Source organism: Trachemys scripta, chromosome 1 (genome assembly GCF_013100865.1).
Source record: "Trachemys scripta elegans isolate TJP31775 chromosome 1, CAS_Tse_1.0, whole genome shotgun sequence".
Lineage (NCBI taxonomy): Eukaryota > Metazoa > Chordata > Testudines > Emydidae > Trachemys > Trachemys scripta.
This window is the reverse complement of record NC_048298.1, coordinates 74,065,222-74,137,310: the sequence shown is the minus strand read 5'-3', so window position 1 is coordinate 74,137,310 and position 72,089 is coordinate 74,065,222. Positions and strand designations below refer to the sequence as shown.

Here is a 72,089-nt window from a genome sequence, read left to right as displayed (position 1 = left end):
CCAAATACTGCCTAGTCTAATAAGGTTTAAGATTTAGACTGTGCGCTTACCTTTTACTTTCTTTGATAACTATCTCGGACCCTTTGTGCCTGTCACTTATAATCACTTAAAATCTATCTTTCTGTAATTAATAAATCTGTTTTATATTTCACCTAAAACAGTGTGTTTTGGATAAAGTGCTTGAGAAATCTCAGCTCAGTTTAAGAGGTGTGCCCTCTCCATATTGAGGGAGGGACAGACTGGGTAATAAACTTACAGTGGTCAGGCTTCGGACCAGGGCAAAACCGTTCAGTTCTGGGGTGCAAGGCTGGGGTCTTGGGAGATATGCTGGTGCATTTCTCTGTGTGATTCATGAATGCTCTCTGAGCCAATCTAGCTGAGTGTGGGGCTCCACATGAGTAGTATAAGGGCCCTACCGTCAATCAAACCTTAACCCCGCCCCTTGACCCCTTAACCCCCGCCCTTGACCCCTTGGTCCCCCCCATCTGTCACCAGAAGTCCCACCCCATGGGGGTATTACTTCCGGGTCAAGGTGCCATCTGACCGGAAGCAAGGTGTGTCATGTGACCCCTCTAAGAACTCCTCCCACCACCCTCTACCAATCAGGAGGGGTTTTGTCCCGATAGGACTGCCCCGAGAGGAGATTTTAACCAATCAGGGTGACTTCCGGGGCAGGGTGACCCGTCCAGAAGTGAGTCGTGTGACCCCACTAAGAACTCCTCCCAAGGTCCTCCGCCAATCAGAGTGCAGCACCATTACCCCATAAGTCCCAGCGCCAGACAGAGGAGGCGGCCATGTCTTACCAAGGACACGTGTTTTCAAAATCATGGAAAGGCTGCTGAGAGGAAACATGGACTCCTTCACCACCCCTGTGAGAACTTCGGACTTTGTTTTAGGCCCGACCACCTTTGGACTTGTTTGGAGAAAGTGCTACATCTGTTACAGTTCCGAGGAGGACCCTTTGACCCAGCCGTTGATGAATATGTCGGAACCCAACCCCGAAACCCTCATGAGGCAGCCCGATGAGCGTGACGGCCTCTCTTTGTCCACCCCCTCAAAGGTGGAAGGTGATCGCAGCTCAGGGGAGGCACCGGCGGACATAGCAAACAGAAAAGATGGCGCTCAGGTAAAATGAATGATTAAGAAGTGGCGGTCAAGGAGGGGTGGGTAATGGGGTAGGAACCGGGGGTTGCGTAAATTAAAAAACAAGCAGTGAGGGTGCTTACATGGTTTCTTTTCTGAAAATCTCTGAACAGGTCGACGATGCCTTTTTAGAGGCCTTTAAGAATTTACACATTGGAAGCCCTGTGGGAGTAAATATTTCGTGTGTCAGCTGTTTTTGCTCATGTCTGAGACACAGATCTCAAGCCAAAAAGGACAAAATGGAAGAATGAACCATCTGAGACTCCCTTATGGTAGGGGTCATGGCATCCATTTTTACAGGCGGCTGTAAAAGGTTGTGTTAAACCAGGCAATTAATAAAACTTATTTAAATGTGTCAATATGAATGTGTCCCCTTTCATATTCGTGGTAGTAAAAGACGGTACCAGTAACAGTCATGTCTACATAGACGGCTCTGTTAAAGAAAATATATTACACCCCCGGGGAAGTTGGGAGCTTCGGCAGGGTCAACCCTCTTTTTCAAGTGACCAGAAAGCATAGTAAAACTTTAAACAGAAGACAGGTAACAGCATGGCTTTCAGACCAGGATGCTTACACTTTACAGAAACTGGTTCATATACATTTTAAAAGAAACAAGACCATTGTTTTAGATGTGGATGCGCAGTGGCAGGCAGATTTGGTGGATATGCACCGGTTCTCCAAACACAACAACGGTTTTAAGTACATCTTAACAGTGATAGACATTCTATCCAAATATGCCTGGGCCTTAGGCCTAAAAGACAAGATGAGTGGTGAGGTATCCAAGGCCTTTAAAGCTATTTTCAGTGAAGGTCGCATGCCTCAAAAATTACAAACCGATCGGGGGAAAGAATTTTTAAACAAACCTCTAAGTGGATTGTTAAAGCGGCATGGAGTTCACCATTTTGTTACCAATAATGAAGTCAAAGAAGGGGTTGTGGAGCGATTTAACAGAACTTTAAAAACTAGAATGTGGAGATATTTTACAGCCCATAACACCTTTCGCTACATTGATGTCTTACCTGACTTTATAAAGAGTTACAACCAGAGCTTTCACAGAACTATACGTACCAGACCTGTTGATGTTAACCCTTCAAATTCTCTGAAGGTATGGAAAATGGTTTACGGAGATGGTTTTAAAATAAAACCGGTTGTTGCCTCTTTTAGAAAAGGTGACCACGTGAGACTATCTAAAACCAAAGGCGCTTTTGAAAAAGGTTATGAACAGACATTTACCGATGAGATATTCATAGGGGATGAAGCCTTAACCAGGGGCCAGAGACCTGTATACCAATTAAAAGATTACGAGGGTGAGGCAGTTACTGGATCTTTTTACCCTGAAGAATTACAAAAAGTAAACCCCAAACGAGACAGGATTTACAGGATTGAAAAAGTTCTAGCAGAGAAAGGAAAAGGGAGAAAAAAGCAGCTACTGGTGAAATGGTTGGGGTGGCCTGGTAAGTTTAACAGCTGGGTGGAAGCTTCTCAACTCTGTGACATCTAGACACGAACAAAAAAATATTCCTTCTGCAAAGACAGAGAGAAAAATGAGCGATGGCGGGTTTTACATTACTTTGCCCAGCAATGCCAGTTCTGCAGTTTTTCCCCAAAACACCATCTCGAACTTTACAATATGGCTAATTAAGCCCTTGGATCTCCCGGGTGCCTGGGAGGTGGGGTTAGCGGAAATACAATACCCGCACAGCTGGAATACTATCAATGAAGACACCCCTTTCAAAATCACCTTTGGAGCTACAACGTGGAATTTCATCCTACGACGAGGTTATTACTCGACCATACCCGAATTACTGGAGCATATGAACAGCAACGTGGCTCGTCATCCCAGACCGCCTGAGGTGGTCATGAACTACGACCCTGTGCGTGGAAAAGTGAGACTTAAATCTACCGATTTTATGTATGTGTTTTCTACTGACGGGGAGCTAGCTAACATTCTGGGTTTGGGCCACAAACGCAATGTCCAAAAATTCCCCTTCTCAGCGGACATCACAGGAGGTTTAATATCATACAGATATCATAGAACACCAGTTTGTGGGGGACTTTTCTGTTCCCCTGTTACGCTGCGTCCCTGTCTGAGGAAGGAACAACGAGTTTGTTACCATCACCTACGACAAACCTCATTACGTCCCTGTCAGTAAACACCACATCGACACCATCACCATTGAAATAAAGACAGATCAGAACAGACATGTCTCATTTCGCTTCGGCAAGGTGATCATCAAGCTGCATCTGCAGCCGCGGAGAAAGCGAGGTTTCTAAAAAAAGCAAAACCCTATTATGGTGCTTTCTGTTTAATGGGCAGTGCGGCTGAAGGCTTTAAACTGCACATTGTATCAGCGTCCCTTTTTGTGAAGAAAGTACGGGTGGCCCCAGGAGTCTGTCTGGGGCACGCAGAGGCCCTGCTTACCACTAATGCTAAATACCCCGTGGACCGTGTGGGAATTAAAGTGTTTAGCATCCCCATGGGCAGCAGGGTCAGTAACCAGGAGAACCTGTTCTTGGGACAGTTATCCAAAATACTTGTCCTAGGGTTTGTGGATAACGATGCCTTTAGCGGAAGTTACGCTAAAAATCCCTTTCATTTTAAACATTATTATATTAATTTTGTGGCCTTGTATGTGGATGGTGAACAGATACCAACCAAGCCTCTGCAACCGGACTTTGAGGCAGGACGCTGTGTGAGAGAATACATGAATTTGGTACAGACAGCTGGTAAACACATGAAAGATCGTTCTCTGTTAATCGAGCGTAAGGAGTTTGCACAGGGTTACACCTTGTTTGCCTTTGACCTGTCTCCCGACCAGGAATGCGCGGATCACTATTCCCTGATTAAAACTGGGAACCTGAGAGCAGAAATATGTTTTGGGAAGGCTTTACTGGTTACTGTCAATATGATTGTGTATGGGGGTTTTGACAATGTCATTGAAATAAATCAGAGGAGAAATGTTCTGTTTGACTACATGTGAACATGGACACCGTGCAGCTCTCAAGTGTCTTATCAACAGACCCTTACACAAAAAAGAATTTCTTAGATGTGTTCCCTTGCGATTGGCTCCCAGGAGGCAAGCTGTCTCAGAGACCCCTAGGCTTGGTGGTGAACACACATCCACACAACCAACTGGGTGAACACTGGCTTGCCTTGTATCTGGTGGAGCGTAACCGTGGAGAGTTTTTTGACTCATATGGGCACCCCCCGAACAGTGCGTTGTTTCCTAAAAGCATTATGAAATTTTTTAAACAAAAATGCCACAGACATGGTGTTTCACAATAGACAATTACAAGACCCTCACTCAGTCGCCTGCGGCTATCACTGCATGTTTTTCTTACACCCTCATAGCAAGGGTTTATCTTTTGATCGGATTTTAAAATTGTATTCTAACGACTTAGTGCAAAATGACTGGATGGTGATGAATTTTGTAAAAAGTAAATTTAAATTCTTGGGTATGCCCAACCTTGCTCAAACCATGTTTCAACAAGCCCAGACATGTGTATCTTGCAATGATTTTCATAGCCATGTTACCCAATAAAGCACCCCAGGTGAGGGGTTTAAAGACAATTGATGTTTGGTGGAGTTTTAAAAAAAAAACTCAATTGAGGAAAAAGTATACAGATTTTTTTTTAATTATAGAAATGTTTTATTTAAAGCAAAACATTACCAGTTTTTTTTTTAATTAGAATGTGAAAAATGTTTCACACTGAGCCATTCGGCTCTTTTAGCCAATTTTCGTTTTTTAGACGGCAAAAAAGGGGTCACGGTTTCTTGATCCACCCCGGTGTCAGCTGTCAAGGCCTTGAGGCATTCCAAAAGATCTCTGTTGGCCGCATTGCCCATGACAGAAGATGTTACGTTCAGTTCCGCCATGGCATTCATAAACACATCCCATCCTTTAGGTACATGTCTGCTAGGAACAGAGCAAGTCTGGGTGACAGCCCTGACTAAGTCGAGCATGTTAGAAAGATTAACTACAGAGCCTTTGTACACAAAAGACCCTTTATCGTTCCATGAAGAGAGATTTTTATCCTGGCCCAGCTTATTTAGCAATACTATTGCATTTTTCTTATAACGCTTATTTACGTTATCCAACACCTCCTGAGCAACAGAGTGAGTTCTTTGGTGTTTCTGGGGGTTTCGCAGTCACACTTTGTTCCCATTTGGGTAGAAACAGACTTATTTTCCCTTTATCCACATCGCTATGCTTACCGTACATTAAGTACCTTTGAAGCAAGGTGCTGCAAAGTTTAGCCTTTTCGTATTCGGCCAAGTCAGTTCTTTGAAGAACAGACTTCATTTCAGCATCCAGTAAGCGAGTTACTGTTCCGATATTTTCCTCTGCTGGAGGGGAGCCCTTAATTGCTCCAACTGGTGGCTGGGCACCAGGAACATTTTTTCTGCATACTCCATTATCGATTAGTTAAAAGCCCCGTTATCAGAAGGATAGCAAAACTTAACAGAGGTCCGATAAACCCCCCAGACTGCTTGACCAGATGATTTCTTCTTTTAAGTGAAACCCTTTTATTACACAAAGTTTTTATAAGCGTTCGTTTCTTTTTCAGCACCCACACTTGATTCTGTGTTAAAGGTATGTTTCCTTTTAAGGTATTGAGCGCTATTTCTGGGATGGCCGCTACTAGATCTTCAGAGGCCGAACACAGTATAGCCCTCCTTTGCTGTGGGGATGATTTGCTAAGTAATTTTAAAAGGCTCAGGTTTCTCTTTACGCAGCTAGACATGTTTTCGGTCAGCAGCCCCGGCTGTTAAAGGGGCCTGCTGATAAGACATCTCTTTTTATACCCAGCTGTTGTTCTTTTCAAAGTATAAACCACCGGCCAGTCTGGAAGGAAAAGACCAGTTCTTAGTCTATAAGCTTCTGGTGTGGAAGCATTTGAATCCACCACCAGGTAGCCATAAGGTCTTCTGGTAGCATCCTCAAAAGCTTCTAGAAAGAATTGAGCTTTGCCGGGGTACATTTGCCGAGTGAGCCTAGCAATTTATCCCTGGAGTTTTTGAACAGAACCATGTACTTTGTGTTTAGGTTAATCGTGCGACTCTTTTTTCCCTGACAAAATACGTTTTTAACTATATACATAATGCTCAGGTTTCTGTGATGCACGTACTTGGTAAAGGCTCTCGATTTCATCGCTTTCACAAGCCGAGTTCATCAGATCATCTATGATAATCATATTTACTTTATTAGTAGGAAACAAACTGTCATCGTCAAAAGCATCAGGCAGCCCCTCCGCAAAATTGATAAGGGATATTTACAAAGCAGTTCTTTATACAGAGGTTGCCAACAACTGTAACACCACACGATATTCTCAGGTATAACAGACAGTGTGTGTTTGGCATTATCCAACACGTTTTTTATAAAGTAACTTTTCCCGCAGTTGCTAGGCCCCGTGAGAATTGCAGGAAAGGGGTGTTTCCACCTCGTATCCTTTTTTTCCAAAAGCCGTAGGGCAGGGTTTTAAAACCTTCTCCTAGGACCCTCTTGTTGTAAACCACTTTGTGTCTTTAAGGGTTTTTGTCTCTATTTGCCACTGTTTTTTGTTTCTTACGATAGAGGGCTGCTGCACCTCAATCTTTTTTGAGGTGTTTTCTTGCAGACCCATGCAATAGTCCAGGACTAGATCTTTCAAACTGTCGAAGTTGATCTTTTCACAGTTTGCTATGTTTAGGGTAATACCTTTGACTTTCATACAGGCCTTTCCACCCAACAGCTTATACCCATAGGTTTTCGGGCCTGCCGACACAAACTCGGTGATGTGTTGATCTGGTGGGATTTCGCTCATGAAGTCCCCTAAATAATCCCCCAGAGGGGGATTCCAGTCACCCTCCCTTTTCACAAATATCACTGAGTCAGTGTCATGGTACAGGCACTGCTCTTTCCAACCGTCTAAGAGGCTGTATAATTCTAAGCGGGCATAAGCAGTGGTGAAACAGGCTATGAAAACATTGGTATTGCCAGAGACCGAGTACCGTTCTTTTGCGTGCTTCCACGACACGCACACTGTTTCATCATCGATAGACTTGCAGGATGAAACCTCATAATTGGGGGAGAACACATACTGCAAGAGTTCGTCAGGGTCTCTCATGATGCTGGTGTTGGGTAGGTTGGATCTTTGGCCGAATTTACCCCACAGAGAATTTAAAAACAGTTTAGCGATTTGGCATTTAGCAGGGTTTGATCTGATCTCATGTTGGTGTAAATGCATGCCTTCTTTCTGGTAGAAATCGCTAACGTACTTATTTTGTTTTTCCTCGTCTGTGCACTAACTGCGATACCCTGAAGCCTCTTGTTTCTGGTGGAGGTGTAATTTTATGTACTCTGAAAAGAGTTTCAGATTTTTCATTTAAATGCCAGATTTCATAGATCTTAGCCACCGTGTACCCCTTCGCTATGGCCACGTTCAATTCCACCGTGCACCAAGTCCCCAGGATGGCCCGCTCCTTGTCAGTATGGGTGCATGTCTCCCGCTGCTCGGTTTCTGCACAGGTTCGGCATAGTGAGAACATAAGCTTGCCACCCACTCTAACAGGTAACAATAGGAAAAAGAGGCCTCGTTGGGGGTACACTAACTTTTGCAATTCCAGAATAATTTGCAAGGGGTCCAAATTTTCATAGACTATATCAGGGTGTCCGATAGGGTATTCTTTGGTTTTGTTTACGAAAGGGTACAGGCTGGTAAAATCATAATAGTGGATTTCTTCCCCGGGGTTAGGCTTGTAATATAGGCGGATAGCGTTTGTCCTCCCCCCAAAAAGAGCATCCCTAAGGACGAGAGGCTGGGGTAACTGGGCTCGGTTTAAAAAGTCTGCAAGCTCCCTGTTTCTTTCATCACCTCCCACTCGTGCTCCCAAAGAGTCCTCACTACAAAACCAAGTCATTTCAGATAGTCGGTCTTGAGCTGCATCTTGTAATAAAGAAACCCAAAATATGTCCCCGTCATAGGATTTTGTGCTTTTTCACAAAAACAGGTGACAGCCGTGGAAAAAAACACCCATTAAACTCAAAGGCTGTGTGTACCCCATCAACAGCGGCATAACCGTCTAAAAAGTAGGGGCCTACTTGTAGTTCCCCACCCTGTAAAGCGTGCCGTATTTGTATATTTTCTTTGTGAGAGATATACAACAGCCACTGAATAGCTGGGGTCGAATATCTTTTTCTGCCTGTGATAGTTGTCTGGAAGGAGAAGAGCTACCGTGTTAGGCTCCAAAAACAAACCTATACATAGCTATGCAGACAGATGCCAGTGTTATGTACCGGAATGGATCTATACACAGTTTTATCTCTGTGAATTTACCAGGTTCTCTCTCTACTACATCTCCCTTCTCTGTAATTTTCATAATCTCTTTTCTGTATAGGATACAGGCCTGTCTCAAAATTTTTACATCCTGCTGACAGTAATACGCGAGCTCTTTCTGCAAGTCAAATGCCTCAGAGCTGTGGTCCCAATACCAGTCGAGAAACTCTGCTTTTTCTCTGGGCATCATGCTTTCTACACCATAGTGCTCCATACCGGGCATAGGCCCCACGTAATTTTGACTTTCTAACATGTTAAAAAAGTGTGGAAAATACCCTTTGCACCCTTCAAACCATCGCCTGCGGTAGCTTGCTAAGCTTCATGGGCAAGAAGTTTAAAGAGTCTATAAAACGAATGCGCAGGGCCTTAACTACCATGCACATTAGTTTACTACCTTGAGTGATCAGTTCTAGGCCCATCTTTTCCTTGAGTAACTGTCTAACAATGAAGTACGCATCATAACCTTTAGAATTGTGTGCTAGGAACATGTAGTCCTGAAACTCTTTGCCAATAAAGGTCTTCACAAACACAGAAAGACTCATCGCCCTTAAATTCCCAGGATTTTTCTGGCTTTAGGGACATAGCAAAAATGTAATTGGGAGTGTGCAACCCGGTCTCCTGCGTGCATTTGAAATCATAAAAAAAATATATACTTTTTGGAAGATTCGGGCTTTCTAAGGCTGTCCATAAAACAGAGGTGACTGTCTACATCACCAACGATCAAACCCTGACACTGCTTACACCGTCTCCCTTTACACCTATGCCGCTCATCCACATAAGACTGACACTTCTCACACAAAGTTTTAGACAGGCATTCAACTTGTTTTTTTGATGCACAGTCGATATGTCTGTCTAAACACTCTTTGGACCGACAATACAGTCTACAGCTAGGACACCGCTGCTGCACGCCCACACTGTCTGAGCATGTTACGCTCAAGCAGAGGCGGCAACGATACCTGCAAGAGTGGTCGTGGCTGTACACCGTGTGGCAAAACTCACAATAACTTTTCGCTCTGAACAACTTTTACACATCCAAAACCCCATAGTAAAGCTCATCGTGCAACAAGATAAAGTAAGTCTTGGTACACTGTGCCCCCCATTTTAAAAAAGCCCCAGCTGCCTTTTGTCGTATACAGCACCACTTGCACGTTAACTCCTAAATGCTGTTCAAACTTTGCTACGTCACTGAGTATAGCTTTTTTTATCTGACCACCTCAGTTTCTCATGTAACTTTCTCACCTCTAACAATTCCACGTCCGTAGGTTTATGATCGGACATGACGGCCAAAAGCCCACCCGCAAAACACAAATTGGTACCAGTGTAAGTCAGGTCTACTAAACACTCTTTTTATGAATAATTTGACTATTAAGGATAGAATTTAAAACTCTACGAGCCCCCCACCCGTTTTTTTACAACTGTCACAACGAGGCGCTATGTCCCATCGACATGCAACTCTTTATTGCTCTGTAGCAATTTTGAGGTCTGATTTAAGAAATCTTCAGCAGACAGCTCATCCCTAGTTCTTTTGACCGAAAACAAAGAGTTAGTTAAATTACGACTCTCTAAACGTAACTGAACATAATCATCAGGGCCTACCCTACCATTAATGTCATCGAGCACTAACTGTATTCCCCGATGTATGGCTTCAGCAACCTGCTGAGCTGGACAAAACGAAATTCCTCACAATACACCGACCCCCCAAATCTGGATAATTCATGTTGCCAACTTCTCACTCTCCATATACACCTCGGCATTTTCGGGGTTACTTGGGGATTCCTCTACGGGATCATTAGCGGTATCTTCTACATCAGATGCTATTTGAGAGTCAGACTGAGGCGCCTTCATGAGGGTCATTGGGAGTAGAACAGGACCCGTCTAGAGAGCCCTCTGGGGAATTTGCTAAACCAGAGTCTGATTCCGCCTCCCCATTTTCAGACAAGCCAGTTTGAGAGCCTCCAGTAGGGGGCATCTCTTGGTTTGTTTTTTTTCCTCATTACCTCTTTAGCCCTTTTTAAAATTTTCTCAACAACCTGGGCCTGGAACTTTTTGGCAGCCATCTGTTTATCCCCCAAGCGCTATCCCCCCTTTTGTTTACACAGAAGCTGATGTGTACCCTGGAGGGTGCCCCTTTTACCCAGGCCCCTTTTCATGACTAGTCATGCCTGCTCAGAGCCCCCCTTTCCAGCCCTTATGTTTTTCAGCATGGTTCTTAACAAAGCATCATATTTTTCCCATTTCTTTCTAGAATCCCGTTCTTTTAGACTACCCGAGGATACAGCCTCCATCACTTTTCTGAGAGAAGCCTCAAACCCTTCCCAAATACTAGAATATGGGGGAGCTGTGACAAGTTTATGGTTTTCGGAGAATGGTTTGTCAGTTCTTGATTTTTTTATTCACAACCCCTAGAGCGCATGCTCCGGGTTTGTGAATGTGGGCATTTTCACTCAGTTTCCTCAGTGCTTGGTGTGGTGGTGGCCGCTGAGGAACTGGAGTTGTGGTGGCATGGTTGTTTTTTACCAGAGTCTTTTGTTTTGTCCTTGGGCTTGACGTATATGAGGTTTGGCCCGCCCGGATACTTCAGCTGCATTCTTGTGCTGTTTTGCGTTGTTAAGGGTCTCAAAGCAGATTTGTGGTTCGTTGGCAGTTCTGGAGGAGATGTCCTTGTAGCTCTGACTACAGCATTGTCAGAAAAGTTGCCCAGGCCTATGAGAGGGAGGAAAAAAAAATATTTTACAAAAACTGAACTTTACCATCTCTCTCACCCACACCTATGTATTTACATAAAATACAAAACCTTATAGAGCAACCAAACCAATAAGCAAAATATATTTACAGGGCTTCATCCATCCATCCATCTGTCACTGATGCTGGTGAAGTTTCCTTTTCAGCTGTCTCTTTCCTTTTTTTTTTCCCAGCTTGTTTTCCCTCTGGTCTAAGGATGTCTCATGTTTCAACTGTACTGTGGAGCAAACAACATTATTATAAAACACATGAAACCATCTTGTACACACACACACACACACACACACACCAGCAGCTTTATAAAACACACCAAACCAAGTTTGCAGCCATACACTTTTCAAAAACCCCACATGCATTTAAAAGCCAGTTGCAAAATGAATGAATAAATAAAGTTACCTTTCACTATGGGATAAAGTGTTGCAGGCACATGCTTGTTTTGTTCCCCCTCATGTGTGCTTGGGCCTTCAGGTTCAAGAACAAGCAAAAATGTTAGTTTGTATTACCACCAAATCCCTATGCAGCCTGTGTAATACTTTTTTTTTTTTTTAATTCAACTGTATTAAGCACAACTATAGCTAAAATGGTTTTTACCTTGGCCTGGTGGTGAAATGCAGTTTAAAGTTACTGGTTCCATGCTAAACAGATCACACTGCAATAAACATAGGCACCATTATTTACTAAGACAGCATGGGCAAAGAGTGGCATTATATAATATATAGTTTCAGAGTTAAAGACAGCAAGTCTTACCTCTTTTTACAGTCCAGCAGCTATCCAAGAAAGTTTTCTGTTGAAAAGGACAAGTTCTAGCAAACCTGAGGTTTTTATACCATCTTAGCCCCATTGTTTCAAACAGACTTCAACATAGTTTCTAACAGGTTAATTTAATCACCCCACCCATAGCATTCCCTTTTGTGATCTGGGGTATTGAAACCATTTTGTCTGGGGGGGGAGGGGTGGTGCTTAAACCCATTCACTTCAACAGACTAAGGATAGCTCAGTAGTTTAAGCATTAGCCTGCTAAGCCCAGGGTTGTGAGTTCAAGATTTGAGAAGGCCACTTAGGGATCTGGGGCAAAATCAATATTTGGTCCTGCTAGTAAAAGCAGCTCTATGAGATAGGTATATCTCCATATTAATTCTATTGTCTGAACTAGCCTTGTTTGTTTTATTGTAAGCACATTTTTAAGATTTTTTCCCTCTCCCACAACATACATTTCAGCTTTTTGCTATACACACACAAAAACACAAGAGCTAATTCTCACAATTTATTTTTTTATTTTAAAAAACATACAGCTCCTTGAAAACAAACCAAACTGCTTCATTAAAACTTTTTAGCTCACTTAAGGGACAAAGGCCTTCTAACAAAACACAGATAATCACAAATCCCCCTTTTTAAAAAAAATTTACAGCTACCAAGTTTTATATCGCATGTTTGTCCCCTCACCATTCTCTAACTTAATCCTTTTAGATTTCTTACAAATAGTCTTTTTCTTAAGCAGGGTTCTGTAACTCTTTGTGCGGACTAGATGGTCAATATAAGATTGTATGCAGGCATCTTCCGGTTTGGTCATTTTCTTTAGAACACGGTCAGGGTCTGCACTGAATTGCACAGCATTTATCAAGGTCACCCCTTGCGCTAAATGTTCTTGGGTTAGGCACAGACATTGCATACCATAACCTATGGCAATAATAGTGTTTAATAAGCTTTCCAAACACAGCTCAGCACACAGGCCCTGGAGCTTGCAGTTTAAATCCACTGAAGTCCAAGTCACACAGTTATGGTGCCTTTGGCCTGGTGCATCTATGACACAGCCCTCACAATCTTCAAAAAGCTTTTCCCTAAGGCAGTGTTTAAGGATAGCATAAACAGCAACACATACAATAGTCCGCATGACTTTTTTATGCTCACGATGAGGCACTGGCTCAGTTAGTTCTATGCCAAGCCGCCTCCTAAACTCCTCATAGCCATCATCCTTAGAGTCCTCTTCAACAACTTGTACTGGCATTGAGCAAAAACATGGTGGACCCGGTTCATCTTCGCTGCTTGATGCAACGCTGTCCAGGGCCTCTGGGTTCTCTGGAAAGGCATTGTCGAGCTGTTGAGAAATTTTCAGAAAAGAAACTGGGTAAGCACCCCCACTGCTTGTTTTTTAATTTACACAGCCCCTGGTTCCTAACCCATTACCCACCCCTCCTCGACCGCCGCTTCTTAATCATTCATTTACCTGAATGCCGTCTTTTCCGTTCGCCTTGTTCACCGCTGACTCCCCCGAGCCGCGATCGCCTTCCACCTCTGAGGGGGTGGACAAAGAGAGACCGCCATGCTCATCGGAGTGTCTCATGAGGGTTTTGGGGTCGGGTTCCAGCGTATCCAGCAACGGTTGGACCAAAGGGCTCCCCTCGTTCGCTCCCTCCTCCTCGGAACTGTCACTGATGTAGCCCTTTCTCCGCGGATGGTCAAAGACCCTCGGGGCTAAAACAAAGTCCGAAGTTCTCACGGCGGTGGTGAAGGAGTCCATGTTTCCTCTCAGCAGCCTTTCCACGATTTTGAAAACACATGTCCTTGGTAAGACATGGCCGCCTCCTCTGTCTGGCGCTGGGACTTATGGGGTAATGATGCTGCACTCTGATTGGCAGAGGGCCTTGGATGGAGTTCTTAGTGGGGTCACACAACTCACTTACGGAGGGGTCACCTCAACCCAGAAGTCACCCTGATTAGTCCAAATCTCCTCTCGGGGCAGTCCTATCGGGACAAAACCCCTCCTGATTGGTAGAGGGTGGTGGGAGGAGTTCTTAGAGGGGTCACATGACACACCTTGCTTCCGGTCAGGTGGCACCTTGACCCCGGAAGTAATACCCCTATGGGGTGGGACTTCTGGTGACAGATGGGAGGGACCAAGAGGTCAAGGGCGGGGCTTAAAGGGTCAAGGGGCGGGGTTAGGGTTTGATTGACGGTAGGACCCTTATACTACTCACATGTTATTGTATTGAGTTATAACAGCACCCGGAGGGGTTTGCTGCTTGTCACCAGCAAAGCATTGTGAGGGATAGTCCTGGCTGGAGAGTTAAGGGAGCACAGTAGTAACCCAGTTCCAGGTTGTACCCCGGGGATCCCGTCACACTGTTCTGGAGTATGGATAATTAGTCTAGCTCTTGGTACCCTGACTTGGCCTCCCATGTTGCTGGTCTCTGCCACGCTGACATCCTTCAATGACCCAGTAACCACCATTTTGGTAGAAATGGGAAGCTTAATGGGGATGTCCCAGGCAGTGATGCTTCTCTCCCCTTTCCAATCTCCTCTCCACTGCAACTACAGCCAAAACCCAAAATAAAAACAAACCATTTGTCTCTGAGTTCTGGCTTATGACTGATTCTGGTAGTAGCTTCCAGCTTATTCTGTCACCTCCCTGTATGCTAGGCAATCTGGGAAAGCGAGTCCTGAACCTCTGTAGCCATTGCTGCTGTACTTCAGGGGCAAGTCTCCTAGAGGCTTAGAATAATATGTCAGGAACAACCAATTCCAGAGGGGGTTACAAAAACATGTACAGAATTTGTTTGAAAATTAAATTAGATGTGGATTGTGGAAATCTTTAGTGAGGAGGCCCATCAACAACAGCAAAAAATACAGAAAACCTTCATGACAACCTTTTGTAGGAAAATGAGGTAAGAAAATGGACTTAAGTTTCCATTCAAACATTCTGACCAACACAGCACTCCTAAAACAGCAACTTTATAAACCTTTGTAATGAAAAATATCTGACTTGTTCTTGCATTGTAAAAATACTACAAAATTTTTTTTGTGTTTTTGTTTTAATTTGTAAGTCACTTTGCAAAATAAAAGTTATAAAAGGAGAGTGAGAGAAAGAGAAAAAATGCCTCTGAGGATATTTAAAAAAAAAACAGAATAAAGAAGATTCCACTTAGAGAAAACATAGCACTGTATATGTTAGGTTTAAGTAGTTGCAATAATTATGCACACAGCTACACACACTATAGGCAGGGCTGGTAGCACTTTCTAAATGTCATTAAGGTTGTGCAGCATTTCCCACTATAAGATCCTGTTTTCTGTTGCTTATAACTTTGTCAAACACAAAACATTCAGGCTGAAGTTTTCCAAGCTAGGTACGTGCTTCAGGCTGAATATTTCTGGAGAATTTAAGACAAAGTGGTTCAGATTTTTCCCAGAACAATGGTGGAGAAAATTACATTATTTCCCCCTTGTTAAAAACTTCTGGTAACCTTTTTTTTAAATGCTCTAGAGCCCCTTGTTTTGAAGCATGTTTTTAAATTTGGTAGTGGGGTCTCCTTTCTGTCATGGATGTGCTTTTTGCTGTACCCATGAAAATTTGTCCAAATTTGGCCAAGTTATAAGCATTTGAAAAATTACAGTTTGCATATGCTCAATCTGATGCTTATCAGCTAAAATCTCAGAAGATTCCTCCCTCTCTGAACATGCTTGAACCTCTCACAACATAAAGTGGTGACCAGACTATGCATGTTCCAAGCCCTCCCAGCTCCTATGTTTGACCAGACTGCACATGTGCTGTCCTCACAGAGCAACTGATCATGCTCTCTCAAGCCCAGGGCTATGAGGGCTCAGAAGAGCTGTACCTGTGAAAGCTGCTCCCAGCTGCTCGGGGTCAGGGTTGGGCCAGACATTAGAACTGAGAACAGGAACCTGTTTCTCCTGTGCTCTCAATGACCCCCCTGCTGCCATACTGGATGGAGGAGGAAACTGACTCAAATGCACAGGGGACAAAAACCGGACCAGGGGAAAAGGAAAGGAGTAGAATGGAACGGTGAGTCTGGTGAGACTGGGACTGGAGTTGTGTGTATGGTGGAAACTGTGGGATTTGGAGAGGTGGAGACAAACAGCTGGGGGGAGGAGAGGGGGAGTTGGGCAAGGAGACAGGGACTGGGAAACAGTGAGTACAACAAGACTGAGGGGGACTGGAGACCAGTTGGCTGTTGTTGGTGGGGAACACTGAGATCGGATGAAAGCTGGAGGGAGCACGAGAGACTGGAACTAGAAATCAGTAGGAGAGGGAAAGGAAAAGGAGGAGGAGCAACATAGCAGACAAGGAGCTGAGGTGTGGGTTAATTGGGATTGATTGGGACAAGGAGACAGGAAGGGGTGGAGGAGGAAGTTGAGATCAGATGAGGAGCTCAAGGAGAAAGACTGGGACTGTGAGCCAGTGAGATGGAAGATGAGAGACAGATTGGATGAGGAGCCAGATGGAGGAACTGGTACTGTCTGGACAAGGAGACTAGGGACAAGGTGTTGGAGTGGGAGGGGAAACTGGGACTAAGTGGGGGGGGGGGCAGAGGCTTGGACTCTGACAGCAAGCTGAAAGGGGGAGATTAGGACTGACCAAACAAGGAGACTGGGTCTGGTTTGAGAAGCCTTAGGAGTGGAGACTAGGACTAGGTGGACAATGAGAATGGGCCTGGTATAAGGATCCTGGGGTAGGGAACAGTCAGGACTAGGAAAGGGACAAGTTAGAGGGGATGGGGTGGAAGGGGTCAAACTTTGGGGAAATGAACAAAAGAATCTGTGCACACTGGAGCACATTTCCCTCCAAAGCTTGGAATGGAACCCAAGATTCTTGAGTCTCATCATTGTGTCTCACTCCTCACTAGTGCTAGTCCATATAAAGGATGATAACATACTATTGCTATTAGTTGCTCAGTTAGCTCAAGTGGTAAAGGTATATGTGGTGAATATAAAGTTTCCAACCTTGCTGATGCGGGTGTCAATATGATGCCACACAATGGAATTTCTATTTTTTCAATATGATTTTCTAAAAACCTAGTAAATTACACAGAAAAACTATGTTAAAAACACGATTGAAGTTGCAAAGTCAAGCACTCAAAAGTTAGGAAATGCTAGATTTGAAGTTGTCTGTATTACCTTAATTCATCCCCTTTGTGTTTATGCCTTGTTATACAGTCTTTAATAATATGATCACATATGATTTTTTTCCACAGGACTCCTGTCTTATTCAGTGTATAGAATGGTCTTGCTGCAAGGATGAATCAGAGTTATGTAATAAAGGAGGTTGTCGCCTGTAGGGCCTCTCCTCATTTGTTGCAGAAATTGAAGGTTGTGTAGTGAATGAGGAAGGGACTAAGGGAAGAGAAAGGATGGTTTCATGGCTAAAGCAGTGGGCTGCTGCCCTGGAGAACTGGATTCTATCCTTGCCTCTGCCACAGAATTCCTGTGTGATGTTAAACAAGTCATTTAACCCAAACTTTTCAGAGGTGGTCACTAGCACTAACTATGTGCTCCTCATTTTCTGGATGCCTGACTTGAGTTCCTGAGGTCCGACTTGCTGCATTTGCAGAAGTGCTGAGTACTCACAAATGCCACTGCAGTCATTGAGAGCTGTGCTTCAAAGTGCTAAGTATTCTGAAAAAATCAAGTATTAGGTGTCTCAAATTGCGCACCCAAAATTAGTAGATAAATTTACCTTAATCTCTCTGTGCCTCAGCTCCCCATCTGTAAAATGGGGATACCACCCCATCACTTTACAGGGGTGTTGTGAAGATAAATTAACTGTGGAGCACTCAGATACTATACTAATAAACACCATTGAAAGCCCAAGAGGAAATTAATAATTTGAGCTTCATAACAGAGTTTGAATAGTGTGCAGTAGATAAGGTCCAGGACAACAGATTGAACAGTGATGAAAAAAACAAAATATTCCATAGCTGCTCGTTAAGTGAACACTGTCTGTCCTGTGTACTGAATGAAGCAAAGGGTCCTGTGGGAAAAACAGTATGTGATCACATAATTAAAAACTGTATTATAATGTGTATGCACAAGAGGACCGAATTAATGTCTCCCCTCCAACATTTTGCAGTCCTTTAGAAGTCATCCACAGCCTGGCTGCAGGACTCATACATTGTTACTCCTCATCTCAATTTTTCAAATGTATGATCAGATCCTCATTCCCATGCCTCCATCTCACTAATTTCCCGAATCACCTCCTCACCTCCACTCTTCCATCTTCCTACTCTCCCATCCCTCAGAGAGCTCTTCTTCCTCTCTCCTTCATTAATTGTCCTGTCCCCAACTCCCAGCACAACTCCTCACCACCACCATACATCCTATCCAAGTCTACAAAATACAGCTGGGCTCCTCACCTGCTCCTGGGCTCCCCCACCACCCAGCTCACCTCCTCCACATCCCCTTCCCTTTCCATGTACTTTTTAGCTACTCACTCCTGTGTTTCTCCACCCCTGCGCCCCCTCCCCTTCCTCTATCAGCATGTCAACCACAAAACACACAGAAATACACACACCCCTCCCACCCATTGCCTTATAGATCCCAACTCTCCATCCTGCCTGATTGCAATGGAAGCGCTGGGCCTGGGCCAAGGGCATGGAAAGAGCCATAACTGCTTCACTTTCCCATAACCCTTAGGCAGACAGGTACCTTGCATGTGTGCACTGGGATGCAGTGGTGGTAGCAGAGGGGAAGAGGGTGGAAAAAGGTGCTTCTTGCTTTTGTGAGGCAGGGCAAGGAGCATACTGCAGATGCCATGGGCCGTTCCAGCGCTGGAGACAGGGTGGGGCCAGCTGGGGGCTGCTGATAGTTCTTGAACACAAACAGCCCAGGCTTCAGATCAAGCAGAGCCTCAAACAAACCGGGTTAAGGACCACCAGGCAGCGGCACGCTTGTGGAATGGAGCACTGGGCCCCCGTCCCCACACCTTCCCACACCCATCACCCCCATCGCTGGCTGAGCAAGGATGCAACTGCGGGCGGGTGTTGCAGAGTTTCCTCTGCGTCAAGGGAGGTGCGGCTCCCCCTGCTCAGCCCTGCCCACCTTCTTCCACCGGCGCCGCCCCCCCCTCTTTTTGTGTGTGTGTGTGTGTGTGTCCGCCTTTAAGCCGCCGCTGCATAGAGGGCTGGGCACATGTGCGCCTGCATCTCGCTCTCCACCACGCACACAAACCTTATGACAAACACGCTCATTCATTCACTCCAAGCACACAAGGCGAAGCGAGCATCCGCTGCAGGGCCTCGCCCCGCCGGACGCCCCAAAGAAAGGTAGGTAAGGCGGCTGCACTGCCGGGCAAGGGGGCATGTCTGGGGCGAGTGTGTGTGTGTGGGGGGGAGAGGGGTGGAGAGGAATCAGCAGGAGTCCCCACAGGATGTTCTAGGCTTTAGTGCTCCCAAGCCATCTTGTGTGGGTCGTGATCTGGCAGGATGGAAAGAAACACATGGTCGGAGGCACGGTTTGCCTGGTAGGTTAGTACCAGTAGTGGGGTTTGTGGGCACCGGAGAGCTCACGCTGGGGGTGTAAAGAGAGTCCCCCCTCCCCCCGCTTATCTCTATGTGCTGGGAGGGGAAGGGAGGGGAGGGGAAGTGGTTTCTCTCCGCCCGGTGTTTCCCCTCTCGCAGAAGCCAGGGGCATTGTCACATCAGTCCCTGGGAGATTCTCTTTGCTAGACTGAATATCGCCTGTTCGGAGGGAAGCGGGTTTGTTCTTGGGGAAACAATAGTGTGGCCAGATGGAAAGAGGCGCCTTGTGCTCTGATTCGATGGGGTTGGGTTTTCTTTCTTTCTCTTTTGGCGGGGAGTTCCTTTCCTTGTGTGGATCAAAAGCATTTCTTTCAGGTCCCGCGGGTTATGTAAAACGCCTTGATTGCCTGGGTGTCTGCAGCGCAGGGAGCATTTAATCTGGAGAGCTGCCTTTCTGGATTTAGCTATTTCGGTGGCTCCGAGGCTTATTAAGAGGAATCTGCCTGATCTTAATCGTTTAAGCTATCTAGGGGATGAAAGAGGATGAATAGCGCCGGTTGCGCCTGTAGCGGTTCCCAAATCTGCATCTCTCTCTCTCTCTCTCTTTAATTGGGGGAAACGTTTAGGGAAATATCCTCAGAAGGCAGGATCTGCTCAGATGAGGCTACTGTCATATTATTTTGGAGGCGGGGGCGAGGGGCCGGGATCTAAGATCATTTTATCGGCAGTGAGGAGGAAGAGGTCCGGATGCTGTCTCATTCTGTGTATCCAATGGTCATGGCCAGTGCGTATTCCTCCTTCTCCCACGCCTTCCGAATCCCAGTCTGGCTGGGAGGGGGTGGGGGGATACACAAGGCTGGTCTACTGTGATGTCAGCCATGTTTGGGTGGGTATGTTAATGAGGATCTCTCCCCAATCTTGTTCGGTCTTGGGTTTTTTCCTCCTCCCGCATTTTAAGGCTAATCCCCTCTCTCCAGCACACGTACAACAATATATCTCAGAGAGAGGGGAGATTCACGCCTGTTATTTTCATGCTGTGATTGGACTCTGCGCTACTGGATTCCTTTGATAATCCTCCTCATTGCCTATATGCTCCTGCAATATTTTCCTTTGGTTGTTGCTAGTATGAGAATGAACTGCCAGCCATGCAGAGGTTCAGCATTTCTCTGCCATACAGTACTTTGTTTCGGTTGAGGAAGCACATAGGATTTTTAAAAGGTCTCATCGTCTCCCTGCCCTTAGGGATGCAAAGGAATGTAGATTTCCATTGCACATAATTTAATGTTATATGTTAAATTTTGCAGTCAAAGTTTTATATTACCATGTGGATCAGCCATTTTAGACCATCTGGTATTTAGTATTGCTACATATCAATCACAGTGAGTGTAGTAGCATTGGTTTATAAGAGACCTTAACTATTTTCAAAACACAGTCTTCCTCTTAAGAGGCAATTATTATTGTTAATAGAGGATAAAGATGCTGGTTTCTCCCAATTTCTTTTTCCCTCAAAAATGAATAAATTAGCACTAGTGATTTCATAAGTCATGTGTTACATCAGCCGTTATGCTTGTGCACTCAGATATGTTCTCCAGACAACTTTCTCCCTTTGATACAAATGACAAAATTTCCCTCAAATCCTTGTATGTTGCAAATTACTTCCCAGACACCATTTAGATTGATATTTTCTGCATTAAAATGAAAATTTAGTTAACTAAATGTTAGAAAACCCAAATCAGGATTTCTCCATTTTGGACTTCTTTGCCATTATTGAAGGATTGAATTTATACATAGGAGCTATTAAATAAACAGCTCCTTACACACACAGAATGCCTTGGGAGCTGAATATTACACTACAAGTGAGGGGAGCCTTCCTGTTGATTTTGGTCTTAGAATCCAGAATTGGGTCCCCTCATAGAAATTCAGATGTGCCACCAACAGTGGAATTAAGAAATTGCTGATGCAATGCCAAGTTACTTTTGCAGAATACAGCTGATTCATTGATTCACAGATTCCAAGACTAGAAGGGACAATCCAGTCTGACCTACTGTATAACATAGATCATAGAACTTCCTCCAAAATAATTCCTTTTAGAAAAATAACCAGTATTGATTTAAAAATTCTTGGTGATGGAGAATCCACCACAAGCCTTGGTAAGTTGTTCAAATGGTTAATTACTCTCATTGTAAAAAAACCTATGCCTTATTTCCTGTCTGAATTTGTGTTCTCTGTATTTTAAATTATTTTAAAAGTGTTGGCATCCTTTAATATTAAAGTAAAATATGTCCCTTCATGTTCCTTCCTATCAGATTTCTCTTTGTCATCCTCTTCTTTTGGTAATTATCTCATGACTTAAGTATCAGGAGCAATATTTCAGGCAAGTGATTTGGCAGCTACGTAGTTCCCTGAAGGTGCTGTTATGTTGTTAAATTATTTTTGGTTACTTACAGAGACTATTTTCTCCCCACTTACTACATTTTTCATTTTAATCCCCTCTAATACAAAAGAATATCTGAACTTTTCACCAATTAAATATTAAGTTTTATAAAATCTACTCTGAAATTACTTACAGTTGAGTGAATTAAGATGGGTGACAAAACTGCTTTACTTAATGCAAGCTTTTAGCACTTTTGGTCCTTATCGGCAGAGTTGGTAACAATCACTATATTTACATTGCCTAGTAGCTTCTATTATAAAAGATTCTTGTGATCTTTTTTTAGAAACGCTAACACATCCACTGTTTGCAGCAGGCCTTTGAAGTTTTGCATGGAGAAGCACTCAGGCTAGAGAAGTACATTTTTCTTTTGTCCTCTGAAATTTCATACAGATTTAACTCCTTTTCCCTTTTTCACTTGTATTCCTCAGGGAAAATTTAGCAACCTGCCATAATAATAACTGAACACCAACATTCCAAAGACCTGGGCCCACACCACCAAATAGCAGCAGAACATACTGTACTTGGTGTGCCACATCTGGGTGAGTACCCTAAACACTGGGCTAAAGGTTATGAGGGAAGTCGTCTTGTGTGGAACTGCACACCTACAGGATTGGGCCCCACAGGTGAGTAAGATGGAGGAGGCCTGTCTTCCTTCAGTTAGTGCATCACACTGGGGCTTAACCATCTGGATGTCTAGAATGAGGCAGCAGTGCACATGCTCAATGGCAGGGACATAGGCACAGAGCCCTAACATTCTCCACCCAATGAAAATCCACTCTGACTGGGTAACCAACAAGACAGTTCTCCAGAGGCCTAAAAGAGGAAATACCGATCAGGAACCAGCAGACCAGTTAAGAAGGCTAGCCTGCTTTTGCTCAGGGGCAGAGCTGGGTGACATTGGGACAGAGGAGGAGCTCATCAGGGCTAACCGGGCCAGGGGCTTGCCCTAAGCACTGCAACTAAGCATTTGCATTTTGAAGGAATTTCCCCCCTTCTTGTTTAAAGGCGCAGACAGCCAAATCATGAGTTGCTATTTTTGTTTAGAACTTGATGCCAAGCTTACAACCCCACGTAGGTGGCCAACTTTTCAGACTAAGGTATGGAGCAGCTCCAGTACCACATGCAGCCTTGCCTGCCACAACTTGGACCCAGAAATGGGATTGACTTTTTCTGTAAAGGGGAACCATGGAGAAGATCATACAACTCCTAGCTCAGCAGCAGCAGGTCCAGGCAGAGGCCCAGCAGCTTTTCCGTAAGGGCAGCGGGAGACTTGGCGAGCCACCCAATAGCAGCAAGCAAGCAATAATGGCAGCAGCAGTTTCAGGAGCCAATACTGGAATGGATCACCAGCTGCTCCCACTCTGAAGGGACTCAGCCAGCCCCAGTATTGTCCTTTCCAAATTGGGACCTGCTGCTAACCCTGAGACATATTTTGTTATGTTTGAGCTGATAGGCACTGCCACACAATGGGAGAAGGCCACATGGGCCACACGACTAGCCCCTTTTCTGACTAGGGAAGCCCAGGTGGCCTACTTGTCCTTAGATGATGAAGCTGCAAAGGATTCTGATACCCTGAAAGCTACTGTCTCAACCAACGAGGGGTATCGCCGAAGAAAATTCTAGACAGAACATTTCCCACCGGGGGCAAAACCCCAGGCTGTGGCTTAGCGGCTAAAGAACTAAGCTGCCCGCCAGCTCCAGCTGGCATCCCACTGTCCAGCCAAGATTCTGGAGGTGGTGGTGCTCGAACAGTACCTAGATATTCTGCTAACTGCCATCCAAACCTGGGTATGCTGATACAATCTCAGCATGGTGACAGTTCAACTCACAGAGGACTTTATGGCAGCAGGTTGGTCCAGCCAGAGTGAATGGCCCTTGTCTGGTGAAGCCTGGCCCCAACCTCCTGAGGAGTCAACTTGAGGTACTAGAAAAGGCCCAGGGGGCTCCCAGAGAAGTCCCAAAATGAGGGGTACCTCCCAATGAAACCCAGAAGGCACCCCCTCAAAAAGTGGCAGTCATTGAAAGACACTAACCCTCACATTACTTGGTGGTATCTGGAGTTAGAACCCTATGCCTTTTGTATACACCTGCCAGGTTCACAGCATCAGAATGCAGATTTCTTTTTCTGGGAGGGTGGCATTATTGCAGAGGAGGGAGATTGGGCCAATAGGCCTATTCTGTGGGACGGAGGTGTGTGATAGGGTCTATTAGGCTTCTCTGTCCTTTGCTGGAGGCATCAGTGCCCAAAACTCCTAGCCCAAGGAAAATCTTCTAAGAACAGGCGATCAACAAGCCAGTCCTCCAAGGTTCAGGAGAAAATATTGACTACTCAGGAACCAGCAAGCCAGTTAAGAACTTTGCAGACTAAGGTGGGGAGAGGCCCTGAAGGGGGCACTAGAGAGCATCTCTGCCTGTCACAGTGACAAGTGTTGAGAAGTCTTTAGAATCTGCTGAGAAGATTATAGGTACAAGAGATAAAATTAGGATCTGTTCAGGCCACAATTGAGATGATTATTAGAGACAACCTACAAATTCAGAACAAAAATGGTACTCAAGAATTCAAAAATAAAATTATCTTTGATATTCCCCAGATGTCCAATTGGAGATCCCCAAATATAAGTCCCTGCCATGCCACTGATTTGCAAGGAGAAAGTTGCCATTGAGTTAATGAACCAACTATTTGATTATTCTGTGAAGAATAGTTTCGACCCCTAGCTAAGCCATATTGTTTGCCTAATAATTCCAGAAAGTATCCTCCAATGGACCTGAGTGTCGGGATGAGAGAACAAGAAGGAGAAATGAAGGACTTATTTGGCCTGTATTTGAGATTGGGAAAGAAGTCCCTGTTCTAAGAGAGATGCCAGGAAGAACATTTATTAGGAATTGAGGGCTATATTCACTGTTAAAATAAGCAAGCATAGCTTCACTGAAGTCAATAGATATGTACCTACTTACATGAGTGGTAAATTTGTCCCTGAGTCTTTAAATTATTTTGCCTGGGTCAAAATATTTAATTGGGGTGGAGGCATTTAAGGGGGAGATACTCATTATTTCTCATGCCTCCAAACCAAAGGTTCATTTCTGAGCCAATAAGCAAGATTGTAATGTCACATTTTCTATGTTATATTCCTGCACATCTCATGTAGAATCACAAGGGAACACATAGAACTGGGTCCCTCTTTATACGGGTGAGTTCACATCTTTCAGAAGGGAAAGATCAAGTCAGATGCAGCTTGAGTCCTCATCTGTTTCTACCACACTGGTTGATATTTTTTGGAGTCTAGCCTTAGAGACAATATGGATGAAACTGAGAACGCCGTGTTTTCCTAACAGATTTAAATTTCTTAATGTACACTTGTATAACAGTTTTATGATGGGAAACTTGTATTAACTTTTTGGTATGCATAACTACATTAATTAACCAGGGCAAAATGCTATAACATGCAGCTCCTACTGAGGAGCTGCATAATGGCCACTCCTATACTTTTCCATCTTGTAGGGTGCAGAACAGTAACAATGGGCTTGACTTGGCAGGAAGAAGACAGTGCAGGCTCTGGATACCTACAAGGAATATGCTGCTGCATTGCAGCAGCAGCTCAATGTCAACTAAACAGAGTACTGTAATGTAGTGTAGCTCTTCTTTTGTGTAATTAGCTCCCTGCAAACAGGTCTTCACCAACTTTAGCCATTCTTCACAATCACAGTCTGCCTCCAAAACTTGATCAATCCTGCTACCTTTCCCCTCCCATTCCTATTTCCCAGTCAGAACTGATGTCTTTCAGATCTTCCCCCGGGTCCTATCAGCAGCACTGGTCCCCTTCTTCTCAGTTCAGCAAGGCCCTCTGCTCCTGCTCTTTTTCTTTTCCTCTCCCAGCATCAGCTTCCACTGTCCTGCTCTATATTTGAATTGACTCCTGCAAGTTTCCTTTGCTCAGAGCTTTTTGCACATAAATCTCAGGGATAGGTAAGTATCATCATCATTTTACAGATGGGAAAACTGAAGCATGGAGATGTGACTTGACCAAGGTCAGAAAGCCGTTCAGTGGCAGAGTGAGGATAGAATCTTGATGACTAGTCCAGTATCTTATCTGCTGAACTACACTATCCTTCATTGGAGTGGAGTCAATGGGACATTTTGTGAATGGGAGAAGAAGGCACTTAACACCTTGCAGACGGGACTTTAAACTGTTCTGGCACTTTCTTCACAAAGTTAGGAGAATATGGCATGAACTCTATATACCTTTTCGCACCATGCATTCCACCTTTCCCTAGCTCCGCAAAGTTATGAATAGAGCTACCCCTGAAAGGAACATTGAGCTCTAAGAGCATGAATGTCTTACTCCTCTTAAAGAGTAATCTTGAATTTAAAAGGAAATCAATTCCATTTTTCTTTTTTTCTATTTTGAATGTGTAGGAATAGTATATTATATTATGATTAAGTGAGACTTTTCAAACAAACAAGAGAAATTCTGCTCTATTTGGTGTTTGTTGCTAGTCTTTTATAAAGCTTTAAAAAGTGATGACTTCATTTTGTCTTTGTTTCCGTTACGTAAATGTCCAAATGGGCCGAAACCAAATAAATATAATGTATTAATTAGTGTATTTAGACTCTTTCACTTTCTTTTTGATGAATGCTTTTAATTTTGATTAAATACAAAATAAAATATATAAAAATAAAATAAAAAAGAAATAAAACACATTACAATACACCTTCCATTAAAGGCATGTTGGGAGCTATATGTTTTCAAATCATAGTATGTTCTCTTTTGAAAGCTATGAATCTAAAAACAATTATGTTTTACTTTGTGTAAACAAAATAGGTCTTTGCTATGGCTCTTTGCTGTTGAGTTACATCAATCAGTGTAATAATATTCTACTGTACTTTATAAACTAAAATTGCCTTACATATATATTTGCATATAGACTGATGCTGTGATTACAGCTATAGGATTTCTGGGTCATCTATGTTCATTTTACTTTCAAATTTGTATGCAAGTCTACAGATGTTTTGTGAATGTTTTTCCCTATTGATTGTGAAAGTCTCCAGCACCATCACTTTTTAATTATTTATTCATACTACATAATTGACAGCGCTTGGAAAACAGTCCATATCCAATAAGTTGCACTCATATATTAATATATACATCTTACCAGATAAGCCTGACAAGGATTGTTGAGTCAGATTCAAGTTTAAATGCTAAAAAAAGGATTTAAATATTGGTGATGGTCTCTGGTATGATGGAAGACAGTGCAAAGCTGCTACAACTCTTTATGAAAGAGCAGGAATGGGTGGCAGTGAAACCGCCCTAAGTGGGCAGGACCAGCAGGAAAAAGCTGTCTAGCCAGGCTGCTTAGAGAATGTATCTATTCAGATTCTCCCACTGGTGAAGTTCCTAGGCATCTGATTGGAAATTTGAACTCCTGTCTGCCTCCTGACAAACTCCATCTGTCTGTCATCATCATTAAATGTCTGTAGTCTACCAAGGACTGTTGTGCCAGCCAGAGTGACCACGGTTGGTGGAGTCACACCATATATCGTGTAGTGAAGTTCCCAGATCTGGCTCAGTCCTGTGAATCCATGCATCTCTGGGGTGGCCCTGTGGGTGGTGCCAGGTAAGGTTAGAGCATGCTTCCCTTCATGGTTCAATGGAAAATTTGAGAGCATGGGATGTTTTTGTCTCTCCTGCTGACATGGCCAAAAAGAATACACAACCACTTGTTAATGTAAAGAACTATTGAAGGAAGGCCAAATCTTGGCAAGATTATGACATTTAGCACAAAGTCAAACTGCTTTATGCTCAGGATTTGGCGCTGAGAGTGCATATGTAATGCCTCTAGCTGCTCCAAGTCTCCCTGTAAGAGGGTCCAGGTTTCTTACCCATATAGCAATACAGATCATAAGCTCCAACTTCCCCTCTACCCAGGGGGTGCTCAAACCCTGCTCCTCCCCAGGCCCCATCCCCATGCCCCCTCACCCCGCCTCTTTCCGCTTCTGCTCCGCCATGCCTCTTCCCTGCCTCTTTCCGCCCCCTCCCCCGAGCACGCCAGTCTCTTTCGGAGCTTCTTCCCATCTCTTTCGGAGCCTTAGTAAGGGGTGAATTTTCCATCAGAGGCAATATGCTTGACTGGTCCAGAGTTATACTTCCCATCTGCCTGTGCCAGCTTTTCTGAATGTGGCTGTGAACTTGAAAGAAAGGTTGTGACTTTGTATACAGTGAAGCTAAGACAATTAAGGAGTACATTCAAGCTTAAATTCCCCATTGAAGTTATTAATATTGATTTGGTCATTAACAAAATCACAGTAATGTGAGAGGTCCAGTGGTTATGTTACTAGCTTAGGAGTTAGGAGACCTAGGTTCAATTCCCTGCTCTTCCTCAGACTTCCCGTGTGACCTTGGGCAAGTCACTTGGGCCCAGACCCTCAAAGGTACTTAGGCATTCCTCCACTCAGCATTGCAATGACTAACCTCTAGGCAGCCTGCTGCCTAGGGGAATTTTCAGCCTGAAGCTAGGCACTCAACCTCCCCATACAATGCATGGGGAGAGTCAGGTGCCTAAAAAAGGGATCATCTGAGACTAGAAAGCTGAGCTGGGAGCTGCCTAAGATAGCCAGGAGTAAAATGCTTAGAAGAGGGGCTTAGGCACCTAAGTGTCTGATCTGGTTCATGCCTCCCTGTGCTAGGGATCCTCAGCCATGAACCCTCTTCTGGAGTTCGGCCACTTCAATAGCCAATGCTCTAGCAGCTGAAACCATCTCCCTGCCTCCAGTTCATGCTTGATACCTCTCAGTTGTCCTACATTTCCTTGAGTCTCTGGCTGTCTTTTGAGTGGGTGCTGTGCTGCCCCCTCCATCTATGAATGGCCTGCATCTGGCTCTCCTGCTGTGGGGTCTGACAGTATCAGGTCTTGGGCATATTCAGAGATCGGGCCCCGCTGCTGAGAAAGGCATTTCCCTGCATAGTTTGAGAATTCTGCTTCAGGGCTTTAGCATCTCTGTGCCTCAGTTCCCCATCTTAAAAAAGATAATAATAATAGTACACGCTACCTCACAAGGGTGTTGTGAGGATAAATACATTAAAGACTGTGAGGTGCTCAGATACTCTGGTGATGGGGGGAGGGGGTCATATAAGTAACTAATGTAGATAAAATCTAAGCAGGTTACTTTCTTTTCTGAATCTAGACTTATTGGGTATGTCTATACAGCCTGCAGCAACAAGGTCCCAGGCCAGGTCGATCGACTCAGTGTTGTGGGGCTCATGCTTGCACTCTAAAAATCGCTATTTAGCCAATGTTTTGAAGGTACAGCTTGGGCTGGTGCTCGGGCTCTGAGGCCCACACCCTCAAGGGCCCACCTCTTGGCTTCAGAGCCTAGGCTTCAGCTTAACCACAGCACCTACACAGCTATTTTTAGCAAAGTAGCGTGAGCCCTGTGAGCCTGAGTCTGTCAACCTGAGCTGGGAGTCTTGCTGCCATGGGATGTGTAGACATACCCATTATGCCTTGATTGTAGTAAATAATAAAGCTCCCACTGTCTTCTCCGGGAGAAAGATTGGGCCCATAGTTTGGACAATGCAAGTGTCAACATGATTCTCTTGGTTTTGATATTGAAAGAAAAGGCAACATTTTAATTTAACCAGTTTAAAACGTGTCTAAGAGATGATAATCATTAGTCAGTTGCTAGCTGGGTATTGTTTTAATTTAGAAGGCTTGCTTATAAATGATTGGTGAGGGGATTTCCAAAGAATTCTGATTGTGCTACATCAGATTATTAATTACTATTAACATGTTCCTATTTGTGTATTTTGTTCTAAAATATTTTTAACTGGGTCACACATCACCTATACCAGCAATTTCCATTCTGTTATGTTCTCTGAGACATCAAAGGGGCACTTGTCCAGTCGATTTAAGACCAAATTTAGATTTTTAAAAACAGGGATTTACACAGCAAAAGGGCGAAAAAAGGTTTCCGTGGTTTTCTGTTGCTGTTAAATTCCAAAGCAAAATTTCGTTCCCCATTTAAAAAAAAAATCCTCTATTATAGTGTTTCCAAGCTAAACGATGCAACAACAGCCTGTGTATGAGAATGGCCATGTAAAACTGACTAGAAACAAAAATTAAACTGACAAGTTTATTTTCATTGTCCAGATCAAGTGTAGCAATAAAAAAGTTAAACAAACAGCATTAATGATGTGAAAATTAGGTTTTAGATATCCTTTCAGTGGTAAGGTATTATTAATAGTAGACCCACTGCTTTTTAAAAATATACAAGATTTTTAATTGTCCCTTTAAACTTGCACTGAGTTGAAATATTTTTATAGCAAGTTTTATATTAGAACTAAAGTTTGCTTTTTATTTATTTATTTATTTTTTTGCTTTTAAACTGCACTGTGAAAACTGTTTTGTTGTCAGTTAGTATCTTGTAAGCCTTCAAGAAACTACAGAGGTTGCTACAAGACAAATCTGGGGTTATGAAGTGAATGTCCTATTAGGAAAACCTTAAAATGATGAACATATTTAAGGCTTGATTTTGTCCTAAATCTATAAATGTGTAACTCCAGGCTATGGACTAATTAATATAGTAGGAGGTAGGAGCTGGTGGAGTAGGCCCCATAGTCCAGCAACACCACAAAGCCTTTCACTAACAATGATTTCCCCCCCAAGACTTTATTCTTGTGGTTTGTGTCACATAGATTTTTGGAAGCAAATAATCAGTCAGTAAGAAGGGAGTAAAACAACAACCTCAACTTGTGGTTGAAACCCAACCATATAGCAACTGTGTGTGACACTGCAAGTTACTTTTATAGAGTGTCCTAGATGTTCTCTAACGGGGCCTCAAGTCCGAAGCCCTGCCACAGTACTTTACCCTTTGCACCTGTAGGTCTGAGCAAGGCATTAACACACTGCTTGCCAATGCTCAGTTAGCTCTTCTGCATTTGGCCAGATGGGGGTTCCCTCAGCTTTCATGCAATGATGTGGAGCTGATGCTATTTTGTTTACGCTCCAAAAAATTCTTATTCCCAAATCTGCATTTTTGGTAGTATGTACCCCAAAAGCAATGTGGTTTGGTGAAGGATTTAAAATGGTTACAGGGAAATGCTGAGTCTATTATAGTACCTTGTGTTGGAACGTCATTAGCTCCTAACTACATTTGTAATGGTATTATTAGTGGGGAACTGTTTTCCCCTCTTAATGTTAGATAACAGAAGTAGAGTGGACACATAAGTGACATGGTCTAAATCAGTCAGTACTATATGACTTCATCAGCCTGCTTAGAAGGTAGCCAGGAATGGGCCCAATATGGCAACACAGCAGATTATCTGGCAGTAATACCAAACTCAGGAGTTCACTACTTGGAAGATAAAACCAAAAATAACCCTGTGAGATTTATTTCCAATATATAATGCAAACACAGTCCATTTCTAGAGTAGGCACCCCTAGGGTGCCACCTGGAACTGGGATACCACTGAGCCCTCTGACCCACCAGCCTGGGCTCTCTCGCTCACACTGTGTTGCTGTGACAAGTTGCAAAGCCCTCCAAGCCTGCACTTTCACCAGCATTCACACAGATAGGGACACACCCAGCTGCACTCACACACAGGCTCTCTAACCACCAGCCTAGCCAGTAGCGGATTTATTATGGCGCCGGGCACCAGGCCCACACTCTAGGGGGGCTCCGGCCAGGCCCACTCTTCTCCGCCTTCCGCTCTCTCCTGCGGGGGGCAGAAGCTTAGTGCTGCTGGCACTGAGGCTCCTGCTGCAGTAGGGCAGCCAAGCTCCCCCTCCCCTGCCTCTTCTCACAGCCTGTTGCATTCCCACCCTCCCCCTCCGTGCCGCCAATCAGCTGTTTGCCGATCAGCTGTTTGCTGGCAGGAGGGAGGGGGAAAAGCGGTGCCGCAGCATGCTCACCGCTGGGGAGAGGAGGCAGAGAAGAGGTGGGGGCGGGGCCTTGGGGAAGGGGGTGGAATGAGCATACCTACTCTGTGACTGCAGAGCTGCGCAGCCCGGCTGAAAAAAGAAGGTGTTACTCAGCTCCCTGGACTTTGCAGCTGGACACCACCATCTGGGTCCTAGTGCTTGTTGAGCTCCCTTCTGTGTGCTGGGAGCCATCCTTCATTTTGTACAACAGTGAGTGCCCGCGGTGGGGCAAGCAGGGCAAGGGGACAGAGGCAGTGGGGAAGGAAGGGGGTGGGATGGGGAGGAGATGGAGTGCTGGGGAAGGGGCATGGGATGGGGAAGAGAAGGGAATAGGGTAAGGATCAGCAGCCTTTGGCATGCGGCCCACCAGGGTAAGCCCCCTGGCGGGCTGAGCCTGTTTGTTTACCTGCTGCGTCCGTAGGTTCGGCCGATCACGGCTCCCACTGGCTGCGGTTTGCCGCTCCAGGCCAATGGGGGCTGCAGGGATCGGCGCAGGCCGAGGGATAGGCTGGCCGCAGCTTCTCGCAACCCCCATTGGCCTGGAGTGGTGAACCGCGGCCAGTGGGAGCCACGATTGGCCAAACCTGTGGACGCGGCAAGAAAAACAAACTGGCCCAGCCCGCCAGGGGGTTTACCCTGGCGTGCCGCGTGCCGAAAAGGTTTCTGATCCCTGGGATAGGGAAATGGGGGCCCAGCATGAGGATCCCCTTGGCAGCAGCTGGGGCTCCCCTGTTAAACAGGCCCATCAAACCCTCACCCTGATACCCCACCTCCCCTGCATCTGTACCACCCCGATGAGCCCCCCCTAGATACCCTCCCTACTGATCCCTAACTACCTACACTTAGATCCGCACCCAAATGAACCCCACCTCCCCTGCACTCAGACTCCCCCTATCCCCCGCTGAGCTCCAACCACTTTCACTTGGTCCCCCCTACAGACCCTATTGCACCTGGTACCTCCCTGTGCATCCAGATACCCCACTGAGCTGCCTGCACCCAGACTGTCCCCCACAGAACCCTCTTACCCCCATCTGAATACCCCCACACTAAGTCCCTCTGCACTTGGATCCTGCTGCCGGGCTGAGCCTCCCTGCCCACATCTGGTGTGCCTGGCGCAAAAGGGGCAGGGCCCCAGTGTGTTTCTGTGGCAGGCATGGCCCTTGTGCTGTGTCAGGGTCAGGTTCAGCCTCACTGCCAAGTCCCTGTCCCAAGGGGCCGGGGGAGGCTGCGGGGTATTCTCCCACCTCCATGCAGCCAGTGGCCTGTGCTCCCCACTGCCATGGTGGAGCTTCCACATTTATTTATTGTAAAAAAAAATATTCAGAATTTAAAAATATTATGCACAGAATTTGATGCAGAATTCTCTCAGGAATATGGGGTGCTGTACAGCTGTGATGTTGGGACTATGAAGGGGGTGCTGGACAGTAGGGGATCTGTGGGTGGGGGAGCTGGGCAGGGGGTATGGTGTGCAGGGTGCTATGCAGTTGTGGTGGGAGGTCAGCGGGAGGGGTATCTAGGAAGGGGGTGCTGGGCATAGGGATCTGTGGGGGAAGTCTCTGGGTGAGGGGGTGCTGGGCAGGGCACTGGGCAGGGGGGCAGCGTGGAAGGGGCATGCTGGCAGCACAGGGCTGGGCGGTCAGTGTGCATCTAGTAGTTGTGGGTTTGTAAACAGTGCCCTTGTGCTGGGCTGAGTGGGGCCACTCCCGCTGCGCTGCACCTCATTGTCGCCTACCAGCCCCTCGCTCTGTGGACCGCCTCCCATCACATGCCCTATTTCTGCAATGGAGGCCCAAAAATATGTTTGGCGCCGAGCCCACAAAAAGTGAATCTGGCCCTGCCTAGGACCCCAGAGCGGTACCATCCTTCCTTGGTCAAATCTGGCCAGTATATGGGTTTAACACCTGGTCCGCCTCTCCCTCAATATGAAGAGGACCATACACACTTGTGGTAACCAAACTGAGATTTTTCGCCAGACACCTTAGTCAAATACACACTGGTTTGGATTAAAACATAAAATAAGTTCATTAACTACAAAGGATAGATTTTAAGTGATTATAAGGGATACCAAACAGATAAAAGCATATTATCTAGCAAATAAACAAAAACACAACCTAGGCTTAATATATTAAAGAGATTGGATATGAGTAGCAAATTCTCTCCCTAAATGTTGAAACAAGCAGGCTGCAGAGATTCTTAAGGGACTAGTTGCACTTGCTTGCAGCTCAAAAACCCCAGGTGTTCCTTTCACAGGCTTGAAATCACTTTTAGCCTGGGTCCAGCACTTCTCCTGAGTTCAGTCCTTGTTCCTCGGGTGCTTTCAAGAGTCTCTTTGGGGTGGGGAGTCGGTGAAGACCCTCGTTGATGTCACTCCCATCGCTTAAATAGCTTTTGCAACTGGTGGGAACCCTTTGTATTTACGCTTCCTTCCCACGCCAGTCAGTGGAAAATCATTGGTATTCCAAGATGGAGTCCAGTACCAGGTGACCTGGTCACCTGTCCCTGTGGGGTCCTGGCAGCCATGAGTCAGAGGCTGTTTACAGTGTCCCCAGGAGGGCTCCAAGGTGGGAGATAAACTTTTCCTAAGGCCTATCATTTTTCCTAATGGTTCATTAACTTGAATGGGTACTTCCCAGCCAGAACATCTAGACTGAGTGCATTATGCCTAGTGGGCATTCCCCATGTTTAAACACATTTGTAATAGATACATAGACGATATTCCTAATTTCAGATACAAAAATGACACATGCATACACATAGGATAATCATATTCAGTAAATCATAACCTTTCCAAAGATATCTCACATAAAATCTATCTTGCATAAAATACATCATAGTTATGCCATAATCATATCATAAAGGTATCACTGTCAAGAATATGGGGTGCAGTGTTACAGCACTTACACATGCATTACAGTACCATCCCAAGGAAACTTAAAGGAAAATACCCTAGGGGTGGGATGGGTAACACCATGTTCCCTGTTTGTCCATCAGGAGTCACATTTTGTATTTTGCCATATTACTACATCCTAATCAGTAACCAACCCACTCCAAGTAAACAGAAGGCCTGTGTTACACAGGAGGTCAGACTAGATGATCACAATGTTCCCTTCTGGCCTTAGAATCTAGTAAAACTCATGTCAGAGTGCTTAGTAGTTTTGGCTACATCCAGGACTCCAGATAATAAAGCCCAACATTTAGTACAACATACAGGTTCTTTGTATTCAGCCTTATGAAAATCACTGGTTTAAAGTATTCTTTGTTTTATTTGACTATTTTAGGGACAGGGTCTGTCTTCTATTCCAGCAGTTCTCAAACTTTAGCAAACCGAAGACCCCCATTTTGATTTAAAACAGACAGAACAGAATGGAAATGGCTCATACAAAATGTGAAGGGGTGGTAGCATTTCCTTACAAATGCCTATTGTCTCAGATAAGTAAAGAGAAAAGACACCCCATCTTTTTTGTTGCGGCATGTTATTGCTGGTTGTCATATGCCTTTCGCTTTAGGGACTTGCTACAATACATATCACATTATGCTGCAACTTTCTCTGTTTTTATTGGGAACCTAACTGCTTGATGAAAGAAAATCTAACTTGACAGAGGGTCCAGGACATGAGTTACCATAATATTTGCCCTATTGTGACAAGTAACATTCTTGGCATATGTTCTTTCCTAAATGATCCATTCTGGAATAAATCACATAAATCGTTGGGGGTAATCTGATTTTTCTTTAGAAAATTAGTTATGTCGCATATAATGCTCTGTCCATTTGCTTAAATGGACAGCAAGGCGCTGAGGAAATGAGGTAGCAATTCAGGTTGTTTTATAAAGGGAAGAAATAATGCATAGTTTACAATGAGATATACGGGGTGAACATGAAATTATAGAAGGGCAAAAGTGGCTGGCAATTTGATCATATTGATCTTTGATTGAACATAGCATATATGAAAAAAGCATTCCCATTACTATATGTATAAGAGCTGAAAAGCAAGAAATAATAATAATAAAAAAAGAAGTAGCAGAAGCTAGGACTTGTCATAATTCCTGTATACCCCAACAGTGCATAGAAATACTTCAGATACTTCAGAAATGAACATTTATGAATTTTCCTCTTCAGATTTGTTCCTTAAAATTAAAAGTTTTTGAGAGATTAATTTAAATTATAGGCTAATTTATATGGCGCCAAGATAGTGAGGCTGGGAATTATTTTGCTTTCATTACAAGATGATAGTTAAACATATGGTCATGATCTAATTTTAGAGGATATTGAATGAGGTTACATATTAGGCAAAAATTTCCCAAAAGGCTTATGAGGTAAGGAAAATCTAATCTGGGAACCTGTAGAAGCTACAAGCATCTGAGAATTCAGAACATTTTGAATACGACATGTTGGTCATTCAGTGAAGTAGTGAAATGGACTAGAAGGGGCAATTATACTTAGCACTGTTTTTGTTATTTTTAATTTCACTTCCATACAGTTGCCAGAGGTTTTTGAAAATAATTCTATTCTAGTTTTTTAATCTTTGGGAAAGATTGCTTGTTCCATCATTCACATTTATTTCTAGAAGAAATTACTCTTATAGGTTACATTTTAAAATTGAAAGTCTTCTTTAAGAAGTCTATTTCATTCTCTGGAAGCTTAAAATATAGTTCAAGGGTATACTACTGAAAAATCAGTGGAAACACCTATGTCTCTAATGATTATGGTTGTGACTTCAATGGGACGACTCATGTACTTAAAATGTTATTATTATTCATTATTTATATCCTGAGAGCACCTAAAGATTCCAGTCATGGTTGGGACCCCTTTGTGCTAGGCACTGTACACACAATAGAATAGAACAGCATTTCTCAAATGGAGGTCTGCGGATACCTGAGGGGTCTGCGAGGGTACTCCAGGGGCCCCACTGATCAACTCTTCCTCCTTCCTCCTAAACACTTTCTGCATGCTGGGGAACAGTAGTTCAGCAGTGTGCAGGAGGTGCTGGGAAGGAGGGGAAGGAGTGGGGACAGGGCGCGCTCAGAGGAGGGGGTGGAATCATGTTCGGGGGCACTGATCAACTCCTTCCCCTCCCTCTGAATGCCTCCTGTGTGCCGCTGAACAGTTGTTCCCCAGCATGCAGGAGGCGTTGAGAGGGAGGGGGAGGAGAGGGGATGAGGTGCGCTTGGGGGAGGGAATGGAAAAAGGCAGGGAAGAGGAGGGGGAGCGGTGGAGCAGGGGTGGGAAGAGGCCTTGGGGGAAGGGGTGGGGTGGAGTGGGGGGGCAGGGCCTGGGGCTGAGCAGGAGGCTTGGGGGTCCATGAAAATTTTAAAAATCAAAATGGGGGTCTTTGGGTTGCTAAAGTTTGGAATAACCACTGGAACAGAAGTCACACCCTGTTCCTAAAAGGCAAGATAAACAAACATACAGAGATAAACAACAAAAAGTATGATACTATTTCTTCTCATTTTTCCTTTTATATAACACCCCCACTCTCCCACCAACCTCTGCTGTGTTCGCTGCTAGTTCATTACGTGGTTAAGTACTTTTCAGAATTGGCGCCTCAGTAGGCCCCATTTCTAGTTCAACACATGCCAGAATGCCCCTTAACTTAAAGTGTGGAAAAAATTCTACTCAGCAGTCACCCCATGTACAGTTTTTGTCACCCGTTTGCAGATTATTTCTGCCAAAGTAGAAATTAAAGGGGTAATGTGGCTTGTACATGGGAGCCAATTTCAGACCTGGAGGCATACATACACCAATGGTATCTTCAAGACCCTGCTCCAGGATACTCCTCTGGGGCATGTGATCCAGAAGGCCTGCAGAGCAACCTTGCTGCCACTTTTAGGGAGACCAAAATAGGAGTAGAAAACTTTTGTTTTGTGCATGGGAGACTGGTGGGTGCCTTATCAGGATGTGAAACTTGGAATACAGAGTAATATATTCATTAATGCTAATTTAAAAGGGCATTTTGAGACTAATTTATAGTCTACAGTATCCTCTAGAGACTTGAAAACAAATACTCTTTATTCTCCCTTTTTCTACTTAACAAGTGTTTATTTTATGTTTTTCTACCAAGGCAAGCATACAAATAGGTTTTGTTTATTTCTCTTCCAATGCATGGGCTTTGTTACATAATCTATGATAAAAGTAAATATGCGCACGTCATTGGCAATGCTGCTTTGTACCATAGTAGCAAACAGATATGTACGACCCGTTCTTGTTTTACCTCTTTAAGAGTCAACATCCGTTCAGTAGGTTCATCTCAGGTAGCAAAGCAGGCAGTGCACACATTGACCTAGATTCATTGAGAAACTGCATTTTCTAATGCTGCTGAAGTGAGCTTTGGATTTCTATTGCTGCATTTATTTCCCTTGGTCCACTCTTTTGCATTCACAAGCCTATATGAATTGTCAGTTACAGTTAGTAGTGTTGTGTGTTGCCTTTATACTAACATGGCAAGTACAGTTATGAGTGCATTGGGTCTAATATTATTCAGCTGTTATTAAAAAAAAACCTTTTTATCTACATGGGAACTTGTTCTTAAAAAAAGATCTAATCATCCAGTCAGGATGACCATATTAGAGGAAGAGAAACAATCACAAACAGGCAGGACTCATGGAAGAGGTGGAGATATGTGCTAATGTGCTCATCCCTCCTCTCCTGAAGCATGCAGGAGCCCTCCTACATTTTGGACTCCATGGATGAAGAGGGATGGGAAATTTCTGATGGGCAGGAGATGAGACACCTGGGTCATACCATTTTCCATGGCATTATCTCCCTCAAATCTTGCAGGCTTTCCCCACTCAAGATGATAGCACTTACATTGACAGTGAATCCAGCTCTGTTTCTGCAAACACTCCTCTTGATTAGCTGCAGGCTGAGGTCTGGGGCAAAATAACTCCCTTCATTGCTGTCATCTGGCATTAAGACTACAGTGGAGCCCTACCACTAGAGGCCAGATGCTGCTACAGAAACTCTGACGTCCAAAGGCTAGAGGAGTTTTCATGCATCATATAAAACATGATTCCCCATCAATTGGGACTTCAAGATTAGGCTTTTTGGGTAAATTTACTTACTTCAGAGGGTCTGCACTAAGCTCTTCACATCACTTAAGCCTGAATTATAAGACCTCTGTTAGGGGTTTAAATTGTCCAGATGGCTTCATACCAATCCTCTGCAGTAGGCTGAACTTCACCCTATGAGAATAGTGAAAAATTCCTTCCAAAGCACTTCCCCAGAAATCGGATAGCTACTCAGATATATCTACAATACTTTATGAGCAGTTGCAAGCAAGCCCAAATGTCTTTTTAAATGGCTTATTGTGTTAAAAGAAAGCATAATTATATATACTTTTTATGTCTGTGCTAAAATATATATGTTCAAAAGGGAAGGGTTTTTAAAAACACAGGTTGTCAGACATTTCAGCCTATGTTCAGATATCCTCTTTTTCCAAAATAATTGTATCTAAAGCACCGTTTCAGCTCACTCTAAAGAAATGGAAAGCCCTACCTTGAAAATGTGTGTTGGGGGCTCTTACATTTCTTGTGCTATATAGTTATGCACACAATATAGGCTGTCCACACTATTAAAGCAACAGCACTTCTCTGTATATTAAATTTGAAAATCTTACTGATGTCTGAGTTTCAGGAAACAATTTCAGAAAATTTAGGCTGCCCCCTTTAAGATTTTTAATAAATAAATTCCAGAAAAAAAAATAAAAAAAATAATTTCAGGTTTTTAGCCACAAGTCAAATAGAAATTCTGAACTGAGATTTTTAATTTTATTTTACACATGTAAACTGGATAGCCCCCACTCTGTTGCTGGACTTCTGCCTGCATTAGCTGCAGCTCATTCCTTTGTTGTTTTGTTTTTATCAGGGGGTGCTTGGCTTTAAGTTTAAAGAATGTTAAGTGTATCTAGCCCCCTGGCTCACACTCCGTCCTCTAAACTCCCTTGTGAAACTCCTTGTTAGCTGTTTCTAATGGGTGCTAACGGGCTTAGGGATTAAAGCCTCATTAAGAAGCTCTCAGCCTTGCCTAGCAGGCCGCTAGGCTTAGAACACACACGGTCAGCTCACCGTCTCCCAAACAAAGAGACCACACGGTATATTTCAATCAAGCAGCAAGCACACCACAAACACACACACTATAGACAACCAACTTACCCCAAGGGTCACATAATCGCTCCTCCTTCACCTGGAGAACTCCCTTGCAAAACTCCCCTGTTAGCCGCTCCTGTTCGCTAGCTCCTCTGGTTGCTTAGGAGCAGGCTTTTGAAAGCCCGTGGTTAAGGTTGATGGGTGCTAAAGGACTTATGGAATCAAAGCCTCGTTAAGAAGTTCTCAGCCTTGCCTAGCAGGCTGCTAGACTCAGCACACACATGCTAGTTCTTAATAATTGAGTGAAACATATTTTAAAGGGATGCTTGAAATCTGAAAGGTAGAGTCAAGTGGATTATCATAACTTAATGTAAATCAGAATTTGGACCTCCACATATTGATGGTATCTCTCTGACATTTTATTTATAAGGAGAAGAATATAACTATCATTATAGTCTATAGGCAAATTAAAACAACCATCCAAAAGATGAGTTAGGAGTTTTCTTGTAACCTAATGTGAAAATAAACTGAAATAGATAAATGAGCAAATAACTTTCCTAATTACATTTTCTTGTATAATTTAATAATTTATTCTTCTTTAAATTTCACAGGTATATATAGTTCAAACATTTAGAACCAGAAGTCTTCTTTCTCCTGAACACTCTGTATGAAGGACTAATCTGACATCCTCTTCAGTCTAGCTGTTCAGTGAATTACCAATATTTTTGGTTTAGCCAAAGGAAAGCTTTCTTTGTCAGCCTGCCTGAACTGAACCTGACCCACTTACACCTTTTCTTTATTGCAAATGCCTAAGAACAGCAAGGTGGTAAAAAGAGAACTAGATGATGAGGTTATCGAGTCAGTTAAGGATCTTCTCTCTAATGAAGACTCTGCAGATGATGCCTTTAAGAAGAGTGAACTGCTGGTTGATGATCAAGAACATAAAGATGTAGATGTTGAAGAGGGGTCAGATGTAGAAGATGAAAGACCAGCCTGGAACAGCAAACTTCAGTATATTCTGGCACAAGTTGGATTTTCTGTAGGGTTGGGAAATGTGTGGCGATTCCCATATCTGTGTCAGAAAAATGGTGGAGGTAAGGGTCGGTTTTTACTAACTTGCCTTGCTGATTTCATTGTAAAAACCAGATAAATTTCTCCAGAGTCTCAAATTTATCTTTTAATTTTGGCAAGTGTTTCTGAGAAGAAAGCACCCCATCTTTATTTTAGAGAGACAAATCTGCTGAAGGAAGCAGTACATTATTCTGATAAGCTTCTTTGGCCTTGTGTTTTGTGGTAGAATTTCCCTGTTCATGTAACTGTTTTATTTTAACTTAAATATTTGCTAAGCAAGGTCCTCTCATTTGTTATTTTCGTGGGCAGATTGTGGTATGTGAAATAGTTAGGGCCTGATTCTCAGTCAGGCTAGGCCTCTTTACATCAGTCAGGCAGTGTAAAGGGGCATTAAAATGGACTTAAATGTAATGCACACTCACTTTAAGGACCAAATGAAGACTTAGCATAACTGAGCGTCAGGTCCTTTTTAATTAGATCACTACTTCCTAGATAGTTTGATCATGATCAGTTCTTTGCCAGAACAAAATATTATGGGAATGTAATGGAGTTTCTATAGGTAATGAAGAACTTTAATCATACAGTGTATAATATGAGACTAAAAGGAGTTAATCTAGATGTTAGAAGAACATACTGTGCTAGGATATAAAATTGCTTCACTTTTTCTTAATACCTTTCACATAAAAAAGAAACCACATCAAATTGCATATTACTTGTCTGTTTATACATGTCTTGGATACATTGTGAGGCTCGAGTTGGGGCCTTCCTTCAAGATATGCAACAATAGCCTATTAATCCACACCCTGGTATGGCTGACTGCTCAGCTGAGTTGAGAAAGAATCTGTCCATATTTGCTGAACAAAAAATGAGAAGGTTCTAGAGAATTGAAAACAAACAAGAACTTTTATTCATGGTGGACATTTAGGGTCAGATCCTTCAAAATGTACAGACTGGGGCAACGGATGCCATTAAAGGCTACAGAATCAGGCCTAAAATAGTTATTTGAATTCCAACCTGTGGTCACAATGGCCCACATTCCATAGCTGCATAGCTCTCATTCATTTCAAACAATGGAAGAGTTTCCACCCTTCATTTAACTTTAATTTGTACCTTTATTCTGGAGCTAGAACCATTAAATTGTTGGGTCCCTGTGGAATCTGACTCATTTCCTTGTCTCTGTGCTAAATAGGAAGTTCTGATTGAGAAAGTGGAAATTGGATATAGTGTTCTTGAAAGCCATATATTCTTTCTGTTTAAGGGCTGTTTGTAGGCAGTATATGGGTAGGGTAGGGCTGATCCTGTATCCTTATTGGCAAACAAACAAGTTAAACTAATTCACATTCAGTAAAGGAGTGGACATTTTCTGCACCCATTTCAGTTTCCAAAGGGTATCGAGATGCAGTCCCATGCAGAGTGCTTTACAATAGTCTGTTTATCAAACTTATAGTTATTTTGTGAAGCTTTGATTAGTGCTAGTCAATTATGAATTTTGCAAACTCATTGCTTAATTCTGTGAACCAGCAGCACCAGTCTATCAGCTGCTTTCCTTAGAGCAAGGAAAGATTGTTTTGATATGGTCAGACATCTTTACAAGTACTGTGTCAGCTTGTGCTTGCCAAATTAATCCAGATGAAACACAAATTAACAATACAAATCTGGGATTGTGCTGTGGTCTGGGAAAATAAATCTACAGTGGTTGACATTAAGAGCTCAATATTTGTCCTTCCGAAGTGAATGCAGTATCATGGTATCTCCTATTCTAAGTATAGGTAGTTGTTATGTTTATTGCAGGTGCTGGGCCAGTGAATACATGGCTTAACAGTGCCTACTGCAGTCTGTTTTCTTTACTTATTTTATATCATTTTGAAGACAAGGTTAACTTCTGACTAGTAGAGAAGAATGAGAAATGTATTGATCTGTTTCCTGGTGATTTAAGATAACAATAAAGCACGATGGGGAGACTTTGATATAAATGGATACTCAAACATAGGTTTTGTTTCTTCTCTTTTTGCACACTCCAGATTTTAAGACTGTTCAATCTATTTTGCATTGCAATTAGAGTGCTTTTGCATAAATTTCACAAAGCCTGTTTGAAATGTCTTTGTCAGAACTGCTCTACAAACTTGCACTGAGATCACTTGATTAAAGTATCTGCATGAGTTCTGATTATATAGCAAGGCACCTTCATGTAGATTTTCCAATAGAACAGCTTTTTCGATATGATAATATTTATTGACCTACAAACTTTAGTCTAATCCAAACTTTTGTTCTTTAACTGGGCGATGGGACTTGGGTGCCTCCAAACACTTTTCCCTTCTCTGGTTTCAGATCTCCCTATTCAGTTTGACTCCCTAGTTTACTAGTTCTCTCTCTCTGACTTTGGGGTTTGAGACCTTTTTTTGCTTGCTCCCTCTTTGCGCTCTTCCATAGAAGCTTATTGGTATTTTGATTCATATTTAGCATCGGACATATTGTTGACATACAGAGCACACCATGTTATCCACACATTGGTATGGAGACAGTTCTTATAATGTTTGTTTTTCATTATAGTCTGAAGAAAGAAAGAAAATGGAAATTGGTTGGGGGGAGTGATATCAAGGTTACAGGGATAAAATAATGTCAGTGTCAATTAAGGACACCTTACTTACTGTGACCAGGGTCGTAGTGGGGAGCCAGCTATGGTCACTCATTTAGGGTGACCTGCAAAGAATGGGGCAGACAATCCCCATAAAGCTGGTGGACTTTCCAATACTTAGATTTATCAACCCAGCATAAAACAGCTTCTTTATTACCTTACTGGTTACTCAGAAGTCCAAACAACACAGTTCCCCTTAGGCCTCCATTCAGGTACCCATGATGAAAATTTCTGAAAAACCTTATTTCATCATATAAAAAGAAAGGTTCTACCAATCCCAAAAGATCGGACACATTACCTCACAGGTTAATGAATGTTTCAGATCTTACCCAAATACACGCTACAGCTAATTCTTATTAGCTAAACTAAAATTTATTAAAAAACAAAAGAGAGGGAGTATGGTTAAAAGATCACTATACATACAGATGTAGAGTTAAATTGATTGAGGTTCAGATTCATAGACGAGACGGTGAACTTTGTAGTTGCAAAGAGTTCTTTCAGGAATAGTTCATAGGTTATTGTTCAATGTCCAAATCTCATATTCAGGGTGTACCAGCATAACTGAGACCTCAGTCTTGGGACTCAAACTTCCCCTGATGAAGCCTAAGCAGATCTGAGAAGATAGAATCAGGGCCCAAGGATCTTTTATACAATTTCATGTCTTTTGACAAGTTAGAATTCCTCGGGGAACAAAACGTAATTAGGGTGACTTTGAAGGAGGTCCATCACCGCTACTTAGCTATATGAATTAACATAAGGCCATTTGCTTGTTCCTCCACCATTCACAGTACATTTCAAAGAGAGATGAATACTGAGATATCTATCTCCCCTTGTAAGTATTCTCACACCTATTATCAAACTGTCTGTACTGGCCTAGCTTGATTATCACTTCGAAAGTTTTTTTTCTCTTAATTAATTGGCCTCTCAGAGTTGGTAAGACAACTCCCACCTGTTTATGCTCTCTGTATGTGTGTATATATATCTCCTCAATATATGTTCCATTCTATATGCATCTGAAGAAGTGGGCTGTAGTCCACGAAAGCTTATGCTCTAATAAATTTGTTAGTCTCTAAGGTGCCACAAGTACTCCTGTTCTTCTTTTTGCGGATACAGACTAACACGGCTGTTACTCTGAAACCTGAGATATCCTGTGTTTACAATTCATTTAAATGATAGGATGTTCTTTTGACCTCTGAATTATCAGAATACAGCATAGACAGGTACTGTTGATTACGTCGTTGACCCTAATCATACATATGTAAATACACAAAAACACAAACATTATCTGACCACATGTCTTCTGAGAGTTATTTATTTTGCAGGATGTTTAACCCTTTCTAGCCATGCATCACACTTTCATAAAGAATGATGGTGTAAATGATGTCTAACCAAGATTTGCAATACTGGCTCACTAGGCAGACTTCATAGGACTTGCTGAGTCATATACTCACATTAGGAACTCCACAAAATACAGATCTAGGAAACTCTTAAATATCGTCAACAGTATTTTTCTACCTGGAGTGCTTTTGGAGTTGATTATTTCCATGCACATATTTGACCGTGATACATTTTATTTAATCACACATTTTTTATATTACAGTTCACAGCTTTCTCTAAAGTGCTGAGTCATGCACAGCTTTAATCCAAGCATTCTGAAATTGATAGTTTGGGATGTCAGGTCAGAAAATATGACAATAACATCATATTACTATAGATAATTTTATTAGAGTACAAATATATTTTATATACAGATCTGAACTATAAAGCTATATTAACACATATTTTAATGTTACAACTTGCAGCTTCAAAAGGAAAATAGGCATAGAAAGTGAAATCTGGACATTAATCCTTATACGTTAAATTCTAAAACTTTATTTTGAATATACATATTTGAACATACATCATTAAGTCTGGGCCAAATACTTAGAGCTATGCAGAATATCTGAGGCTTGATCTTGTGACGTGCTAAAGATTCTCAACTCCTTTCGACTGACAGTGGTAATTAAACAGCTCTCAAGGTTCCACTCACTGCATTCAGTCCAACAAGTAATGGCAAACCAGACCTTTTTCTCCCTAGGGGAAATACCAGCAAAATCAATTGCTTAAAATTTTCATCTTGATACCAAGAACAACTAATACAGATTACCTATTCTGCTAATATTAAGTATATTTACGATAATCATATCCTGAAGCATGCGAAACACATTCATGTCCCATGGGAGTTGTATGTGTTTATTAGTAGCTTGATCGGGCTTCAGTTGCCATGAAGGTGAATTTTAAGCTCTTGATTTTCCTAGCATTTAGCATGTCAATCCTTTCTGTATTCCTGTTGAGCTAAAGAGTAGGAAGAGCAAGTAATGATGAGGAAGCTGATAAGTATAAGCAGCAGCAGGAAAGCTATAGAGTCTACTTCATCATTACTTGTTGAAATGCCTGTACTGACGGGAAACACATCAGGGGCTGTTAATGGGGTAGCCTGTATTTTCAAACTGAAATATCAGCAGATTGAACAGTATAGGTTGTGAACTGATAACACAAAAAGGAAGCTGTCATTTCTGAGAATTATGAAAAAAATAAATGCTGAAATTTTAGTGATCAGTAATTCAAACCCACAGTTCCATTGACTAATCTTACTAAAATAAAGTACAAATTAGACACTCTTTAGGTTTCCAAGTCTGAGTACAGATGGATTCATTAATGAATTCTTGATCAATAACCTGTAATAGATGGTTTCAAGTTATCACATGTGACTATAAGAGTTTCTCTCAAGTTCAACTTTACAAATTCTAGTTTGAACTGTATTATTGAGTGTGAGAACTTATGAGCGTGCTGCAATGAAGTATATTGAAGTATATTGCAAGTTTAATTCTCATTCCATTAAAACTAATTGCTCAAGGCTAGTTTCAACCCTAAACATAGCATTACTAGCTGTAACTGAACAAATTAAGACTGTGAAAGATCACTTGAGTGAAACATTTAGTAGTTTTTAATACCTATGTGTGTGTGTGTGCATATGTGTATGCAAAATTAATATTCTTACAGGAGTAAACAAACCAATTTAGAATATATAATCCAGTAGGACACTAAACTGCAATATTAGATAGTCTACCTCGATTTATTGTAACTCGCATAAATTTAGACATTTAAGATGTGCTGGCTCACATCTTTGGCTGCCAGACCAATGATTCCTGATGCTGAGTATACAGAAAGCAGGTGACAAAGTTTTGGACCAAATCCTACTCAAAGTAATGCCAAAACTCATATTGGTTTCAATGGGACCAGAATCAGATACTTAATATTTAGAGAAAAAAATGTCAGCAGCAATAATTTAAATAAATCTGAAAATATACTTTTTAGATTTATCAGCACATACCAGCAGTGAGTGACAGAAAGAAGGTCCTGTTAAAAGTGACCTAACTGTATGAGCCAGGGTATCATACATAAAATGCTGCATCTGTGATTTGACAGAAAAATATTTTTAAGATATAGAACAGAACTCTTGCATGAAAATACAGAAACATACCAAACTGTGACACTCAAGGGCTATCTTGAAAGTTGGCATGTAGAGCCACTTTTACCTATGTAGTGTGCTAATTTAGGATGCAATTAGTAAATATGGCCAAATGTTGCCCAAATTGAATAGGAATTATCCTCATTTGTCATGTACGCTACAACACCCATGTGCCAAGTTTTCATGCATTGGAAAGAATGCTTTCATATAATTCCAATTTGTGACAGTGAGAGGATGACACTGCAAGAAGCTGAAACAAAACATATTTGTTCTGATTCTATGCTGACTAGGGTGACCAGATAGTAAGTGTGCAAAATTAGGATGGGGTGAAGGGTAATAGGCACCTATATAAGACAAAGCCCTGAATATCAGGACTGTTCCTCTAAAATCGGGACATCTGGAACACCCTGATGCTGACCTACACCTGTGCACTGAAAGTAACAGAGTTGCACAGGGTATAAAACAATGCAGAATTATGCCAGGGTAAATTTGGCCCATTGGTTTAATTGATAAATCTTCCAACCTACAACTGGTCTACAAAAGGGCCCCAATTCAGCACAGGAATTAAATATGTGCTTAACTTTAGAGCCTTGTGGTTAAGCTTGTAGATTGGGGTGCTGAAGACATGGGTTCAGGTCTTGCTCTAGTACAGACATCCTGGGTAACATTAGTCAGTTAAGTCTGGTTTTTAAAGTTATTTAAGCACTGCTCCACTCACCAATAGAAGGCACAAGAAATTTAGACAGCTAAGTCTTATTTTCAAAAGTGACTTAGGAACTTAGGAGCCTAAATCTCACTGCAAGTTTTTTGCAACATCACACAATTCCTGTATAGGTCAAAAATGTCCACTTTTGCTGCTCTGATAGCAGTTAACACACACAGTGTCTGAAGGTAGGTTGATTTAGCATGTGATTACATCACTACTACTCTGATGAGTGTGGTTATATGCACACAAAATCTAGCACAATCAAGTAGCCAGGTCAGAGAGCACTCACTCCTTGGCAAGGTTTGGCTCGAAATGATATGCACTTACTTAACAGAAAATGCATTGTAAACATAAGATTTCATGGCTTTTCAAATTTTAAAAGATTCATGGGCATTTTCCAATGAATACTACACTATCTGTATGATGGAAAACCATTTCTACAAGTGACAGGCAGAGATTAAAACTGGAAGGGTATCAGCTGCTTTAATAGAATCATAGAACTATGGGGCTGAAAGGGACAGTGAGCGATCATCTTGTCTATCCCCAGACTTTTTTTCCTGCTGATAATAGTTCACCTAATAGCTCAACTTAATTAATTATTCTTGTTACAGTTGGTATGGCAATACCCATTTTTCATGTTCTCTGTGTATATATATCTTCCTACTGTATTTTCCACTGCATGCATCCGATGAAGTGGGGTTTAGCCCATAAAGCTTATGCTCAAATAAATTTGTTAGTCTTTAAGGTGCCACAAGTATTCCTTGTTCTTTTTGCTGATACAGACTAACACAGCTACCACTCTGAAACCTGTAATTTATCTAAATATTCTTTAATCTGTTCTTTCCCTATTCTGGTCGGTAATCTTTTTCACTTGTTAATATTGTGTTAAGCATCTAGTCACAATTAATCTTTTTAATGGAGACTGAAGGGAAAAAACACACACACATTAAAGACTTCAGCCACTTGTGGTCATCCATTATTTGTTTTCCTTTCAGAAATTTATACCTGCCCCGACTTAGAAGACTCTTCCTCATCCTAATAGTGATTGATGTCCTCTTGTTTTCATAGGTGCATATCTTGTGCCATATTTAATTTTGCTGATGATAATAGGGATTCCACTTTTTTTCCTGGAGCTTTCTGTGGGCCAGAGAATCCGACGAGGAAGCATTGGTGTATGGAATTACATCAGCCCCACGCTTGGTGGAATTGGATTTGCAAGCTGTGTAGTAAGTTTGTAATTTACATAGTTTGATGTTCTCCAGAGCATCACAATGAAATACATTGGGACTTTCTGCTCAGTTTTAACCAAAGGTTAATAATTTTTGTCCTAGCACCAGGGCCAATTTACAATGTTTACAAAATCTGTAAAACTCATATTGTAATATATAAAAATATTAGTCTTTTGGGAGAAAGAGTCTGCTAAAATATTAGCAAGATATGCAGGATAAACACAGAAAAAAACAAGAATTTGGAAAATATTGGACTTTTAAATATATCCACAAGGGCCAAATCACAGAGCTGTTATTCATTCCTTACTCAATTTTAGGTAGTGCAAGATTTAGCTTGTTTTATTTACTTTAACTTAAGATATGCAGTTGTTCAATAAAACTTTTAAAATATCTTGTTTTATCCTTCAGGTATGTTTCTTTGTGGCCCTCTACTACAATGTGATCATTGGATGGAGTTTGTTTTACTTTTCTCAGTCGTTTCAGCACCCCTTGCCATGGGATCAGTGTCCTTTGGTGAAAAATATTTCTCATACATGTAAGTCTTGGATATATTCTTTTTTTTTTACAGTCACTTTGGGCCTGATGCAAAATCCACTGAAGTCAAGGGCAGTCTTTGCACTGATTTCAATAGGCTTTGAGTCAGACCCTATATTTGGCTATTGCCATTTAAAAAAAACAACAACTTTTTTTTAGGGCTGTCATGATTAATTTTTTTAATCACATGATTAATCGCAGTGTTAAACAATAATAGAATACCATTTATTTAAATATTTTTGGATGTTTTCTACATTTTCAAATATATTGATTTCAATTACAACACAGAATACAAAACGTACATGCTCACTTTATATTTATTTTTATTACAATTATTTGCACTGTAAAAAACCAACAGAAATAGTATTTTTCAATTCACTTAATACAAGTACTGTACTGCAATCTCTTTATCATAAAAGTTGAACTTACAAACATAGAGTTATGTACAAAACAAATAACTGCATTCAAAAATAAAACAATGTAAACCTTTAGAACCTACAAGTCCACTCAGTACTATTTCTTGTTCAGCCAATCGCTCAGACAAACAAGTTTGGTTACAATTTGCAGGAGATAATGCTACCCGTTTCTTGTTTACAATGTCACCTAAAAGGGAGAACAGGCGTTCACATGGCACTGTTGTAACCAGAGTCACAAGATATTTATGTGCCAGATACGCTAAAGATTCATATGTCCCTTCATGCTTCAACCACCGTTCCAGAGGACATGTGTCCATGCATCCATGCTGATGATGGGTTCTGCTCAATAACGATCCAAAGCAGAGTGGACCGATGCATGTTCATTTTCATCATCTGAGTCAGATGCCACCAACAAAAGGTTGATTTTCTTTTTTAGTGGTTCGGGTTCTGTAGTTTCCGCATCAGAGTGTTGCGCTTTTAAGATTTCTAAAAGCATGCTCCACACCTCGTCCCTCTCAGATTTTGGAATGCACTTCAGATTCTTAAATCTTGGGTCGAGTGCTATAGCTAATTTTAGAAATCTCACATTGGTACCTTCTTTGCATTTTGTTAAGTCACCTGTGAAACTGTTCTTAAAACGAACATGTGCTGGGTCATCATCCGAGACTGCTATAACATGAAATATATGGCAGAATGCGGGTAAAACAGAACAGGAGACATACAGTTCTCCCCCAAGGAGTTCTGTCACAAATGTAATTAATGCATTATTTTTTTAATGACCATTATCAGCATGGAAGCATGTCCTCTGGAATGGTGGCCTAAGCATGAAGGGGCATGTCAATGTTTACCATTTCTGGCACATAAATATCTTGCAACGCTGGCTACAAAAGTGCCATGTGAATGCCTGTTCTCACTTTCAGGTGACATTGTAAATAAGAAGCAGTCAGCAGTATCTCCCATAAATGTAAACAAACATGTTTGTCTTAGCGATTGGCTGAACAAGAAGTAGAACTGCGTGGACATGTAGGCTATAAAGTTTTACATTGTTTTGATTCTGAGTGCGGTTATGTTACAAAAAAATCTGCATTTGTAAGTTACACTTTCATGTTAAATAGATTGCACTACAGTACTTGTATGAGGTGAATTGAAAAATACTACAGTAAAAGCTGTTTTATCCAGCACACCTCCAGCTGGGAAGCTCTATAAACCAGCATTTCTGATCTTCATTGAAATTCCAGTTTATAGTCTGGTTGGTGTGGGGCCAGCAGGGGCTTGGGGCACAGGAGGGGGTGTGGAGCGCAGGCCCTGGGATGGAGTTTGGTTGTGGGAGAGGGTTTGGGCCGTGGGAGGGAGTGCCGTGACCTGTCCCGGCTGTTCCTAGGCGGAGGCATTGCAAGCAGCTTTGCGCGCTGCCCCTGTCCTGCCCTGAGTGCTAGCAATGCAGCTCCCATTGGCTGGGAACTGCAGCCAATGGAAGCTGCGGGGGTGGTACCCGCGGGTGGAGGCTCAGGCAGTGTGCAGAACTGCCTGTCGTGCCTCCACTAGGAGCAGCTGGGACAGGTCGCTGCTTGCAGGGAGCCACTCCAAATGAGCAGCCTCGAGATCTGGCACCCCGCACCCCCTCCCGTGCCCCAAACCCCCTCCTGCACCCAAACTCCCTCCCAGAGCCCGCTCCCCACACCTCCTCTCCCACCCAAACTCCTTCCCTGTTAGATAACCAGCATTTTTCACTTACCGGCACCCCCTATTCTTCCTAACATGCTGGACAAAACAGTTTTTACTGTATTTCTTTTATAATTTTTACATTGCAAGTATTTGTAATAAAAAATAATAATATAAAGTGAGAACTGTACACTTTGTATTCTGTGATGTAATAGAAATCAATATTTTTGAAAATGTAGAAAAACATCCACAAATATTATTAAATTTCAATTGGTATTCTGTTGTTTAACACTGAGTGCGATTAATTTTTTAATTATGATTAATTTTTTTGAGTTAATCGCGTGAGTTAACTACGATTAATTGACAGCCCTACTTTTTTTTAACCTACTATTCTTTAAGTAACACCTAAGATTAATGTAACTGAAAGAGACTAGAGAAAAAGATATATTTTCTGTGTATTTTTCAGTTATTTTGCTTTGTATATTTGACAGCATGCCATGTATAGTCCGTTTCCATGGGTGGCAGGTGGAGCCCCCCCTTCGGGAAGGCTAGCCCCCATCTCTGCCTCTTCTGCCCACCTCCCACCCCCTGCGGATGGTACCCCGATACCCCCTTCCCCCTCCCCACAACCGGAGCCACAAGCCCCCCTCTCCTGCAGGAGCCCCTCCCCCTCTGCCAGAGGAGCTCCGGGCCAGCCGAAGCCCTGAGCCCCCCCCAACACACACCTGCCCCAGAGTCCCAAGACCCTCATGGCCAGAGGAGCCATGGGTCAGCCGCCCTTTGCAGCCATGCTGTGCCTCCCCAAACCCAAAGCGACCCTGCGGAAAAAGTGTCTCTTCTGTAAAAAGAACATGAGCTTTTGATATGCCCCATGCAGGTTCCGGGGAGGCTGAGGAGGCAGTATGTGCTACTCAGCTTCCTGGCTTCATCAGTAATATCCCTGGACTCCAGAGTGATTACTGATCAATGCGGGAAGCTGAGTAGCAGATACTATCTTCTCAGCCACCCCAGAACCTGCATGGGGCATAATAACAAGCAAAAACATCCTCCAGCAAACCTGCAACAGGGCGTCCAGCAGCAGTGGCTGCCCCATGGGAGGCTGAGTTGGCATATTATACTCGCCGTCCATGTCCATTTCCCTCTTTCCCCTATATAATGCTTCAGTTATCACTTTAGCTTCATCTGAGATTTTTATACAGTACAAGGGGAGAGAAATGTTTTTTTCAAACCATTCCAAATATTGACAGGAGGATTCAGGGACAGATGTCTGGTCTGTACAGGTGTCAGTATTGTCCTGAGACTTCCTTTACCTCATTGAAAGAAACACTGACTAGATTTTAAACCTAAAATAAGGCAGATATGGCATTATGATGCATAAAAAGAAAAATAAACCACCTCATGTCTAAGACAAATAGGCAGACTTTGCAAAAGGCCTAATAATGTAAAAAGGTCATTTGAAGGGTAACTGGGTTGGTTGAATGCTGTCCTCTTAGGAAATGTTTTGATGAGGAAAGTTATAGGCTAAACTATAAATATACTTTTCTAATTTTAATAGTGAGTTTTATATTTACTTTGACTTCGAAGATGTAATCTCAGAGGAAACTTTTCTATATTTAATACTGTATGTCAAAGCTCCCTGTGGCTACAACAAGGTGTTTTCTTTGAAGACATAGTTGTACATTGATAAGATTTGGATTATATTTTCCAGTAATGATTTCAGTGGCATGTTTGTTCAGTGTCCTAATGAAATTAGACAACAGAAAGCCCAAAAGAACCAGTGAGTTAAACAATGTTATGTCTGACTCATAAATAAGCAGGAATCAGAGAATTAGTGATTGGTTTATACTCATAATGCCATAATCCTATCCTGGCACATTATGAAACACAACTAAGTGCTCCTTATACCTAGGATTTGATTACCTCATGATGATCTGACCATACACCTAGAAGTAGGAAACATTTCTTTTGATTTTTTTAATTTTTATTCTTATCTTAAATATTCAGTGTGTGCTGGGGTTTTTTTTCTGCATGAAGAAGATGACCAGGGTAATTTGAAATGTTGCAAATAATTTCTTTATGAAGTTTTTTCCCAGTTTTGATTGCTTCTTCAATACCTGGAGGCAGATCCCCAGTTCATATAAGTTGTCATAGCTTCATAACTGCCAGGCAAACGTGTACTAGCCATAATGGAGCTAGGACAATTTATACCAGCTCAGGATCTGCCCTTTGTATTAATTAGATTTAAAATAAACCTCTTTCCTCCATAAGCTATTTTGATTCAAGAGCTAGATTAGAAATGCTATCATTTTAAAATGTAAGTGAATTTTATAAGTCTTTTTTTTTTAAATCCTTTAAAATACATTTTAACTATTCTGTTTGATAAGTATAAGATTACTGGAAAACTCATAGTAGCATTACAGTACTATAAAATATCACTACTGTAATACACATAACCACTTTCAGTTCAACAGAACAATATAGGACCCTGTTTTCAAGTGCTTTAACACTTTGGTATCATTAAATCATTATTTTGACTTGTAAAATAGTCATTTATGTGCCTACCTGCCAGACTGTGTGTGTGTGTGTGTGTAAGATATGGATATTCTGTTGAGGCACCCTGTAAAAGAGCACTCACCTCTTGAGCACCTCCTAGTGACTGAACCCCTGCATGCTGCTGGCCAACCTTGCTGTGTCTTCAGTAGCTTGGCCATGTGGTCAAGTCAAAAAGTCCAAAATAATTCCTTCCAGGTATTAAAGAGTCCAATAACTAAACAGTCTATTTGCCCTCAGTCTTCAGCCCTGGCTCTGGGCCCTTTAAATATGGCGCATTGTTTGGGCTCCCAGATAAGGCCTCTCCTCTTCCTGGCATTTATGCCACTTTACAAGTGGCCCATAAGGGAACCCAGGCACATCCCCTCCTCTGGGGGCCCACCTAAGGACTCTATACACAGCAGCCACATACTGCTTACTCCAATCCTCTGCTGCGGTTTCCCTGGGCCTCTTCCTCCCAGGCCCTTCCGGCTTTATCTCAGGGCCAATGTCTGCAATCTCAAGAGTATGTGCAGCCAGCCTTAAACTCTGGCTACTTGTCAGGCTCCTTTGGCTAGAGAGGAGCCCCCTTCCTCATTCCTCTGGTCCCATCCAGCAACGGATCTGCAAAGGCCCTGCAGCTCCTTTTATCTAAGCCTGCTGGGCTCTGATTGGCTGTTGCTTGTCCTTCTAGCCATTGGAGGACAAGTCTCTCTAGCTTCCAAGATGGCTTCTACAGTGAGGCCTCTCTAGGCAGGCCTGGAGGACTCACCTTTGCTGCCTTTCCCTTCCACCTTGCTGCTTCCTGGGGTAGGGTGTAGCAGAGCAGTGGGGCCTCCAGCAGGGGGCCATGAAGGCCTAGTACATCCCATCACACACCCTTATTTGAAAATGGCTTCACCATATTTATTTAAAAATTAACATCATCTACATTTCAGAATAACTTTATAGTAAATTACTTTCCATAATGATAATGGAAAACCTGGCACATGATTCACAGCTTTATAATGCAAAAAGTCTAATTTATGCATAATTGATTAAATTCAACTTTGTGCAGAAAACTATGTCCAAGGCCTTTGCACTACTCAAAGTCCTATTTTGAGGGCTTACATGGGATTTAAATGATTCATAGGCTTTGGGTTGGTGTTCTGCGCACAAATGAATTTCACTTCTGGGGAGTACAGTTGGGTATTTTTTCAAGGGCCGTATTCAAAACTTTCCATTCAGTAGGCCTCAGATTCCATCTTTGAACTGTGATATTTTCATATTAATAGACTTTAAAATGATGCCCCCATGGTAATAAAATATATAAGAACTAATTCAAGGTTGCTGTGATGCTTTGCTGTAAGATTGTGAAGGTACTTTTTACCCAACGTCCAAAGATCAATAATGATTTGTTGACTTTTTTGCCAGTTGTGGAGCCTGAGTGTGAAAAAAGCTCTGCTACCACCTATTACTGGTACAGAGAAGCACTGAACATTTCCAACTCTCTCTCAGAGAGTGGGGGTCTGAACTGGAAAATGACTCTGTGCTTGCTGGCTGCCTGGATTCTGGTTTGCCTGGCAATGATCAAAGGCATTCAGTCTTCAGGCAAAGTGAGTATATTCTTTATCTTAATTACAGTGTTTTACTTTCTGTACATTCTTACTTGCCACTTCCTTTGCCTACCCTCTCATAAAATCTGCATGGGCAGACTAAAGGTTGTGACTCATCTAGCATTTTTATAATCTCGGGTAGAGAACTGTTGGTACCTAAGCATTAAAACTGTAGACATAATGTATGGTTATAAAAAGAGAGGGAGTGTTGAAGTCTGAGAACCCTTTTTGTTTTCTTGTGACATAAATAATGCAGGTAATTTCACCTCTGTTTTATTGCATCACTGATACCTGTGCATACATTTGTGTATCAGATAAAGAGGTGAGATGGCTCTTACCACATCCATGCCCATTTACAGGATGGTATATTGGTTCCTTATGATCCATTATCATTTTGATCCCCTGTCTGACAGAGGTCCATGCTGCTGTAACATCCTTTATCATGAGGGCTGGATACAGCTCCCTTTGGAAGCCTTCATTGTTCCTTTTCAACCTTTTCGATTAGCCATCCCCTTTGGCTGCTGCTGCTGAGGAGGAGAGCGATAGATGCTACAGAGTAATTCTAATGCTTGAACTCTCTCTCATGTGTGCTCTCTGTGTCAAAGAGTCATTTGGGCCAGCAAGAAAGTAAAAGAGAGGACAAGCATGAAAATGACTCTATAGTCCAGTGGTGAGAGCACTGGGAGGTGGGGACTGAGGACCCAGCCCTCCTGTGTCAATGACTAATTATCCAGAGTGCACTGCTTCAGGAGGAGAACTCTCCCACATCAGAATATCCCATAGCCCAGTGGCAGATCCCTGCTCAAATCCCTTCACCTCCTCAGGGAGAGTGGGTCTTGAACTGTGAGTCTCCCACGTGCCAGGAGAATACTCTAATCACTGGGCTAAATGTTATGAGGGAAGTTGTCCTCTTCCTCTTTCTCCTGTCTGTTTTGTGTAAATTCACCTGAGGGGCCCAATCCATTAGCTGTGTTTGGAGGCTGTCCACCATCAGGCCCCACACATGACTGAGGAGACAAAAAGCCAATCTTCCCGGGATATGTGAATCGCTCTGGGGATTAGGTGGGAGATAGGCGCCTAGAGTGAAGCAGCAGTGTACATTCTCAGAGGCAGAGTCATAGGCATCTAAGGAAATTTTACAGTAAAATCTTAGGTGCCGCGTGAGTTTAGGCACCTACAGGGTTCAGTGGAAATTTTATGCATCACAGTAATTCTTAAAACTGGGACTGTCAATAAAATTACATGTGAGTGTAAATGTTAACAGGGTTGGGTCATAAATCGGGCTATCTTAACTAGCATTTAGAAAGAAGACACCTGCGGAATGCTGCAGGAAGGTCTGAAGTTTATGGAGGGGCATTTTGGGGTGGACCTAGAAGGTGGCAATGGCAATAATCCTCCCCCCAGGTTCGTCCTCCAGTTATTCCTGATCCTAAGTGAATCTGCAAAATTTGTATTTAACATGACTGGAAGTACTCACCTAGAACTTCCACCCATAATCTCCTGCCCTGGAGGCAAGAGGACTGAGTCATAATGTCAGGCTGTATTATAAAATACTAGCCAAATTTAAGGGAATTCATCTTTCCTCTACATACAGCCCCAGATAAGAAAAAAACAATTGCCCTTAAGACTGGCTGGTTCTGGCACCTCATTGTTGATAGCATCATCTGCCCAGTTCTTTGCAATCAGAAAATCTTGTGATAGGATGTTACATCAGATCATGGGGAATTATCACATGCCTCTTTAGCATATTTCAGTAACAGAAATTATTTAAGTGTGGCCTGTTTTGACACATAATAAAACGATTGAGTTTTTCAAGCACCAAACCCATTTACTAGCCTTTTCAAGAACAGATAAGGAATGAAAGATAGCATTTCACTTACTGGATACTGTTTTCTTTCCAATATGAGATCAGATAAGTTAACAATAAAGCAAAAAGATATTTATCACAAGGGGTTACAAATACCTCAGAAAATTAAGCTTTATGCTTGTAACACCAAATGAAGTCAGCCCTCAAGTATAAAGTAAAAACCTGGTCCTTAGCTGCATCAGTGCTGTAGAGTGTAGGAGTAGGGTTCTCCTGGCTCAGAAAGTTGGTCTGGATTGTATTCTAGGGCTCTAAAGTGTATTAACTTCTCTGCCTACTCGCCCAGTGAGATGTGATCTTCAGGTGACGGGGAATGGTCCAATCCCTATGCAACATGGCTGAAATCCCATGGATTTTGGGGCATTTGCACACTGTTTTGGGCTCCCCTTCCTTCTTGGCAGTACACATTATTTGGTGGGGTGAAGCCACTGGGCTACCTGTTATCCCTCTTCCAAAGGGAGTACAAGTTGCAGATTATAACAATGCTGCAAAAAGCAGCCACTTTCTTCATCTTGATTTCTGCCTGAAACAGAGTACATTTAGAAGCAGAAGCAAAGTCCTTAAGAGTGGCTGCTCTCCACTCCTCTCATCAGGACTGACATACCCATTGGATTTCCATGAAATCCCAATTCTGTGTTGTTCAGCCAACCAGACCAGATGTTGTACTATAACTTTTTCTGCAATTTGGGGAACCATTTGAGCAATGTTACCTTACTTTTGCTCCATTCTGCCCCATAGAGGGGAACAGAGAGTCTGTCTTGCAATTTAATCTTGGTCATGCAATTGTACCATGAAAAGACACTGACTATAGAAAATGAAACTCTGAAAAAAAAACCACGCCATGCATGTCTTTTTAATGTTCTTTTAATGTTTTTCAGATCATGTATTTTAGTTCCCTTTTCCCTTATGTGGTACTTATATGCTTTCTAGTCAGAGGACTGCTCTTAAATGGTTCCATGGATGGAATTCGTCACATGTTTACACCTAAGGTATGTGCTTAGTTTCCATTGAATGTGCACTTATGGCTTCAATGGCAAATTGTTCATTTATGAATTCTCTGAATAATAAAACACTGGGCTTAGCAGCCTTCTTTCAGGGCCTGCTCCTGCTCCCATTGTAATAAATGGGACATTTTCCATTGACTTCAGTGGCACAGGATCAAGCCCTTAGAGCCTACCTGCTCAGAAACACATACGGGCTCTGTTCCTGTTTCTGTACAAGTCAGTTCTACAGTTGAGTTCAGTGGAAGCAGGACTGGCCCTCACAGATGAATATTAAATAATATATGATAAAATTGAAGGGGTTATCGTGGCCAGAGAAAAATAACAAGAAGGTTACCCCTTGTTTGAATGTCAGGAGCACCATCAGTAGGTTAAAACGACCTGTGTTAGCAATCATATTGTTTTTTACTTGCATGATAGTAATGCTAAGATTCCCTAACTGAGATCCAGGCCCATTATGCTAGGCACTGTACAAACACATAGTGAGAGACAGTCCGTACCCTAAATTAGCTTACCAGCTAAATAGACAAGGCAGTTGCCGGGTGGTTGTGAGGAAGTGTTATCCCAATTTCTACAGATGGAAAACCAAGGCACAGAGATATTAAGAGACTTGTCCATGGTCAGACAGGAAACCTGTAGCAGAGGCAGGAATTGAACTGCGAGCTCCTGAGATGTAGTTGAGTGCTTTAAAAGAGAGCTCCTGATTTGCAGTTCAGTGCTTCAAACACAAGACTATCTTTCTTTTAATCATAAAAACACTCTGGAGCCAGATCCTGAAGGAAGCTAAGCTCCCCAGCTCCCACTGAGCAAAAGGAATTCAGCATCTCTTAGGAGTTGGCCAATCATGATTTAAACATAGTTATGAGTACATTACAAATAATACTGATGATTTTTTAATTAAAAGAGGTTAGTAATAAAATTGTTCAAGTAAATAATGTTTAAAGAAAAATTTTATTCTTAATATTTTCTATTGGTCTCTAGATATGTGTCTCAAAACCTGATTTTCATTACTCTCGAGTGATGGTGTAAATACAGGAGAGGATAATGTTGTTTGCAGTATATATAACTAGAAGATTGTCACTTGAACATTGGCTTGATGTAGATAGAGTAGCAAACGAAATATATATGGGCCTGATTCAAAGCCCATTAAAGTCAGTTACTTGGGGAGAAATATCACAGTATATGGAGAAATGTTTCCTTATACTGCACAAAAACTGAAATGAAAATGCTCTATATTAACAGAGTAAATAAAAATGTGAAAAAAAATGTTCTGACATGCTGGTAGGAATTAAGAGTGTATATTTAGCTCCATCTAGTGATCAAGCACTAGAAATGATTGTGTGATAGATACACACAACATTTGAAGTACACCTCTACCCCGATACAACGCCGTCCTCGGGAGCCAAAAAAAATCTTACTGCGTTATAGGTGAAACCGCGTTATATCAAACTTGCTTTGATCTGCCGGAGCGTGCGGCCTTGCCCCCCCGGAGCACTGCTTTACCGCATTATATTCGAATTCGTGTTACATCGGGTCGCGTTATATCGGGATAGAGGTGTATCTGTAGAGTACGGCATATCTGTTTGTACCATTTGTAATTACAGTACTGTGCATCTTTACAGAAAAATATATATTTCCACCTTCACACTAAAGATCCATTTGTCAGGACTTCCAGGACCAGAATTAGATTTATGAAAACAGCTCCTTTACAGTTTACATATGATATATATAATCTTGCAGTTTTTACAGGAAGTTGGAAACTTTTCTAAAATTGTATTAAAGTAACTTGAGGCATATTTTGCTTAAAGTAAGGAAAAACAATAAATTAATGTAACTATTTTGATGCTTTTATTTTCTTATAAAACTAATGAAATTTAAATACAAAGTATGTCATCAAAATTAAGGTCTTTTAATGTTATATATAATTTCATAACATACTTATGAAGGTATGGTTCAGTTTGATCTCAGTAGACAAATCTAATACGTCCAACATAACCATCAACTTCTGACCTTCTTTGAGATCTATGGAAGAAAAACAACACATATAAGAACTAGACAGTGTTGTTATTCTGTTGTGATCTACTAATTGGGTAGATCCAAGGTTAAAACAGTATAAATTATCTAGTTTCACCAAAGGCATTCATTGAAATTGGATTGGCTAAAGAAGCAATGCAAATGGAATTTACAATCAAATTTCAGTGCAGGGCCAAATTTTCACTTGGATATGTGATCTGTTTAAGTCAGTGAGAGGTTTATGTGTATATTTGAAGACAGAATTTGACCCACAGATATCAGCAAAGATTATAGTGGCCAGAGTTTAGTCTGCTCATTGAATCTTTCTGCACAGACTATAATGTAAGTGCATTCACAGAACTCTCTCTTGTTAACACAACAGAATTCCATATGATGCTTCATGTAATTCATTTTTGCTATTCAAACAATCTTCAACATACTTTATTTTAATTTTATAAAGGAATTGTATCCCAAAATATCTTAACAATTGCAACTCAAATCAATTAACCCAGTTAAACTAGAAACATACTACAATTTGGCCTCCAATACCAGGGTACAAACTAGCTACTATTTTAACAATGAACATAGCTGGCCAACAGTGCCTCATTATGTTCCTTTTGGACTGGGTGTAAAGCCAGTGGAAATCTTGGTCCATACATTCCTCCAGTGGTAGAATTAATATTCAGCTTTTGTTCTAATACTATATAAATAAATTTGTGCTTTAGCATTTTAGTTTGTGTGGGTTATCTTACAGGATTGTATGTTGTCTATCCATACAAAAGAAGTACTGTATTTTGTAGCTGACATATATTGTGTCTAATTTCAAACAGCTTGAAATAATGCTGGAGCCCAAGGTCTGGAGAGAAGCTGCTACTCAGGTGTTCTTTGCCTTAGGGCTTGGATTTGGTGGAGTCATTGCCTTTTCAAGCTACAACAAGAGAGACAACAACTGCCATTTCGATGCTGTTCTGGTGTCCTTCATCAATTTTTTCACTTCTGTACTGGCAACTTTGGTGGTGTTTGCTGTCCTGGGCTTCAAAGCAAATATCATAAATGAGAAATGCATTACCCAGTATGAATATTCATTTTTTTCCTTCATTTTTATGGTATATTTCACTTAGGAATTCACACAAGAAATCCTCTGATTTATTATCACTATTTCATTGTGTTTTACAGAAATTCAGAAAAGATTTTAAATCTTTTGAAAATAGGCAATCTGAGCCAGGATATGATCCCCCATCATATTAATTTCTCTAGCATTACAGCAGATGATTACAATTTAGTTTATGACATCATTCAAAAAGTTAAAGAAGAAGAATTTCCTGCTCTTGGCCTGAAATCCTGTCAGATCGAAGATGAGCTTAATAAGGTTAGAATGATATTTGTGTCTTCAATGCAAAAATTATGAATGAGTAGGTATTTTATTAGCCATCTGCTACTGTGAAATACAAAGAATGCAATATTGTATATCTAAAATTGGCTTTATTTTCTGAACAGCCTCATCTGTAAACAGATGGGCCTCATCTAAAGCCCCAATCAGATTTTTTTGGATCAGGCCCCTAATCAGTGTCTCTGCATTGAGCTACTGTATGCTATGGTCCTGAGATCAGATATACTGATCTGAGATCATAAAATATAATGAGCCTGATTTTCAAACATTTAGAGAATGCAATGTTATGGGTGGGAGCAGGGCAGGCTCCAGGGTTTTGGCCGCACCAGGCAGCCAAAAAAAAAAAAAAAAAAAAAGCCGCAATAGTGATCTGTGGCGGCAATTCAGCGGAAGGTCCTTCGCTCCGAGCGGGAGTGAGGGACCGTCCGCCGAATTGCCGCCGAATAGCTGGACCTGCCACCCCTCTCCGGAGTGGCCGCCCCAAGCACCTGCTTGCCAAGCTGGTGCCTGGAGTGGGAGGCAGAATTTGTGTACGCAAGCTTACAAAAATATGTAAATAAATACTGACCCACTGTTACTTTGACTCACAGTTTGCTTTGTTGTCTCCATTAATCATCTCATGTGGATTTCTTATTGACAGGCTGTTCAAGGCACCGGTTTAGCTTTTATTGCCTTTACAGAAGCAATGACCCACTTCCCTGCTTCTCCTTTCTGGTCAGTGATGTTCTTCCTCATGCTGGTAAATTTGGGACTTGGCAGTATGTTTGGAACCATTGAAGGAATCATCACACCTATTGTTGATACCTTCAAAGTGAGGAAAGAAATTCTTACTGGTGAGTTTTACAAGTTTTCATCTCTCATTAGCCCAATAAAATAGGTCTCCTTCTTTGGAGAAGAATAAGAGGTATTTCATGTTTTTATTGGCATGAAGAGTTGCACCATAGAATATAGTATAGTGTAATGTAACTGCAGACCAGTCTGTACTCTCTATTCCCCACCCCCCTATACATAGCTCCATAAAGAATTTTTATTGTGTGTAATTCAAGTTGTATAACAGTTTCCATTGTGAGCTCCTTTAAAGTCAGTCATTCTTAAGTCCCGCAAAATGTTCGCCATTCAAGCATAGATAAGTATGACAGTGTAAATAGAAAAGAATGAAAAAAATAAATATAAAATGCTAAAAGTTATGCACAAAGAGGAATGAAAGTTTCACATGCAGCCTTAATAGTGGCTTGTCCTGATTTATGAGTGATTAATGGGGCATCCTTAACCATCTTTTACTAATCTTTTCTTTGGATAGAGAAAAAAAATGAGGTAAAGAAATAAACGGTGAGATGAAATTTGCAGTTCAGAAAGTCTATAGAACTACCACAGTGGACCAAGCAAATTGCCCACTCACTCTGATTGCCTACTGCCAGAAATGTCCTATGTCAGATATTTATGAGGAAGATAGCATCCCTGCACCCACCATTCATAAAAAATACTTTTTTACTGAGAGTTAGGCCTGACCAGTAATGCACTGGGCTCCCATGGGCTCCTATACAATTTTGAAAATCCCACTAGGCACCTGTCTAAATCTTAGGTGCCTGAATAGCTTTAAAAATCTGGCCTTGGAGGACTTAGTTAACAAGGAAACATGTGCTTCAGCTGTTTGCTTGATCAGGGCCTTACAATTTTCACAAAGGCTAATCAGCAGATATTCATGAGTGCTGAGCCATTGAATAGAAATGCTCACCACTTCTGAAACACAGTCCTTAAGTTCTTTTGCTTCTTTAAAACCCTATCAAATAACTCGTGTAACATTAATATAGTTTGAAAATTAGCTACTTGTTCTGAATGTGTATATGAATGCCTTGTTGCCACGTAATACAATTTTAGCACTTCACAATAAAATGTTTTCAGAATTGATCTCTAATCTCCAAATTCTACCCTGGATTACATCCCATCCAATGCCAGTTGAATTGCACAGCATAAACACCAACAGGAGAATTTGGCATGAAGAGTCATAGATACCCACACATCTGCAATTTTGATTAAAGTGGTTCCTGCATTTGTAACTTGCAGCATTATGGGCCTGATTCAGCAAAGCACTCAAGTATCTTCGAATCTCCATTGCCTTCACTGAGACTTATCATATGCTTAAATACTTAGGGGTGTATGTGTTCAGTGACATTAGTGCTATCATCAGAGTCTCCATATACAGATTATTGCATACTCTGGCTATCTACAACATGAAGGCACAGAGGGAAGAGTTAACGATTCAGGGATAATCTAAAGTCTGAGGGTGGGATTTTCCAAAGCACACAGTATGGGGCTAAATCTGTTTCACTGAAGTTTCTAGGATAACTCATATTGATTTCAGTAGGAGCAATTAGGCCAGTGCTGAGGCCTTTTGAAGATTCCACACTAACTTTCCCTGCTTTTGTCAATTTGTGTTGGGCCCTGAATGCTATGGTTAACATCCATTTTTTATTTTAATAGCTGTTTCTTCTGCAATGCTTTAATTTAAAACTTTTTTCTCCAAAAGACATTAATAAAGTAAACAACTGTGGCTACATGATAAAAAAAGATACATTTATTTTTATATGACCGTATTTACAAAATTATTGTTCTCTTTCCTTACAGTACTTAAGTCAATACATATATTGGCTGGAGTATAACAAGTGACCTTTATGGGATACTGTTACACTTTGGGGCCAATCCTACAAGTCTTATCTGTTCGGAGTACAACCAACTTCAAATTCTTCCAGAATTTGTCTCACTGTATTACTATTGTAGGGTCCAGTCCTGCTCCCACTGAAGCCAATGGCAGAAATCCCATTGACTTTCATCACTGAATTTCATTGACTTTGGGATGGAGATTTCCTGCTGGACTTTAGAAGAAGAAAAGATTATGATGCTGTTGCTCTGAAAGCAAGTAAATGCAAATAGTTCCCATGGCAAGTGAATGCAATCTGAATCAAAGTGGCAGTGAATGATTCTACCTAGTAAACCTATATAGTTGTTTGGTTTTAAAAAAATTGGTCTAAAATTTTGACGCACTTAACTTTAGTTGATGGAAAGAGAGAACTAAGGACCAGTTCACAGCATGCACTGCATTAAGCGTACTGTTTTCCTGGATTCTACCCTTACATTCACTTTAAGTGTCTAATGATAAATAGTCCTTGATTCAGCAAAGAACTTATTTTGCTGAATCAGGGCTGCCTTACATTCTAGTAATTACTTCAAATTTTTGACTGTTTGCTGCCTAGGGAATGGCTAAGATTCCTTTGATGGCTTTACTGTGCCAGTGCAAAGGTGGGAAGAAAAGAAGGGAAAACTAGTGTCAGCCTAGAATAAAGCAAAACAGTAATTATTTTGATGTTTGGTAACTCTTTCTTCCTTCCTTCCTTTCTTTCTCTGATGCATGATTATGGTTACAATTCTAATTTCTGTCCTTTGTTCCAGTCATCTGCTGTCTGGTGGCGTTTTTAATTGGCCTGATCTTTGTGCAGCGCTCTGGAAATTATTTTGTCACAATGTTTGATGATTACTCTGCTACTCTGCCTCTACTTATTGTGGTCATTTTGGAGAATATTGCCATTTCTCAAGTTTATGGGATAGACAAGTAAGTTCAGGAAATGGAGTTGCTCCTTTCTGTGATGGTTAATATGTTGATGCTTTTCATCATTATCCTTGTTATTGTTTTAGTTGTGTAGGATCAGCAGCCCACTGGATGAGGTAAAGACAGATCCCTGCCCCAAAGAGCTTTCAAATTATCTAGGCAGCATACAAAAACAGAGAAGGGAAGGGGAATGATGAACTGAAGAGTGAAATCAAGTCTTCATCTTGGGGTTGTTTTTTTCTTGTGTGTGTAGGTACATTATTTCTGGTAGGTTATGGGTGTCAGGGTGGGTGAGCCTGTGGTTGTAGGACTCCTGAGGGAAGTGCATTTTTAAGGATGGATTTGGAGAATATATTGGACCAGCGTAGGAGGAGGGTTCTAAATCTATGGGGGCAGTATGGAAGAAGGCCTTCAAGCACGAGTAGTAGAGGGACACAGAGGGTTGATTAGACCAGTGCAACAGAGAAGAGGAAGTCAGTGGCAAGAGACAAGGTCAGAGAGATGGGAAGGATGAGAAAGGTCTTGAAGTCAAGGAAGAGGTGTATAAATTTGATCTACACAGCAAGGGGAAGCCAATGGAAGGATTTCAAGAAGAGCTAAACATACTTAGAGTAGTGGGTGAGGAACAATATATGATTTTTGACAGATTGAATTATTTGACAATATGACATGAGAGATAGTCTCTCAAGTTGGAAGGCGCCAGCCCATTTAAGGCTTTTTAGGTCAAAATCAACACATTAATTAGACTAAAAATACAGAAACCAACAGTCAGCCAGTGCAGATCCTGGAACTCTAATGTCACACACTCTCATCAAGGTGCACTACTTACTAGACTGGCTACTGCATACTACACCAGCTAAAGTTTCTAGATTGAGTCAAGATAAAGTCCCATGCAAAATGCATTGCATTAATCTAGTCTTGAGGTGTCACAGGCATGGATCAGGGTACCCAGATCCAAATTCAAAGGAAACAGTTTCAATCAACTAGTCAGCGCAGATGATGAAAAGAATATGGCTTTGTTGTAAATCTAGACTCAGATTTAATAATCTCGAAGCATTGACCCTACATATGTCAAATGCATTTGTCTCCTATCTTGATTTATCAGTCCAAGGTATTACTTTGTCAGTGGTTCCACGGGGTATCCTGATGATTCAACTGAAAGTGTCTATGAGCCACGGCATGTACTGTAGTCCAGCATTCAGACTGACCTGTGAACTCATTGCTAAGCTCTATACATCACTGATGGTGTATATTTCCCCACACTAACCTTAGTATGGAACCCAATATTATTTGCAGAGACCACTTGAATCGAAAGCACTCAAACTGTCATTGACAAGTAGCTATTAATTATCAGGCCTAGGAGCTTCAGTCAAAGGTCAGGACCACATTGTGGTAGATGCTGGGCAAACAGTACAAAAAGGCAGTGCCTGCCCCATAGAGCTAATAATCTAAGTGTAAGAAAAGAGACAGCAGGTGGATACAGACCGACGGGGGAACACAGGAAACGTGAGACAATATTGATCAGCCTGATAGGCAGCAGTCTCAGCACAGCACCTAACCCTCAAGTTTTCTATAGGCATCACAGCAAAGGAGAGTTTGAGGGAGGTGACCTTGTGGATGCTTATGTGAAGCACCTCCCAAGCATGAGGAGCAGCATAGGAAAAAGTAAGAAAGTGTTTGAAAATGTAACACGTGGGTGATGAAGGCTGTCATCATTGACAGATCAGAGGCAGGAGATGACATCTTGACCGTATATGAGAGATGATAGGTAGTGTGGGGATAGGTCATGAAAAATCTTAAAAGTGAAGACAAGTAGCTTATGTTTGCTATGGTGGAGAAAGGGGAGCTATATACCAAGGGTTAAAGCCATTTGTGAAATCGGTTATTTTCACTGGTTTTAACTATGTCCTTTGCTCACAATGAAGTATATTCTCAGTGGTATGTTTCCAGGAATTAGATGAGATTTTATGTCATAGTAATCTTGCATGGGGCATTTCTTCCACAACGTTAATTACAGTAGAAGCATTTTGTTACAGTAACATTCAAATAGGGAAATGAAACAGCAAAAGTGTTAAAATGCCATCAGAGTTTGCTGACAAAACCCAAAAGGAACCAGTTCTAAGTTAACACACTCATTTTCTGCTGGCATTGGAGTATGTGTCCTTTTTCATCAGAAGTCCTAAAACAATAGGCTTGGTTCAAAACATATGTTGCACTATGAAGGCACAGTGGCAGAGTCAAGACCTCACACAGTCATTCAACAACTGATAAGGTGCAAAATGGTAGCTTGTTGATAATGTAATTTATTATAATATATAGCACACTTGAATTCCGAATTAGTTTTGTAACACCTGTTTTGTTCTTTCTGGTGCCGTACTTGTATGTGAATTCAAAAGCAATGGCACACGCCTAAATAGATATCCCAGCACAATATAAACACTTCAGTAGGTTTTGCGTTGGGTTCAGGGTAATATTTCTTTTTACACTTATACTGGTTTGGGGTAGCATCTTTGAACTAGCAGACAGCTGCAAGAATGGGTTGGAAAACTTATAACAGTGGGTTTTTTTCCCCTAATGTATCACCCCTAAACACCAGTGTTAAATCTTTCTGAGCTGAATACTGTGGATTTTCACAATGATTCATCAACATTCAAAATATGTTTCTTACTTATTTTAGGGTAATCTAATCTATATTTGTGACACACCAGGAACTAAATATTGCCCTAACATCATTTAGGAATCACACTCATTTCTGCTTGTGGCTTAATCAGGATTCAAACCTAAGTTTTCTAGCACTCTGAGTGAACTTGATCTGAGCTGATTCAACCCATTATTAATATAGGTACTATTTGTAAACCATATAATTGATCTAAGTGGAGATATTTCTATTTTTACACTTTATTGGTGTGCCTCTTGTTGCAAATTAGCTGATATGTCTCAACTACATACACTCAAAACCTCAGTTTCTGAACTAATAATAATGTGCATTTCTCCCCAGATTTATGGAGGACCTAAAGGATATGCTTGGTTTTTCTCCAAACCAATATTATTACTACATGTGGAAGTATGTTTCCCCTGTAGTATTGTTATTTTTGCTGGTAGCTAGTATTGTCCAAATGGGATTAAGTCCTCCTGGTTACAATGCATGGATTGAAGAAAAGGTAAGTAATTGCCAGAATAATGTAACATGTATTTAAAGTGCTTTTGCTAGCCCATGAAAAGACACTTTTGTAATTCATATAGTTCATTACAAATGTAAACATGGCCACTTTTGTTTCTAGTTATACTAATACAAAAACATCATTACCTTTAATATAGCATTGGTTCTTTCATTTCCAAAAAAAGGTAGTCACTGGCTGACACTTCCCTTTTATCCTTTGTGTCAGTGCTGATTTGTTAGGTTGCATGTGTGAGAGAGGGTGAAAGGGGGAGGTGTTAAGGCATTTGTTTGTTTGTTTGTTTGAATTAAAGCAGAATACACGGTGGTGGCACTGAGCTAGCATCAGTTGTTTCACCACTTTGTTGTCATCAGCTATCATAGAACTGAATATTCAGATTAGGCATTTCATGGCCACTCCCCCTGGAAGCTGGAACAGCATATCAGTGAATTGCTACTTTATAGAACAATCTATGATTGTCTAGTATAGTGGGATAAGGACATTCAGTTTCTAGGAAATCTAGCTATATGGTTTTTCAGCAAAGAATTGGTAATGTTCTGTTTTCTAGGTTTTTTGCAATATTAGCACTGCTTTTAGTGCTTATTTCATCTCATGTAGCAACACCAAATCTGGGGTTGATTGCTAATCAAAATTTGGGGGAAGTTAATGTGTGATATGAATAGGAGTTTCGTCTGGGTTAGGATTGCAAGCTTTGTCTCTTATTAAGTAACAATGTATTAATTGTGTTTCTCTTGGCCCGCATAGGCTACTGAGGAGTTCCTGAGCTATCCACCCTGGGGAATGATTGTCTGTATATCTCTGATGATATTGGCCATACTTCCAGTCCCTATAGTCTTCATAGTCCGCCGCTGCAATCTTATTGATGATAGCTCTGGTAGTTTGGCCGCTGTATCCTACAAAAGAGGACGGATAATAAAGGAGCCTGTTAATCTAGAGGGAGATGATGCAAGTCTGATTCATGGGAAGATTCCAAGTGAGCTGCCATCTCCAAATTTTGGTAAAAACATATACCGGAAACAGACTGGATCCCCAACGCTGGATACTGCTCCCAATGGACGCTATGGTATTGGCTATCTAATGGCAGATATGCCAGATATGCCAGAGTCTGACTTGTAGCTAGAGAACAAAATCACTTTTTTTTGTTTATACTGTATCACTAAACATTGGCTCTCTAAGAGAAGTTGTCTGCTTCACTTACTAGAGTGCGATCTCAGGTGTCCCCTAGCTACAGTCTTTAAAATATCATGACGGTACATACAGAGTGAAAATTCCCTTTGGATTGATCGTCTGGTTTTATATTGCATTAGAACATAAGAACAGCCATACTGGGTCAAACCAAAAGCCCATCCATGTCCTCTAACAGTGGCCAATGCCAGGTGCCCCAGAGGGAATGAACAGAACAGGCAATCATCAAGCGATCCATCCCCAGTCACCCAACCCCAGCCTCCATCAAACAGAGGCCAGGGACACCATCTCTGCCTATCCTGGCTAATAGCCATTGATGGACCTATCCTCCATGAATTTATCTAGTTCTTTTTTGAACCCTTTTATAGTCTTGGCCTTCACAACATCCTCTGGCAAAGAGTTCCACAGATTGACTGTGTGTTGTGTAAAGAAATACTTCCTTTTGTTTCTTTTAAACATGCTGCCTATTCATTTCATTTGCTGATCCCCTAGTTCTTGTGTTATGAGGAGTAAATAACACTTCCTTATTTACTTTCTCCACTCCAGTCATGATTTTATAGACCTCAATCAAATCCCCCCTTAGTCGTCTTTTTTCCAAGCTGAAAAGTCCCAGTCTTGTTAATCGTGCCTCATATGGAAACTGTTCCATGGCCCTAATCATTTTTGTTGCCCTTCTGTGAACCTTTTCCAAATCCAATATATATATATTTTTTAGATGGGGCAACCACATCTGCATGCAGTATTCAAGTATTCAACATGCGTTGATGTTTTCAGAGAACTATCCACAGTGACTCCAAGATCTCTTTCTTGAGTGGTAACAGCTAATTTAGACCCCATAATTTTGTATGTATAGCTGGGATTATGTTTTCCAATGTGCATTACTTTGCATTTATCAACATAGAATTTCATCTGCCATTTTGTAGCCCCATCACCCAGTTTTGTGAGATCCCTTTTGTAACTCTTTGCAGTCTGCTTTGGACTTGACTATCTTGAGTGTTGAAGGGAATACACACCACACAAAAAAATCAGTGATGGCCTAGGTCTGTCAAGATAGCAAAGATTTTTTTTAAATTTAATTTGAAAGCTTTATGTCTATAAAGTACAGTTGTTACCTCAGTTTGCAGCAGTTTCTCAACTGATGTAATATTTCTGACTTGGTTTAACTGAAAATCTCTTTTTTGATGTCAGGTTAACTTCCAAGTATTAGAAGTGAGCCTCAAAATAGTTCACCAAACCCATATTTCTTCACACAATTGTATATACATTATGTAGATATGCTGTACTTATTTTGTTAGCACTGATAATTACTTAGGCTATTAGCTGAGTACAAAATCTTGCAAACTATTTTCTTATGTAACAGCTGTATAGAAAAATAGTATTAGAAAACCAAGGAGGAGGCTTCTAATGGGAATACAAGAAAGATTCCCAGTTCACTGAGGACTGCTTAAGCTGTGGCTGTATATTTTATGTAAAATATTTTCTTTTTCAGTGTGAAAATGATGTAAGAGCGAGTCACTCCAAGACTCTTAAGGATTGTGCAGATTCTGCATTTTTTCTATGCTGTGTGCCTAAAAAAACCTTCTTGATATTTATTGTGGTTACAAGATTACATATATATTATATTTATATAATATACTTGTAATGTAAATATGTATATTAATACTGTATGTAATGGATTCAAAACTTGAAGCAAGATGGCTTTTTTAATTAGTCTCTTTCTGTTTTGCTTCTGGTTTATGCAAAAAGAAATCCTTGGTTTTTTTAGTGACTAAACGTTAAGAACTGTATGGCATTACATTTTAACCTATGAATAAAGAGAGTGAAAAAAAGATGTTTATTTGTTATCTCCTGATATTTTTTTTATAGTGTAACACTCTTGCCTATCAGCTGGGCCAGCTGAAAGAACAGTGTTCACAAACTGGAGAGAGGTGCTCAAAGCCTGTAAAAGCAAAAATATGTTTAACTGGGAGGTCATGTTTTCATTAAATTATTGCATTAGGAATAAGGATTTTTATTATTACTACAATAATTTATGTAGCCCTGTAAATTTACATAGCATTTTACAAATCCAGACATATAAGTTC

General features: G+C 41.7%; 1 protein-coding gene across 5 annotated transcripts; it reads left to right on the top strand.

The window, feature by feature from the left end:
• Positions 1–19,083: 19,083 nt before the first annotated feature.
• Positions 19,084–70,223, top strand: SLC6A15 (solute carrier family 6 member 15). 5 transcript variants are annotated; one of them, XM_034772271.1, is made up of 13 exons: positions 19,084–19,256; positions 22,314–22,424; positions 40,493–40,975; positions 48,873–49,030; positions 49,442–49,568; positions 55,588–55,769; positions 58,512–58,622; positions 61,478–61,719; positions 61,824–62,016; positions 62,678–62,870; positions 65,485–65,644; positions 68,640–68,802; positions 69,565–70,223. In XM_034772271.1, the coding sequence occupies exons 3-13, from the start codon at positions 40,687–40,689 to the stop codon at positions 69,934–69,936; spliced, it is 2,190 nt and encodes a 729-aa protein (XP_034628162.1). In that variant the 5' UTR covers positions 19,084–19,256; positions 22,314–22,424; positions 40,493–40,686; the 3' UTR covers positions 69,937–70,223. The 5 variants fall into 5 exon arrangements, with proteins under 5 accessions (XP_034628162.1, XP_034628178.1, XP_034628170.1 ...); XM_034772279.1 differs by lacking the exon at positions 19,084–19,256 and adding an exon at positions 19,382–19,453; XM_034772287.1 differs by lacking the exon at positions 22,314–22,424.
• The last annotated feature ends 1,866 nt before the right edge of the window (positions 70,224–72,089 follow it).

What these genes read in the sequence shown, in the direction of transcription:
- SLC6A15 (XM_034772287.1), top strand. Translation starts at nt 40,687, where the DNA reads ATGCCTAAGAACAGCAAGGTGGTAAAAAGAGAACTAGATGATGAGGTT. An exon ending in GTCACATGTTTACACCTAAG is followed by an intron (nt 58,623 to 61,477) that starts GTATGTGCTTAG and finishes AATTTCAAACAG; the next exon opens with CTTGAAATAATGCTGGAGCC. An exon ending in CAAGTTTATGGGATAGACAA is followed by an intron (nt 65,645 to 68,639) that starts GTAAGTTCAGGA and finishes ATTTCTCCCCAG; the next exon opens with ATTTATGGAGGACCTAAAGG.